We start from the raw sequence: 69,877 nt of genomic DNA, 5'->3' as shown, positions 1-69,877 counted from the left end.
GCATATTAAAAAAAATTCTTTTTACTTAAATTATAATTGTATTTTTTAAATAAAAGATACACATATGATGTTAATAGTAGGGGAATCTGAGTATATAGTATATGAGAACTCTGCAAAACCCTATAATTTTCTATTTAATTTTTAGATTTAAAACTAGTATGGTATTGTAATAATATGGGAAAAAAATCACTTGAGGGGTGAGAACTTGGGGAGGGGGGAGGGAAAATCTCAGACCTTATGAAATTGTACCATAAAATTCAAAAGTAAAGAAAAAATTAAAAATGGATTCTTAATGTAAAAAAATTTTTAAAATCTACTATGAAATTAAAAGCTAAAAATAAAATAAAATAAACACATCATCAGCCTACTGAGAGGAGAGGGCCTAATGGTGAACCTTGACCATCTGTATCATTTCCATAGAAACACTGACACTGTACTTCCTCTTGATGATCCTGCTTCTACTTCAACCTCAGCATTAATCTGCACATTACTCACTCCGTTGCTTCTCTGCCTTTTAGTGTTTGGAGATACTGCACTTGCCATAAGTTCTTCGAGATAATGGCTAAAGCTAACTCCTTTCACAATATTCACAGCTCCTTAAGGTAAGATACCATTTTCTGAGTTCCGAGGATGTGCTTTGTATGCAAGTCTCGCAATACTGAAACCGTATTTGTAAATGAAACATTAGTAGATTTGAATTTCATTATTTTCTCTACAATATCAACAATGGAAGGTTCTTGAATACACGTTTTGGCTTTTGCTGCCCCAGTGAGTGACTTTACAATGAAAGGCTCTCCTCCTTCCACACTGAGAAATAACTGGAAAGGTTATAAACATGCCTTTCCAATTAAAAATAATTTTAAAAAAATGAGAGGGGCTGGTGCAGTGACTCAATTGGCTAGTTTTCCACCTACAAGTGCCAGCATCCCATATGCATGCTGGTTCATGTCTTGGCTGCTCCACTTCCCATTCAACTCCCTGCTTATGACCTGAGAAAGCAGTGGAGGATGGTCCAAGGTCTTGGGACCCTGCACCCATGGAGCAAAAGCTCCTGGCTCCCTGCTTGGGATCAGCTCAGATCCAACTTTAGGACCATTTGGGGAGTAAAGCAGCAGATAGAAGATCTTTGTCTCTCCTCTCTGTAAAATCTGCCTTTACAATAAAAATAAATAAATTTCTTTTTTTAAATAAAGAATGAGAATAGCAGGGAGAGAATTTTAAAAATCTGAAAGATTTACTTAGATAAATTTAAAAACAGCAGATTCTTGAGAGGAAGAGTTCTTTTTTATCAGATTCAAAATATTGAATCTAGAAACAATGATAAAAGTTGTAATTCCTAAACAGATAACAACCATATCAGGGCTAGGTGTTTGACCTGGAAGTTAAGACAGCAGATGACATATGCCGGGAATTAAGTCCTGGCTCTTCTTTCAATTCCAGCTTCTGGCAAATGTGCAACCTCAGAGACACTGGTGATGTCTCCAGTACCTGGGATATGAGGCACACTTGAACTGCATTCCAGGCCCTTGGCTTCAGCCTAGCTTAGCACCCATGCCTTTTGTGGCATATTGGGAGAGAACCAGCAGGTGGAAAGGAGGTGTGTGTGTGTTGTATGTGCACACATACAATTGTTCATGGCAGTCAAAAATTGGAAAGGACCTCAGTGTTTATCAACAGATGAATGAATTAAACTATACTATATTTATACGGTAAAATAGCAGCCATACAAAGTGACAAAGTAGGACACTACTATGAGGAGCACTGTGAATGAAGGTCAATAACAAACAGCAAAAGGAACCAGGAACAAAGCACATTGATTCCATTCACACAAAGTTCTTATACTAGAAAAAACTAACCTTATATGAAAGAAGCTGGATAATTGTTTGCCTAGGAAGGGCGTGTTAGAACTTCGTGCGCTAAAGGAAATCCTTGAGTGGTATGACAGCTATCAGATATACACACTGTCAGAACTTACCGAGCCACACACTTAACGTGCTAATTTTCATTACATGTAAATTGTACTTTGGAACAGAAATGAGTTACTGCATAATGGAACAACATGAATATCCAAAGGAGTACATATTGTGTTATTCCACTTGTTTGAAGTCCTAGAAGAGGAAAAACCAGTTATGGTGGTGAAGAATCATGGTAGTTGTTGCCCCTGACATGGCTAATGGGGAGGGTGGTGGGGCAAGAGGAAAGAGAAGTTTGCAGGGTGATGACAATATCCTATATCTTCATCAGACTCACCAAACTTCATCAAATTATATGCTTAATATCTTTGCATTTTATTTATTTTTAAATATTTATTTTATTTTTATTCGAAAGGCAGAGTTATAGAGAAAAGGAAAGGCAGAGGGAGAAATCTCTCATGAGCTGGTTCTCTCCCCAAGTGGCTGCTACATGGACCAGTCTGAAGCCGGAAGCCTAGACCTTCTTCCTGGTCTGCAACATGGATTCAAGACCCAAACACTTGGACCATTTTGTGCTGCTTTCCCAGGCCATAAGCAGGGAGCTGGATTACAAGTGAGGCATCCATGACACAAGCCCATGCCCATTTGGGATGCCCTCTCCCCCTCCCTGCAGGTGGAGTCTTGGCCTACTATGCCAACTGTGCATTTTATTGTGTACAAATTTTTACATTTTATCTTCTAGTTTTTTTTTTTAAGATTTATCTTATTTTTATTACAAAGTCAGATATACTGAGAGGAGGAGAGATAGAGAGGAAGTGGAGCTGCCGGGATTAGAACCAGCAGCCATATGGGATCAAGGCGAGGACCTTAGTCACTAGGCCACGCTGCCGAGCCCTATCTTGTAGTTTTGTCAAGAAGGTAACAGACTATTGAGTTGGTTCAAAAGACATTTGAAAGAAGAACGTGAAACATTTAGCAGGAATAAAAGTGACCAAACTAAACCTTTGTACTCCACATGATACAGATGAATAGAGAAGGACCTTTTTCCTTACACAAGGAGCAGGACTGCTGTCAGCCTTCTCTGGATCCCCAATCCCTCTAACCATTTGCCAATGACTAATTGTCTAAAGACTCTGAGGCTTCAGAGTCTTGTGGGAATTAACAAGCTGCTTCTCTCCATGGCACTGGACTCCGGGGATCCTTTCCGGTATCACTTCACCATGACTCCTTGCTCCTTGCAGTGCCACCAGAAGAGAAGCCAGCTCACTGGACAGAGGGGTCAGAGGGAACAGAGGTTGCGGTGCATGTCTTCACACAGAAAAGCAGAGTAGTAGTGTCTTCTGCTTAACACACAGTGCTATGGACAGCCTACCTGCATTCAAGTCTTGGTTCTAGCTGGGTTACTATGAGAAAATTAGTAAATCTGTTTGTTGTCTAGTTTTTTTTTCATCTAAACATAAAGGTAGGATACACTTACAGTATCTAGAGCATACAAATGTGAGGTGCCTTAAAAAGGAGAGCTGTTGCTTTAGCATTCAACAGTCTTACCTGAACCCTAACCTCAAGTCCTTTCCAAGGAACTCTGCCCCTCCACACTTTGCTTTTAACTCTGATTGTGACAGATGAACAGAGGCTCCAATGAGTCCAGGAACTCCATGGGAAAGCTACAGCAGCAAGGCTGCTGGGAAATTCTGACCTACGTGCAGGTAAGAAAATTTTTCCCACCTTACAGCCCTCACCTTCCTCACGTCTTCAATAGGGAAGCCACCAAGAAGATCAGATTTGTTAAAAAAAGCTCAGAATCCAGGCCTTACCCTTTTTGGCTGTGTAGATTTGGGCAAGTTATTTAATAAGATCATTTGTTCTTTCACAAAGGCAGGATGATACTACCCACCTGGGAGAGGATTGTTGTGAGAACCAAGCAAAAGTGCATGTTTATCTGTGTCTGTTGTATAGGAAGCACGCAATGAGTGACACCCGTGAGGGTTATAATGTGCCTGATCTGATTGGTTCGGAAAACAGAATCAGGGTCTGATTCCGTGAACAATAGAATGAATGGGGTAGTAAATAAAGTAGGTGAAATAAGAATTACCAAGACTTTAAATCAGACCCTCTGACCCGGAATACAGGTATCCCAAGCAGTACCCTAACTTCTATACTAAACATTCACTCCAGCTTTTTTCAACCAAAAAAGTGTTACTAAAAATACTATTAATAATCGAAGCAATAGTAATTGTCTCTTCTGGAGCAAAGTAGATATGATCACAGTGCAGAAGTTGTAACTTCTGCTTAAATGTTTAACAAAACAATACCCTTCAGCTTTCAATGGTGATGTAACCCGATGAACCCATCACATGTTGAAGATAATTGTTACGTTGGAAATGTATTTAGCACATCTAACCAACAGACCATTACTAGTCTGCCTAAAGCATGCTCATCAAATACAATTTTATAATTACATGTTGGCTATCATATGCACACGCACAAACGGACATTTTGTAGACATTATGGAAGGCAAAGACATAAGACACAGTAACCAAAAACTGCCGGTCACACCATAGCCTGACATCTGTCCATGTTACTGTGGCTGATGGGGAGTGACAGCTCACTGCCACTGATGACGAGAGTATCATGCCACAGATCACTGTCCCAGCAAAGGGGTGAAAATTAAAGTGTATCTGCATATCACATTTATACCATAACAAAATCAAAAACGTAAGCTAAATTATAAGTCTGGGATCATTTATATTTTAAAAACCAAAGGCAAAAAAAAAAAATTTCCCATAGAATGAAAAAAACAGTGAATGAAAGGCAAGGATGAGAAGATACAATCAGGGGATGGCATGGTAGTGAGCAGTCTAGTCCCATGTGGGTGCAGGCTCAAGTTCCAGCTGCTCCACTTTCTGTCCAACTCCCTGTAATGGCCTGAGAAGGTGGCAGAGGATGGCCCAAGAACCTAGGTTGCTCCTTCCAGATGTCAGACCTGGCAGGAGATCCTGGCTCCCAGTATCAGACCACCCAGTTCTGGCCATTGCTGCCATTTGGGAAGTGAATGGGTGTATAGAAAATTTTCCCTGTCTCTCTTTTTCTCTTTAACTTTGACTTTCAAGTAAGATAAACTGGCATTGTCTGTATCAGCAATGTAAGGGCACACCTAAATAACAGACTGATGGAGTCATGACTCCTTATGAAGGAACATACTATTGCAGCAGTGTGGAGAGAATCAGTAAGGGGTGGTATTTTGGAAGGGGGAACACCCCAGTTTCTACGAAATTGTACCATAAAATTCAAAAATTCTGGGCCCGGCGGCATGGCCTAGCAGCTAAAGTCCTCGCCTTGAATGCCTCGGGATCCCATATGGGCGCCGGTTCTAATCCCGGCAGCTCCACTTCCCATCCAGCTCCCTGCTTGTGGCCTGGGAAAGCAGTCGAGGACAGCCCAATGCATTGGGACACTGCACCTGCGTGGGAGACCTGGTTCCCGGCATCAGATCGGTGCGCACCGGCCCGTTGCGGCTCACTTGGGGAGTGAATCATCGGACGGAAGATCTTCCTCTCTGTCTCTCCTCCTCTCTGTATATCTGACTTTGTAATAAAAATAAATCTTAAAAAAAAAAATTCAAAACTTCAAAATCAAAATTTACCAAAGAAAAACTAAATCTTAGAGAGAGAAACAGAAGTAGACTGGACAGAAATGAAAGACTTGAAATGTCACTTTTAAGTACACACACAAAAGACATGTGATGGGATGGTATTTTCTGCCAATTTGTAGCTTCTTGAGGTGCTTATCCATCACTGTGCTCAGTTCCTCATGCTAAACATCAAGTGGCCACTACATCCCACCCACTTCTAAGTTGGTATAGTCACATATTTTTGTTTTATTTCTCTTCAGTTCTTGGGGTCTTCTGGTAACGTCCAAGTATTCTCTAAAGAAATCACTCTCCACTGTGGCCTAGAAGTCTTGCTGGCACGGGCAGATCATGTTCTCCAGCATCTAGAAATAGGCTCCTTTGATCAGTACCATGGAACAGCTTGCTAAAGAGGGCAGTGTCAGGCACTAACGCAAAATGTAATGTTTTTATTTGTTTATTTGTTTTAGATGAATGGCAAATAAACAGAGATAGATGACAGAGATCTTCCATCTTTTGGTTCACTCAGCAAATGAATACAATAGCCAGGGTCCAACCAGAAGCTCAACTCAAGTCTCCTAAAGGCACAGCAGGGACCCAACTGTTTGGGTCATCACCTGCAACCTCCCAGGTTGCACATTAGCAAGAACCTAGAATTGGAAGCAGAAATAGGACTCAAACCTGAGCACCCCAATATGCAGGCATCCCAAGTGGCCTCCAAATGCTTAACTCACAACATGTGAATTCTGACTGGATCCTAAATGAAAAATAAGTGTTCCTTCAAAATGATGTTGTCAGCATAGTTAACAAAAGAAGCCCTTTACAGAAAAGTACTTTATCAATTTTAAGTTTCTTGATTTGATTCCTGTGTACTGCTTAACAATGTGTTGCTGCAACAAAACCGCCTGAAATATTAAGAGTAAAAAGACAATGTGCACAACCTACTCGCACATGACTCGGAGTAAATGTGATAACATGCAAATACACTGAGGGGAATTGATAATAAAATGCTAAATATTGGAAAGTCACGGTAAAAGGGTTTTTTAAAAAGATTTTATTTTATTTTTATTGCAAACTCAGACATACAGAGAGAAGGAGAGACAGAGAGGAAGATCTTCCATCCAATGAATCACTCCCCAAGTAACCGCAATCACCAGTGCTACATTGATCCAAAGCCAGGAGCCAGGAACTTCTTCCAGGCCTCCCACGTGTGTGCAGGGTCCCAAGGCTTTGGGCCATCTTTGACTGCTTTCCCAGGCCACAGGCAGAGAGCTGGATGGGAAGGGGAGCTGCCGGGATTAGAACTGGGGCCCATATGGGATCCCAGCATGTGCAAAGCAAGGACTGTATCAGCTAGGCCACAGCACCGGGCACCATGATAAAAGTTTTATAGGAGGTCTAAGAACAGATCTTGCAATTTTTTCTCTAAGTTCTCGCTTAATTGAAATTGAAAAGGTTTTCAACTGCATATAAAGAAAATTAAACTCATATTATACAAAGCCAAAATTCTATTTAAAATATCCCAGCTCTGTATGGTGAACTTTACCTACTAATTTTCATTTCTTCTGAGAAGGAATTAATGAAATCAGCCTATTGCAATTTTCCATTTCCCAGCCTCAATTCTTATGGAACTTTTGGCATAATAGAACCAAACTGATATTATGCTTTTTCTTATATTTCCACATCACACAGAAAGAAAAGTGAAAGTAGGGGCTTAATAATCTTCAGATAAAATATTTGCTTTTAATTTAACAACCATTACACCTTCATAAACGGCAATGATCATTTAACTGATCTTGCTGCAGACTGAGTAATTTCACATAAAGGAGAAATCTCAAAACTCGATACTTGTTTCTCTAGTTGAATTTCTGGCAAAATTGTAAAGTATGTAAAATGTACATTATACTGGCAATTTTATGCTTACACTAGAAAATAGGTGAATCCTACAGTAATGTAAAGGGTCAGGAAATTTACTCAATACATACTACTTTTTCAATTCCATCCACACATAAAGGGAAATCCAATAGCACAGTTTTCAGATAATCACAGGTGTTCAGTAAATGGTTGCTGAGTTAATTCATGCTAATTAACTAGTTAATAAATATCTTACATCTGCCAAATTTTCCATCAACCCGTAAAGCAGAGGTACCAGGTTGAGACCTCAATCACTGTCTGGCTTGCTCACACCCATGAAACATTGAACCAGGAAGAACTGGGAGAAGAAAAGTAGCTTCTGGATGATGAAGAGACTGAATGGGAACCTGAGTGATCAGAGTAAGAAGAAAAACATCCATATGGTATAATCTGACATATACCAAGGGTGTTAAAAAAAAAAAAAAACAGGAACCACACCATGGGCAACCAGAGCTCCCCAGCAGGCTTCATCCTTCTGGGCTTCTCTGAACACCCAGAACTGGAAAAGATCCTCTTCGTGGTTGTCTTGTTTTCCTACCTTCCAGCCCTGGTGGGCAACATGCTCATCATCCTGCTGTCTGTGCTGGACCCCAGGCTCAGCTCTCCCATGTACTTCTTCCTCTGTAACCTCGCCTTCCTGGACCTCTGCTTCACCACAAGCTGTGTCCCCCAGATGCTGCTCAACCTCTGGGGCCCAGACAAAACCATCAGCTTCCTGGGATGCTCGGTCCAGCTCTTCATCTTCATGTCCCTGGGGACTACTGAGTGCATCCTGCTGGCCGTGATGGCCTTTGACCGCTATGTGGCTGTCTGCCAGCCCCTCCACTATGCCACCATCATCCATCCTCGCCTGTGCTGGCAGCTGACCTCTGTGGCCTGGATCTTGGGACTAGTACAATCTATAGTCCAGACCCCACCTACCCTCCGCCTGCCCTTCTGCTCCCACCGGCAGATAGATAATTTTTTATGTGAAGTCCCTTCTCTAATTCGACTCTCCTGTGGAGATACCACCTACAATGAAATCCAGCTGTCTGTGTCAAGTGTCCTCATCGTGGTTGTCCCTCTGAGCCTCATCCTTGTCTCTTATGGTGCCATTGCCCGAGCAGTGCTGAGAATTAACTCTGCTGCAGCATGGAGAAAGGCACTCAGAACCTGCTCCTCCCATCTCCTGGTTGTCACTCTCTTCTATAGTACCGTCATTGCCGTCTATCTCCAGCCCAAAAACCCCTATGCCCAAGAGAGGGGTAAGTTCTTTGGCCTCTTCTACGCTGTGGGCACTCCTTCCCTCAACCCTCTCATATACACCTTGAGGAACAAGGAGGTAAAGAGTGCACTCAGGAGATTAGTAGGGAATGATGTGGAGCTCAGGGAAACCTGAGGAAGAGCTGCTTCATATCTGTTCTAAATTAGGTTTCTACATGAGCTTTGAAAACTTTGTGTTTCTCAGGCCACTACCTTCTCTGTACAAACCTGACCCACTGCATAGATTCACAATGTGACCATGGAGTGTCCAAGTGGAAGAGGGTGGGAAGTGGAGGTAGTTGTAGGCACATTATACCTTAAATTCAAATATTATGTCTGTCCATTCTTAATATTCTTCTCCATTCAGTTTTACTGTCTTGCACAAGAGGTGTGGATGGTGATGTGTTAAACCAGGATAGATCACAGAACTTACACGATATTTGCATGAGCCAGGGCTGGGAGGAAACCAGGCTGGGCCAGGCCACAGCACCCACTGGTACACAGATGAGCCAGAATAAATTATGAACCACAGGAGTTCAGGTAAGTGTGAGCAGTGGCACAGGTGTCTGGGTCCTCTAGCCATGTAGCTGTGGCTTGAAATACCTGAGCTGGCCCAGACTTCCTGCTGGGGATCCTAGGTCCCCATCCACTGCTGCAGGGAGAAGGTTCTGTGCTTATGGACTGCCCTAGTGGTTACCAATGCTGGGCTCCTCCTACTGATGGCCCAGGGGCAAGCTCTTGTGTATTGGGAGTATCAAATTACTTCCTAGAGATTCCCATGGATAAGGCCACAATATGTGTAGGTGAGGAATTAATCCTGAGGACACCCAGCAAGGGGGCCACTGTACTTGCAGGTAAGTGAGGGGACTGAGACCCAGTGGTTTGGAGGGGAAGAGAACTGAAGATATTTTTGGATCTGACTGATGCACCAGCCCACATGGAATCCTGGGTTGGGCTTGTTAGCATTGAATATGGCTGACCACCACATGCTATTGGTATTGGGAGAGGTTCTGATGCAGGAGCTTGGCAACTCCTCTGTTGGGACATAGTCCCTGCAGGTGAGTGCAAGAACCAAAAAAGGCAGCAGCCAAGACCAGGCCAGGTAACGGGACCCATCGGCTTACCTTTGGCTCAGGTATGGGGCAAGCCAGACTAGGCCAGTTCATATCACCCACTGGCAAATCCGAGAGCCAGAATAGTATGTGGGTCATGCCAGGTCAAGCCATAATACCACCCAGTTCACACTAGGGCTGGGACTGAGAGCTAACTGGGCTGACTAGGCTGTAGTTCCTATCAGCATGAGCTGGTACAGGGAGGGGGTGGGTCAAATTTGGCCAGGCTACAGTACTCACGGGCAAATGTGAGGTGTGATGATGGGTCATACCAGACTGGCTTGAAGTACGCAACCACCACATATAAGACCCAGGGAGAGTAGGAAAACCCAGTAGTGGGGGCTGCAGGGAGATCCCCTGATGGACCACTATTCCCACTGCTGAGATTGAGAGCTGGGATTGGGGGAAGACCAGGGCCAGGCAGGGATACAACCTGTTGGTCTGCATGTAAGTTGGATCAGGGACAAGCCAGGCTGGGTAGACTGAACATGCGCAAGCCAGATGGGGTGAGGGATGGTTGAACTTTGCCACAGCATCAGCTAGCAGATGCTGGCACAAGGGGAAAATTTGTTCAGCTAAGCTACAGTACCACCTGGAGACTGTAAGTGGAGAGTGGGGTCAGTACGGAAACAGTGGCCACCTCCCTCTTGGGTAACCACTCCCCACTAGTGACAATGAGAACCAGGACAGGCAAGTCTAGACAAGAGTAGTATCCACCAGACATGTGTGGGCTGGATAGTGAGTCTGGTTGGGTTGAACTAGGCTTCAATGCCCATTGACAGGTATGAGAACTGAATGGGATATGGGAGAGACAAGACAAGTCTGCTATACACACTGACAGGCATGGATACCAGTGCAGGAGGCAAGCCCAGTGAGGGTATTGCAGGTTGCTCCGACTAGGCTACAACCCCAATGGTTTACATGGGGGCTGAGTGTGTGGCGGGCTGGATCGGGCTGGGCTGCAACACCCATTAGTTTGCATAGAAGACAGGGCAGGAGACAACTGACCCAGCAATTGCAACTAATAGTGTGCAAGTAGGCCAATTTGGGCAACAGACTGTGCTGGACTCTGTATTGGCAAGCACACAGTAGAATTAGATCTGCGATCACCTCAGATGAAGTTTCTTTGGGAAGCTCCCCAACTCAATCACTAGACTCATAACCCCTACCATGGAGGAAATTGCAGATTCTATGGTCTGACTGTGGAATACATGTGTCAGAGCTGGGCCTCTTCAGTGGCTTAGGTGGAACAGTGAACAGCATATCCAGATGCACATGGAGGTTAAGGCAGTACATTGGAGCCTGCAGAGGACACATGGTACCGGAACAGAGGACAGAACAAATCAATCAACTACCCAAGCAAAGAGCTGGCAGTGAATACCTGGGCAATGAAGACTCTAAGGTGGACTGTGTCAACCAGTGGAGTCTGGAGAGATTTCATCGAGGTTAGAGTGGCAAGATCAGCAGCAATACATAACTGTTGCGCTATCAAGAACACTTGAGCAGAACCCACAGAGCATGCCCCACATCAGGGGCCCTGGGATGGTTGGGAGGCTGGTTATAACTTCTCCCCTCATCTCTCCCCTCCCCCTAGATAAAGGAAGTAAAAAAGAGAATGTCAAACCAATGGTCTCACCTACTTTCCTAAAGCCCTTGACCCTTTGCACCCTAGTCAAATATGTAAAGTATCACAAATAAAATTTATATTAAAAAAAAAAGGTATCAACAACACCAGGCTGGGATAGGCTTAAAGACCTGCTTGAGAAAGCTGAGATTCAGAGCAGGCCATGCCAGGCAGAGCTGTAGCACCTGCTGGCACTCACAAGCTCCAGGGCTGGCAGTGGCTTGGTAAGGGACCATTGGAACACTGCTGCTAGGCTATAGCACCCACTGGTTAGTGTGAAAGTCAGGGCTGAGGCCAAACTAGGTTAAACAAAGCAGCAGCACCGGCCAGCACGTGAAAGATCTAGAGCTGGGAGCAAGCCTGGTAGGGGAATTGCGGAACTGTCCTACTAAGCCACTTCTTCCACTGGTGAGCATGGGAGCTAGGACTGGGGTGGGTCTATCTGGGCAAAGCTGCAGCACCCATTGGCCAGCATGTAGGCTGAGTCTGGTTGTGGGCTAGCTGGGATAGGCCAAGCACCTGCTGGCAAGTGCCAGGTCTGAGTGGAAGTCACATAGGCTGGACTACAGTACTCCCTGGAAAATGCAAGATCTTGGCCTAGAAGCCAGCCTGGCAAGGGAACTGTGGGCATTCCCCTGCTAAGGTGCAGCTCCCACTGATGACTATGAGAGCCAAGGCTTGGACGGGGCCAGACTAAACAAGGTGGCAACACATGTTTGCATACATGTGAACTGGGTCTATGGGTAAGTCAAGCCAAACCAGGCTATAGCACCCATGGGTGTGCATGAGAACTGGATGGGATGTGCACCAGGCTAGGCTAGGCTGCAGCACATGCCAGCATGCACAAAAAACGGGGGCTGAGGGTGGTCACTGAGGGTTACCCCTACTGGATCACAGCACCCTTAATATGCATGGGGACCAGGCAGATGGTGGTCTGACTAGGCTGGAGTGCAGCACCCGCTGGTTTGCATGAAATATGGGGCTAGCTCTCTGTGGTTTCCTTTATGAGGGAAAACAGCTCCTCCTCTTTCATGAACTAATAGCAATCCAAAAGACTCATCTAAGTCACCCAGCCAAAGGACAATCACTTGAGGGGTTAGGTTTCAACATATGAACTGGGGGGGCATAAGCACTTAACACATCGCACACGTCTTCCTTTTCCACAAGGTCCCTTCGAATCACTTGCTCCTTCTGACATTGATCCATCTCTGCTTTCTTTTCTCCTTGAAACAACAAATGGGTAAAGGAACTAAAATTCAGCAGATTAATACTCACATACAAGTGTACACAATGGATTGTTAAACCCAAAATATAGACACTGATTTTCTTATTCCAGCAACCTTTCAAATGTATACAGCTGTTAGCAAACAACCCTTGGGATGGAAATAAAGGCAGAATATAAAAGAGAAACCTTTACTATTTGATTCCTGGTATTTCCTTCGTACCCAGCCAACAAAGGATAACATCCCACAACCTTTGGACTGTAATAAGATGTTCCAATGAGTACTTTGTTGCTAACACATAAACACAACATAAAGAACATGGAACTCCCTTTTCCTAGATAAGACTTTCTGTTCTTAAAGTAACCAGGTACCAGGGCAGGTAAGTACTAGCCAGATGGAAGTGAGTTTCTCTTCTTCTGCAATATTAATCTACCCCTCAATAGTAAACCCTAACATAGCAGTATGTCAAGAAGTATGAATTGTTCTTTCTGATGTAAAGATCTTCCATGATTTTTCTCTTAAGTCACTGCTAGAGGACATGCACCTGTTCATCATCTGACTCCATCAGCAACAAGGGAAATTCCTCATGGTGGGCTTCACCACATTAAAAGTGGTGTGGATGGTATTCACTTTGTCATCACTGTAACATTAAAGCCTTTTCCCAAGCTTTAGGATCTTGGAGTACAACAGAAAGACGTGATCCTGCATGGAAACTTGGGTCTTAGACCAAACATTCACCAAACCTTATTCCAGGTTGGCAGCAGAAGTCATTAACTCCCATTCCCCAAGGATCCACATCCAGCTAATGGTACACATGTGAGAATATTCATCAAGAACAAAAGTAAAAACATTTTCTTAGATGGAAGATCAAGAAATTTGATCACCAGCTGACTTACCTTTAAAAGAACACCAGGAACCAGTGTTGTGGTGTATCCGGTAGATACTCATCTGAAGTGCCAGCATCCCCTATGAGTACCAGTTTGAGTCCCAGCTGACCCACTTCTGATCCAGCTTCCTGCTAGTGCAGCTGGAGAAGCAGCAGAGCATGAATCAAGTTCTAGGCACCCTGCACCGATGTGGGAGACACAGAAGCAGCCCCTGGCTCCTGGCTTCAGCAGGCCTAACTCTTGTCATTACACCCATGTTGGGGGTGAACTAGTAGGTGGAAGACCTTAATGTTTAAAAAAAAAAAGGAAAACAAAAAGATTTTCTTCAGAGAGAAAAGACATGAAACCAGAGAAATTTAAAATATCTTGAAGGAAGAAAGAGCCACATAAGTGATGCCTATCTACATACGTAGAACAGTATATTACTCTTCTTTAGAGTTCTTTAAAATACGTCGCAATTTTGGAACCAAAGTGTGTAAGATTCATTGGGTGTACATAATAACATATATGAGTCTTGGTGGTCTCTCTTGTGGGGACCAGGATTCAAGTTGTGGCATCCGTGCCAAGAAGAACGTTGGCACACAGGGTGTGCAGAGGCAAGATGAACCAATGCAAACTTTACTGAATTTTTCTGAGCTTCTTATACCAATTTTTTGCAGGACAACCCGGTTGGTAAAAGTTACAACTTAACTGAACAATGGCATGCAAATGACTCCAACAATAGATCACAAGGGATTAGGGGCAACAATTACTAGACTCGGGGGAGGAGCCTGATGAGTAAACAGGAGTTACAGGAATCAATACCAGTAAATAAACAATTCTAACTAGAAAAGGAATCCAGCAGAACTTTGTTTGTATTCAGATACTTTTAGCCCACAATCACTGAAGGAAGAAGGAGGTCAGGAAGATGCCTCACACCTCTCCAGACATAGTAGTTGGCAAGGTTTATGCGCAGTCCCAGCAGGGAGTCTGCTCCTTGCAGCACTCTGCTGAGAACAGTTGAGATTCAGAGTTCTCAGGCATCATTATCTGGCCTTTGGGGAGTAAGATCTCCAAAATTAATAAATCTCCACATGTGACAACTACAAAAGAAAGACAAAAAATATTGACAAATAGATCTCTGAGAGTATGATGCTGAGGTTTCTGTTTTCTACATTGATAAGCTTTTAATTCTAAGTAGACAGCAAAGGCTTCCGTATTTATATGGCAATTCCAAAAGCATCCAAGATGACACAGCGGCATCAGCAATAATAGAAGAGTTAACACCGCTAAAAATGGCCCTGTTCATAAAAGAAAAATTAAGCCTGAAAAAAAAATCATTAGAATTAACATTTTATAGAACTCTGGAAATTAACCAAAGGCATGCTGCAATCTGAAGAATGTTCATTCAGAAATAATGACTGGGTCTCGCCAAGAACACTCAGTTCTGTGGCCTGCCTTGCCCCACCCAGTTTCCCCTTGCAACACTCCAGAGAAGCCTTTAAAACGAACAGCACATAAGCACAATGGGAACCAGCACAGAGGAAACAGCTAAAGGTGAAAGAAACTTCCAATCCCTCAACATCCTAGCTAACAGAAAATTGTCATTTTGCTTGTCTGTTGTTTTCCAGAACTTATAAAACTAAGAGCTTTACAGAGACAGACTAATCTTTTCCCAGGGGATAATAGTTAAAGAAATTTGGACCCGGTGGCGTGGCCTAGCGGCTAAAGTACTCCCCTTGAACGCCCTGGGATCCCATATGGGCGCCAGTTCTAATCCCAGCAGCTCCACTTCCCACCCAGCTCCCTGCTTGTGGCCTGGGAAAGCAGTCGAGGACCGCCTAAAGCCTTGGGACCCTGCACCTGTGTGTGAGACCCAAAAGAGGCTCTGGGCTCCTGGCTTCTGGTTTGGCCACTGCAGCCACTTGGGGAATAAATCAGTGGACAGAACATATTCCTCTCTGTCTCGCCTCCTCTCTGTATATCCGACTTTCCAATAAAAATAAAATCAACCTTAAATAAGAAAATGGGGGACCTGGATGCCCAGGAATCAGTCATTTAGACAGAAAATCAGCAAAGAAGCAACAGAGATAAATTTGAACCTAGATTAGTGGGAACCAGCACCTATCTACACAACTCTGCGTTCAACAGCCTCAGACACATTACATGAAACATTTTTCCAGATAAATCATATGATGGATAACAAAACAAGCCTCAATAATTTTAAAAGAATAAAAGTCATAGTAAATATTGTTTTAATAACACAGACTAGAACTAAAAATCAACAACAAAAAATATAGCAAACCACATAAATATACATGGAAATTTGGCAACTTACTCTCAGAAAAACAATAGATTAAAGAAGTCGAGAAGATAATTGGAAAATTTCTTGGAGCCAATTAAGAAGGAACTACAGGGCCCGGCGGCATGGCCTAGCGGCTTAAGTCCTTGCCTTGAACACGCCGGGATCCCATATGGGCACCGGTTCTAATCCCGGCAGCTCCACTTCCCATCCAGCTCCCTGCTTGTGGCCTGGGAAAGCAGTCGAGGACGGCCCAAAGCATTGGGACCCTGCACCCGCGTGGGAGACCCGGAAGAGGTTCCTGGTTCCTGGCATCAGATCGGCACAGCACCGGCCCGTTGCAGTAACTTGGGGAGTGAATCATTGGATGGAAGATCTTCCTCTCTGTCTCTCCTCCTCTCTGTATATCTGACTTTGTAATAAAAATAAAATCTTTAAAAAAATAAAAGAAGAAAAAAAAAGAACTACAACATACCAAAACCTATAGATATGGAAAAAATAGCACTAATGTACAACCAATGTACACACTAAAAGAAAAATCTGAACATACAACTTGTTGCTGCACTTCAAGGAAATAGAAAAAGAAGAATATATAAAATTGAAAATGAATAGGAAGAAATAAATAATAAAACTTAGAACCCAAAAATATAACATGGAGACTAAAATGGTGGCACAAAATTCCATGAAATGAAAACAGCATATTCTTTCAAGGTAAAACTGATAAGCCCTTAATTTGACTTACCGAATAAAAAGAGAGAGCAAATTCATTTACACAGAATAACAGACAAAAATGGAGACATCACCACAAGCACCACAAAATGTAAATGATCATTAGAGGATACTGTGTACAACTAAATGGTGATTCGTTCATTCATCCAGGAGATGTGGACACATTTTTGAACAAAGTACTCTACCACGACTGAATTACGAAGAATACCTAAATATACCTAATGAATATCAATCGAGTCGGTACATTTTTTTAAATCTCACAGCAAAGAAAATGCCTGGACAAGATGGTTTGTTCCTGAAGTCTACCAAATATTTAAGTAATTAATATCAACCATCCCAAATCATATAAAAGAGTAAATAATTTTTCCAGGTTAATTCTGTGATCAAAATACCTTGACACTAAATCAGACAAGGACAGAACAGAAAAATGAAGCTACAGGCAGAAACCCTTGATGAACGCTGATGCAACAATATTGAACAAAAAACCAGCAAATTGAATCCAATACCATATTATGAAGAGCATTTAAATGAGGAAGCAAGATACACAATACTGTTGAAAGGATGGTTCAACATATACAATTTAGGAATAAAAGGAACATATTCAATGTAATATAAAGCACTTAAAAATCAACATCTAGCATTATATTAAATGGAGAAAATAGCTTTCTCTGTTAAGATCAAGGACAGGACAAGATGTCTACTTCACCACTTTTACTCAACATTGTATGGAGGTCCTAGTCACAGCAATTAGACAAGAAAAAATAATAAAGGGCATCATTCTGGCCAGTGTTTGGGCACAATGGGTTCAGCAACAGCCTGTGATGCCGGCATCCCACTTGGGCACCAGTTCAAATTCCAGTTATGCCACTTCCAACCAAGCACCCTGATGATGTGCCTAAGAACGTGGAAGCTGGACCAAGTATCTGGGACCGTGCCTCCCATGAGGGAGACCTGGATGGTGTTCCACAATTCTGGCTTCATCCTGGACTCTGCAGTCATTTACTCAGAGAACCAGTAAATGGAAGCATGAGCACACTCTCTCCCTCCTTGCTTTTCAAATTAAAAATAAGTCTTTTAAATGTGTATATATATATATATATATATATATATATATATATATATATATATATAAACCTAACTTTAAAACACATTACAAAGCCTCAGTAAATAAAAGAGCAAAGTATTGGCATCAAACGCTATCTGTAGAACAATGGGACAGAGTACAGATCTTAGAAGTAAACCCATACATCTATAGCCAAAGGATCTTTGACAAAGGCAAAAAACATGCTTTGGAGAAAAGATAGTCATTTTAATAAGTAATGCTGGGAAAATTGGCTACATATAAGAAGATTGAAATTAGACCCCTGTCTCTACTCCTTTACAAAAATCAGCTTGAAATGGATTGAAGACCTAACTGTGAGATCTGAAATCCTGAGACTAGCAGAATACAAAGAGAGAACATTTCAGGATATTGGAATAGACAAAGATTTTAATGATCAATAAAAATTCAGAGGTGGGATGTCACCAAATAGTAGAGGTTTGTTTTTAAGATATACTTAAAGTATCTGAAAGAGATTTACAAAGCATGAAGAAAAGGCAGATTTCCCATCCTCTGATTCACTGCCCAAATGGCCATAACAGCCAGAGCTGAGCTAGTCCAAAGCCAAGAACCAGGAGATTCTTCCTGATCTCCTTCATGGGTGCAGGGACCCAAGGACCTGGACCAGCCTCTGCTGCTTTCCCAGGTGCATTAGCATGGAGCTGGATCAGAAGTGGAACAGCTAGACTCAAACTGGTTTCACCTATTATGCCACGGCACAAGCACCAAACTACGGAGCTTTTACACAGCAAAGAACACAACCAGGGCTCGGCAGCGTGGCCTAGTGGCTAAGGTCCTCGCCTTGATCCCATATGGCCGCTGGTTCTAATCCCGGCAGCTCCACTTCCTCTCTGTCTCTCCTCCTCTCAGTATATCTGACTTTGTAATGAAAATAAAATAAATCTTTAAAAAAAAAAAAAGAACACAACCAACAGAGCAGAGAAACAACCTATAGAATGAGAGAAAACAATGCAGACTATACAGCTGACAAGGGGGGAGGGGCTAGTTTCCAGAATATATGTTATTCAAAGAACTTAACAACAAAAATACAGTCCCTTTAAAGATGGACAATACACCTAAATAGACATTTCTCAAAGGAACATCTACAAATATGCAATAGTTACATTTGAAAAATGCTCAACATCACTAAGCATCATACAAATGCCAATCAAACCCACCAAGGCTATTATCAAAAAGACAAAAGATAACAAGCCCTGGCAAGACTGTGGAGGCAAGAAGCCCTTGCACACTGCTGGTGAGAATGTAAATCAGCAGAGCCATTGTGGAAAAGAGTACAGAAGTTCCTCCGCAAACTGGAAATAGAAGTACCCCATGACCCAGCATGCCCACTTCTGGGCACGTAGCCCAGGGAAATGCAATCTGTCTATTGAAGACACATCTGCATCCACGCTTACTGCAGCATCATACACAATAAACAGGAAATAAAGACAACATTAGTGTCCACCCACTGATGAATGCATAAATAAAATGTCACTCTTAAATACAATGGAATATTACTTAGCCGTAACAATGATGAAATCTTGTCATTTTCAACATTGCAAATGGAACTGAGGGTCATTATGTTAAGTGAAGCAAGCCAAGCTCAAAAAAGAAAACTATCACATGATCTCACTCTTATGTAGTGACAAAAGTATATATATATTATATATATTATATATATATATATGATCTCATAGAAGTTAAAAATTGCATCATGGTTATGACAGTGAGGAAAGGAAAGTAAGGAAAGAAATTTGAGAAAGGTTGATTGACATGTGGTAGGGAATAGCTAGATAGGAGTTAGAAATTCCAGAGTTCTATTGCACAGTGCAAACTACTGATAATATTAATGAATAATACACTTCTCTATTAAAAAAGACTGGGAGGTATGATTTGGGGGTGTTTCCACTTTAGAAAAAAATGTTGAAAGCTTGAGCACATAAACATATTGCCTCTGACTGAATATTATACAAAGTATACATGTAATAATATATCACACAGTGCCCCATAAATATGTGCAATGCATATAGCTGCCAAACCTTTAAAATAAAAATCTAAAAATATAAACAAAGATAAAATTATAATAATACAAAACTTTATATGTACTGAGATGGAATTGTCTCTTTTTTTAAGATTTATTCATTTTTTTAATTGCAAAGTCAGATTTCCACAGAGAAGGAGAGACAAGAGAAAAATTTTCCATCTGCTGGTTCACTCCCCAAGTGGCCACAATGGCCAGAGCTGAACCGAACCAAAGCTAAGAGACAGGAGCTTCTGCCAGGCCTCCCACATGGGTGCAGGGTCCCAAATTTGGGGCCATCCTCCACTGCTTTACCAGGCCTCAATCAGGCAGCTGGATGGGAAGTGGAGCAGTTAGGACAAGAACCAGCGTCCATATGGTATCGCAGTGCACGCAAAGTGAGTACTTCAGCTTTCCCAAACAAGGAACTAGAATGAAAGTGGAGCAGCTGGACACAAACCGACACCCTTATGGGATCTTGGCACATGCAAGGTTCGGAGTGAGCGCTAGGCCCATGGAATTATTTCTGAACAAATGAGCAGAATGATGTACTATGTTAACCTTTAAAAAATTGTTTTAAAATGTTGCAAAGTTAGAATTATTTATATTTGTGTGGGTGTGCCAGCTAGCAATATGGTAGCTCCAAATTCAACTTCAATCGTTTCTCCTTATGGATAGACAGTATTTCCTTAGTGAGCTGTCCTTTGCAGTGAGTAGGACATTAGCTTTCTCAGCTAGGAGCTCTGGGGGAGAACTGAAAGACAGAGGGGCATCTCTTGCTGGGCCCATTGTCAGCTTTGGGAATATGGAGAGAATAAACCAGCAATGTTCTACCCCAGCCACTGTCCCAAACATGAAGTCACTCACTGATCTCAAAAATCCCACCCCAAGCTGCTGATCACTTTGACACAGCTCTCCCAATGTGCACATCCTGCACTTGGGGTGGCCCATGCATGCTAAAATAGCCTGACACCCTCTAGACTCTTGCAGCCTGAAAATTTTTCTCCTACGACTCTCCCATTCAACAACAGTTAGAGTCCTCCCACTATGGTAACACCAACTCCATCTTCACACTCATGCATCCTCTCAACAGCTGCAGCCTGAGCCCCAAATGGCTGCTTCCTGCATGCCGTGTGACTGGCCCAGCTCTGAAGGAGGCGTGTCAACGAACTTCTCTGACACCCAGAAGGTGGCAACCACCCCTTCTCTGGTGAAGTCTGAATCCCAGACTTGAGCATGAGGCCCCACTTCAACCTTTCTGCGCATTGTCCTTCAGCAAGAGTACCCTATGGTCATCTTTATATCAGTTGCTCTTTTATCATAACCAATCAAAGATTTAGACTAAGCGTCACGTGTTTCAATTACTGTACAATTTCTGTCTTCTGATTGCACCTGCCCTAGTATAATACACGTGAAACAGTGCTAAATATGCACATCTGTTAAATTTAGGAAGCCAAAAGTGGTTGCTTGAAGACAGATATGGAATAGTGGATTATATGTGTGTTGTCATGTTGTGTGCATTTAAAAATACAGTGAAGTAGCCTAGCAACTAAATCCATGCCCTGCGTGCGCTGGGATCCCATATGGGATCTGGTTCTTATCCCGGCAGATGCTTCCCATCCAGCTCCCTGTTTGTGGCCTGGGAAAGCAGTCAAGGACAGCCCAAAATCTTGGGTCCCTACATCGAATTTGGAAACCCAGAAGAGACTCTGGGCTTCTGAATACTGGCTTCAGATAGACACAGTTCCGGCCATTGCAGTCACTTGTGCAGTGAATCAGTGGACAGAACATCTTCCTCTCTGTATATCTGATTTTCCAATAAAAATAAAACAAATCTTTTCTTTTTGATTTATTTAAAAGGCAGAACAAGAAAGAGAGATCTTCTGTTTGCAGCATCACTTTTCAAGATGGCCATAATAACCAAGCCCGGTTCAGGCCAAAACATGGAGACCAGAAATCCGGCTGTCACATAGGCAACAGGGAATCAGGCAGTTGGGCTTTTGTTTTGTTTTGTCTTGTTTTGTTTGCAGTTTCCCAGGTATATTAGCAGGCTGCTGGGTCATAAGTAGAGCATCCAGGATCCAACACAGAATCACAGTTAGCATTGCAAACAACTGCTTAGGCTACTTTGCCACAACACAAGCTCCCTGTCATTTCTGCTTTCTTTCTTTTTTTTTTTTTTTTTGTAATGTTTACATAGTTGATTATGGTAGGAAAGGTCGAGGATTAGGGGAAAGTGAGCGAGATCATTATTGCAAATTTTCTTTTTCTTCTTCCTGTATCTGGGTGAAAGGGACAGGGAAGGCAAAAAGCCACACCCAGCCTCCCAACTGCCTCAGTACCTCGGGACATGGAATGGCCACCAATGTCAATCCAGGGTCCCAGATGTGCAGCATGCACCAAGGGTTGCCCTCATATGGTTTTGATAGTTCTGAAATGCTGTTGATCTCACCAATTCAGGCATGAGGAAATCCTTCAGCAGTCCATTTGCTGACACAGTGTACCCGAGTATCCATTCGCCCAGATAGCTGTTGTCAACACTTATTGCAGCTGAGCACACTTTAACTATTTAAATACAGTGTATGTGCGTGTGAGACAGAGAACTGTAAGCTGCCACAGGCTCCGAACAAGTTTAGTCCCCATCAAGAGTCAGATCAACTGCTCATCAGTTTGCAGGCAAAATGATCCTAATAAAATGGTAACTAGAATGAAAATTAAGCTACATTAATCATACATACTTTGTACCTTCTCTATTCCCAGAGCTGCCTCATCCTTGAATATTTTACTTCACAGAACTGTCAGAGATTGCTAATATAACTCTGAATAAAATATGGAACAAAATGAACTTTTAGAAAGCTAAATATGGAAGAAAGTCTTATTGAAATGATATATAATTCACAAATCATCATTAAACTTAGTACTTCAGTCTACAGCCATTTGTTAAAAGCACCCAAGTATACTCAAAGCATGCCGTGCAATTATGGGCTACAGAATAATGTAATAGCCAAAGGAATGCAATATTGTGACATCACCAAAAGCATGTATTTTGTCTCTACCCATAATTCCTGGTACAACTATTTAAACTCTCAAACTTTTCTAAGAAATACAAGTTCTGAGAGAAGTTTTTGATCTGACATTTGAACCACCTGGAGAGTGCATCATCTGGGAGTGGGAATGGCCCAGTAGAGAAATAGTGAGCACCACCCTCTTGGTTTACCACTCCCCCTGGAGAGCACAAAAACCAGGGCAGGGCGGGGTGACTAGACAGAAAGTCACCCAACAGCATGTGTGTGGGATGGTTAGTGAAGCTGGTTAGGTTGAACTAAGCTTCAATGCCCATTGACATGTATGAGAACTGAATGGGGTGTGGGACAGACTGGACCAGTCTGCTGTACAAACAAGCACGGGAACCAGGGCAGAGGTAGAACTGGTGGGGATTATTGTGGGTCACTCCGACTAGGCTGCAGCTCCCATTGGTTTATGTGAGGGCTGAGTGTGAAGTGGGCAGAATCAGGAAGGACTGTAACACCCATTGGTTCCAGTGGAAGACTAGGTTGGAAACAGAACCGACCCAGCAATTGCTACCACCAGCTGATAGTGGCGATGAACTGTACCAGACCCTGTATTTGCCAAGTACATACAAGAATCAGATCTGGGATCACCTCAGACAAAGTTTCTTTGGGGATCTCCCCAATCAAACTGCCAGACTCAGAAGCCTAACCATGAAGAGAAGTGCAGGTTCAATGGTTGGCCATGGAGTGCAAGTGCCAGAACTGAGCCTCCTAAGAGGCTCAGATGGAGCAGTGGAGAGCATAACCAGGTGCACATGGAGGATATCGCAGTCCATCGGAACCTGCAGAGGATACCTGGCATCACAACAGAGGACAGAACAAATCAATCAAACACCCCAGCCATATGTTGGCAATGAACAACGGGGGAAATGGGGACTGTAAGATGGACTATGTGTATCAGTGGATTCTTCAGCGACCTCATTGTGCTTGGAATGGCAAGACTGGCAACAATCCATAACTGTTGAATTATCAAAACCACTTGAGCAGACCATCAGAGCATGACCCACATCAGGGACCTGGGATGGGTGGGAGACTGGGTGGGGCTTCTCCCTTTACCTACCCATTTACCCCAGATAAGGATAAAAAGTGTGGAAATAATAGTCTTACCCACTTTCTTGTAGTCCTTAAACCTTTGTGCCCTAATTAACTATGTAAATATTGTCAAATATAAAGAAAAAATGGGAAAAAATGGTCACACTTCTTATTCTCCTAGATCCATCCACACATATCTATTCCCAAGGTTCCACTGCCCCTGATCCTCCAGATCTTCTCCTTCCAGAACCTTCACCAACCTGCCAAGCTGATTGCCACTGCCCTAGGATTCATGTACCTTCTACCCCCAGGCCACTTTTCTTTCCGAACACATTGACCAGGAGCATCACCCAGAGTTCTACCCACTGAGACATATCTATTGTATTTCACAGCTACCTGTAAACGCAACTGCAATGCAGTAATAAAATTCAACTTCAGTTCATATCAATAGATTGTGCTGATCCATTCATTCAGCAACCAAAATCAGTCCCACTTTTCTCCATCAGCTTATCACAATTTTCACCTCACTCCAAGGTGAAGACAACTACAAGCTTTTTGACAAACCTCCCATCAGAAGGGGTGTTTACTTTCCCCTCCCCATTGAATCTACGGTGGGCCATTACTGTTTGAAACCAAACATTGTGGCAGAAGTGACACCATGAAACCTCTGAATCTAATCTGCACTGACAGGCTGTTACATCTCCATCTTTTGGAATCCTGAGTCACCATATGAAAGGTTTGACAGTTATGCCTAGAAAACCATGGTGAAAGTCTCTGCGATACCACAAAAGTGTCCAATGAGCTCAAACCACAGGAACAGCCCAAGGGGACAGGCATGCCTGAGACTTTGGAACAGTGTGTTTGGCAGATCAGTTCTGTCTAGTAATCCAGCTAATGCAAAAAGCAACATAGAAATCAAACAGCCAAGCTCTTCCAGACTTCTTGGACCTCAACATTGTGATATATAATCAAGTGGCTTTAGGTTTAAGTAAAAAAGTCCTAGAAGTTTGTTTTTAATGCACTGATAAAGTACTGTAGCACTCTCATAAGCCAATCTTGAGAGTGAAGAGAGAAATATGACATCTCATACCTCTCAGAAGGAATGACATCAGGATCCAGGCCATCTACCTCTGTACCTTCCATTCTGCCTATGTTGCATCAGCGTATGCTTCTCCTAAGTAGCAAGTGACAATGCTTTAACTCCCTGACATTATTGTTCAATCTGATGGAACCCAGTTCATGATGGACAGTCTTAGCTACAGTCATTTAATGTTCCTTATTCACGAGCACTGTCTCTAGCACAGCCTAATCACAGGCCAAGAACTGTTACCTCACAGCGTATTTTTTCCTACAACAAATAGTGTAAATTTAACCAAGAACCCTAAGAATGCACATTGATTCTCCTTCAAAAGCTTTGCAAAAATGTGTTAACACTGATATCTCCAGCACCCTAGTGTGCTGGGACAGATGACCAAAGAGCCATGCTGTTAACATAATGACCACGAGGGCCTGGCGGCGTGGCCTAGCAGATAAAGTCCTCGCCTTGAACATGTTGGGATCCCATATGGGCGCCGGTTTTAATCCCAGCAGCTCCACTTCCCGTCCAGCTCCCTGCTTGTGGCCTGGGAAAGCAATCGAGGACGGCCCAAAGCTTTGGGACCCTGCACCCATGTGGGAACCCTAGATGAAGTTCCTGCCTCCTGGCTTCGGATTGGCACAGCACCAGCCATTGCGGTCACTTGGGGAGTGAATCATCAGACGGAAGATCTCCCTTTCTGTCTCTCCTCCTCTCTATATATCTGACTTTCCAATAAAAATAAATAAATCTTTAAAATACATATAATGGGGCCCGGCGGCGTGGCCTAGCGGCTCAAGTCCTCGCCTTGAAAGCCCCGGGATCCCATATGGGCGCCGGTTCTAATCCCGGCAGCTCCACTTCCCATCCAGCTCCCTGCTTGTGGCCTGGGAAAGCAGTTGAGGACGGCCCAATGCATTGGGACCCTGCACCCGTGTGGGAGACCTGGAAGAGGTTCCAGGTTCCCGGCTTCGGATTGGCGCACATCGGCCCCTTTGCGGCTCACTTGGGGAGTGAATCATCGGACGGAAGATCTTCCTCTCTGTCTCTCCTCTGTATATATCTGGCTGTAATAAAATGAATAAATCTTTAAAAAAATAAAATAAAATAAAATACATATAATGACCAGAACAGTTGCAGATCCCTTTTCTGGTCCAGACTCCAGGAAGTCCCAGTAAACGATTTTGTGCAGGATTTCCATGGGTCTAGATTCAGAACTTCCACCTGGTCTTCCCTACAACTATACCTCTTACTCCAGAAAAAAAACAAAACTGGATTCTAGCAATTCTCAGGTGTTCACATACACATTCCAGTTTTATACTCAGAGGCTGCAGGAATCATGACCTCTCTTCGTCCATGAACCTCATATGTACAATGGCAAACATGCCATTTATTCACAGACCCCAGGGTTTCCCACTCTAATGCAACAGAGGCACAAAATTGATCCAGGCTATATAAGGATCAAACTATTGTCCTAAGTATTCTCCAAAACCCTAGAGTTTAAAGATTCTCTGTTACTACAGTGTGATCCATCTCAGAGACTGAATTAAATGAAGGAGGAAACTGAGAACTTTGAGAAGTGGGGTCCTGGGTCAAGTGTTGTGGAACAGCAGCTTAAGCCATTGCTTACCACACACATATCTCATAGGGAAGTGCATAGTTTGAGGCTGCGTCCACTTCCCATGCAGCTTCCCAAGAGTACACACCTCAGAAGACAGCAGGTGATGGTTCAAGTGATTCAGGCCATGAAAGCTATATGGGAAGAACTCCATCCGGGAGAGCCAGATGGAGTTCCAGCTTCTGTGGGCATTGGGGGTGGGGTGGGAGATGCAGAAAGAGTTGAAGCAGTAGATGAAAGGTCTATCTATCTATCTATCTACCTCTTTATCTATCTATCTATCCCATGTGCCCATCCTCTCTCCTTCAAAGACACAAAGTGAATGTTGGAACCCCTGCAGTCACTGATGGGAAGAGGAGAGACATTGTCCTTTCTCTTCCCAGCTGACAGAGCAGTCAATGACCTTTGTACCCACCACAGTGATGACTATTGCTGGTGTGTTTCCTCTAGCTATTCCCCTGACCCTTACCATAGTTGGCAGCTAATTAATTATCTGTGGGCTGTGGATCCCTAGAGTCTTAACAGAATTAATGAGCTCTTTCTCTCAATGGGACGCCAAGTCCTGGAACCCTTCCCTCCACCATCGTTCCAGGTCAACTTTGAAACCCTCTGGAGCCGCTATACAGAAGCAAACATCCTCCCGGAAAAGGGCAGAAGGTTAGTGACAAAGGCTTCCCCAGCAAAAGGTATCTGTGACTGCTGTTGGCCTCATTTTCCCTGCAGACGTGGAGGGCACAGGCACCTTGCCACATTATTTCAGTTTTCACTGATTCATTTCTTCATAGTAAAAGAAATATAATATGGCGTGGAGTAGTGAGGGACAATCAGAACTGTGCTGGTAAAGGCACAGTAAGTTCTACCAGGAAAGGCAGATCATCAGTTGATAATATTTGCTGTACCTATTCCTGCCATGTCTGATTCAAGCTACTGATGAGTTAATAATCCTCATAAACTTTTCAGAAGGTAATAATCATGCATGCATGTGTTTATAACTGGATGGTAAGCATTAGCAGTCACTATCAAACTGGGAAATCAAACTGCCCACTCAAGACTGCCCAGTCCTCTTTGTCGATGTTTTTTTCTTGCCCAAGTAGAAACTATGCACGAATTAAGAGTTTGTCTTAAGGGAAAGCCAGCATCAGCAAAGATTTTCTGTGACTACTGGTGAGTAGAACACTTGACTTTCTATGAGATATCAATTTCCAATTAATTATTGAAGACTCACAAGTCCTCAATGTTAGAGCAGCTTCAGAGTTAAACAGAGTCCATAGTCCTGGTACTTAATGGCTAGATGATCCCAGACAAGTTTACTCATGTTCTCTGAGATTCTTCATTCTCTGGTAAAATCTGGAGCTCTTCCTTACAGGGTTGCTGTGAGGACCAGATGCACAGGGACTCATTGAGCACCCTGCTTGCCACACAGCAAACTCTCAGCAAATGGTAGCTACTGCCACCAATCGCAGGCAGAGATCACTGGACCATCATAAACCTCTTCCCATCTCCTAGAACAATGCTGATACCTTCGGGATCACAGAATGAAAAGATGCATAGACCAGAGAGGGAATATATCAGAAAGAAGGGGACTAGGAGAAAACGTTAAGCAAAGAGTGAGAGATTTGTGATCAAAAGAGGGAAAGAGGGCAGAATCACAAAGGAAGATATACCCGAAAGAGATTCAGAAATAAGAGACAGGGAGTGAAATGCCAGGAGAACTGAAATAAACATGCAGAATGACAACTGATAGACTAAGAGGAAACAGCTTGTTATCCTTTGTTAAGGTTGCATACAAAATCATTTCAACAAGAAAACAAAGGAGGAGATGATGACTAATGGGCATGGGGTTTCTTTTTGGGTTATGACATGTTCTTCAACTAGCTGGCTTCTTGCATCACTTGTGAATAGATCTGGCATATAAAATGATGGCTTGATGGTATATAATTTATCTCAAAAATAGAACAAAGGCGTAATTAATTAAAATTGAGAATGGAGGTTATGCCTTGGGGTTGAAAATTAAGACTTATTTTGGATGTAGAATGGGATATACAGGATGTAGGATGGGATATACAGGGGTTTCTAAGATGCTTGAAACTTTTGTTCAGTTCCTTCACTAGCTTTAGAGAATACTGAGATTGACCTCATTATTCTTTAAACTAGACATTTCAATGTGCAGCAGTAGTTTTTAGATTAAAGAAAAAGTCTACAAGGCAAGAAAGATAAGAACAACAAGAGGGAAGAAAAGAAGACAAACGTAGAAAGATTGGCAGAAAGGAGGGACATGGTGGAACGTAAACACAGATGGGGAACCTGTGGTAGGAAGATGTCCAGCTCCCCTGGCACTTCCCAGGAGCCCCACACCTGCCCCACCCACACCTCTCTCTAAGGTCTTTGAAGATAACAGAACCACGAGATCCTATCTCTCAGCTGCCAGAGTGGTTGCAGCCTCTCACTGCCATTGCTGAGCTGAACTTTTGAGTTTCAGTGCCCTAACACTTCTCTTGCAGAAAATAAAAAAGGAAGAAAAAGCCAGTGACTTCCTCTGGCCAGCTTTTTCTAATGCATCCAACCAAATGGCATCTTTACCTTACAGGTCTTCCCTCTCACTGGCCCAGCCCACTGGGGTTGCTGGTCTTTAGCATGTGGCAATTTGGGGCAATGTTCTCTTGAACTCCCAGTGATTTCAACATCCATAGGACAATCTTGCCACCTACCTTGAAGGTGTTTACATCAGGGACAAAGTATGTGGACTAGTTGCCGCAAGCAGTCTATTGGCAGTTGCTAAAGAAGAGAGGTAAGAATGAAAAAACTGATGTCTCCATGAGTAAGGAGGTCTCCTGAAGCAAAACAAAATCTCTTCCAAAGATAAAACATGTCACCTCAAACTCTCACTCAAAATGAATGAAAGGTAAGGAGTTCAACAGACTTCATCCAGCTCAGAGAGGAACAGCCAAACCCACAATGTGTGATCAGAAAACCCATCCAACATATGTCACTTTGCAGGCTCCTCCAACAAATCAGAGCTGGCCTAGCAGTCAAGGCGGTGACGTGCAGTCATTTCTGCTGAATGAATAAGTGCACATGTTCCATCCATCTCTTTCGCCCTACACCAGGGAATCAGGCACCCTGTGAGGTGTCATCTGTTGTCCAGCACATCTGGCTTTCCTCCTTCTGACCACATGTTTGACCAGGAGACTAGAAAAAGAGGAGGAGCTGCTGGATGCTGTTGTGCCTGGGAACCAGTACTGGCATGAGCAGAGGCAGAAGAGAAATGTCCACCTGAAACAACCCCCAGAAAACCCAACAGAGGCTTTGCAGCTTGTTGGATCACACTGGTTTGACAGCCTCATCCCTCCTGCCTCTTCATAGGAGTCACACCATGAGCAACCAGAGCTCCCCAGCAGGCTTCATCCTTCTGGGCTTCTCTGAACACCCAGAACTGGAAAAGATCCTCTTCGTGGTTGTCTTGCTTTCCTACCTTCCAGCCCTGGTGGGCAACATGCTCATCATCCTGCTGTCTGTGCTGGACCCCAGGCTCAGCTCTCCCATGTACTTCTTCCTCTGTAACCTCGCCTTCCTGGACCTCTGCTTCACCACAAGCTGTGTCCCCCAGATGCTGCTCAACCTCTGGGGCCCAGACAAAACCATCAGCTTCCTGGGATGCTCGGTCCAGCTCTTTGTCTTCCTGACCCTGGGGACTACCGAGTGCATCCTGCTGGCCGTGATGGCCTTTGACCGCTATGTGGCTGTCTGCCAGCCCCTCCACTATGCCACCATCATCCATCCTCGCCTGTGCTGGCAGCTGGCCTCCGTGGCCTGGGTCACTGGACTGCTGGAGTCATTGGTTCAAACCCCACCTACCCTCCGCCTGCCCTTCTGCCCCCACCGGCAGGTGGATGACTTTGTGTGTGAGGTCCCAGCTCTAATTCGACTCTCCTGTGGGGACACCACTTACAATGAGATCCAGATGGCAGTGGCCAGTGTCCTCATCTTGGTTGTGCCTCTCAGCCTCATTCTTGTCTCTTATGGTGCCATTGCCCGAGCAGTGCTGAGAATTAGCTCTGCAAAGGGGCAGAGGAAAGCTTTGGGAACCTGTTCCTCCCATCTCCTGGTTGTCACTCTCTTTTACAGCTCTGTCATTGCTGTCTACCTCCAGCCCAAAAACCCCTACGCCCGGGACAGGGGCAAGTTCTTTGGTCTCTTCTACTCCGTGGGCACTCCTTCCCTCAACCCCCTCATATATACCCTGAGGAACAAGGAGGTGAAGAATGCACTCAGGAGGCTGCTTGGGAAAAATGCGGAGCTCTGGGAAAGCTGAGAGAGCGTGGCTTGGTGTGCATTCAGACCGGGAGGAGACTCTACATGCTTTCATCTTCTCATCTGTGAGCTTGAGTTCTACATCCCCAGCTCTGGTCCTCCTGGTACATCTGCAGCAGTCCTCATCTCCCCTCATAATGTTCCCTGATTTTACCCTTCCAACCTCTAACTCCCTATCTCAAGTCACAAGGTCACTGATGCTTCACCTCCAGTTCTAATTATTAACACGTCCTCTTTGCTCTCGTGTTTCCCTTCCCCCTCACTTTGATACCTGGTTTGTATTTTCTGTTTTATCTCTCAAATATCAACAAGAGAGAAGCCGAGTTTCATAAACTCATCAGTAATGATGTGTTAGAACTAAACTCCAGGGGGCCAGTGCAATAGGTTAACCCTTCACCTTCAAGTGTCAGGATCCCATACAAGCATCAGTTTGAATCCCGGCTACTCCACTTTCCATCCAGCTCCCTGTTTCTGGTCTGGAAAACAGCAGAGAATGCCCAAAAGCTTGGGGCCCAGAAACTTCTGGCTCTTCACTTCAGATTAGCTCAGCTGCAGTCATTACAGCCACTTTGGGAGTGAACCAGCAGATGGAAGATTTTTATCTCTGTCTTTCCCTCTCTGGAAATTTTCCTTCCAAGAAAAATAAATAAATCTTAAGAAAAAACCCACTCAAATCCAGTGTATTACTTCCTGTCAGGCAGTGCTCAAATAAATACATGCTCCTCCTTTCACGCCATAAGCAAGCATTCCAATACTGCTTGTGAAGGCAGAATAAATCCTTAGGGATTTTTTTTAAGCCAGAACATTTCAATCCTTCACTCCTTATTTCTTCTGTTAGAATGCCCACAAACAAACAACAGCTCAGAAAGGGAAATGTCTCAACCATTCAAGGCCCAAGATTTCAATTCTATGACTATTTCAATAATGTAACATTTACTTCAAAGTTATCATAAATGCTGTATTTATTCGTTGTCCAATCTGTATATATAGGTGTCATATACAAGACAATATGACATAATGGGTTAATTTTGGGGCTTTCAGGATAATTTTGATGATGTGTCTTTGATGCCATCTATTGGCCATATGTGGTATCATTCGTGCACTCTACTCCATCCTCAACCCTGCAACACACTCCTCCAGGGTCATCAGTACAGACCCTATTCTTCTCAGATAATTGTCATTACCATCATTATTGCTGCACACTAATTATTATTCTAGATGCCATTTAGAGTAACTTACTTACAAGGCTCATTTAATCTTTACAATAACACTAGAATACAGATAATAGTATTCATCTATTATTATCCTTTTTCAGAGGCAGAAGCCAAGATGTCATTAGCAGCTTGCAAATGTCCAGGCCAGGATTTGAGTCCCTGCCTTTTAATACAAACAGTGCTTCTCCAGCCCAAAGGAGACGCACCGACTTAAGAAATCTCTCCTATCTAGGCATACATCAGACCTGGTCCCCCAACAGCCCTGAAGTAGGAATCTTTCAAATCCTTCAAAACATCCATGGGAGCAAGCAGCTCCTTGGAAGGAGCCTTGATACCATTTATGGAGTGTATTCCAGGTTTCATTTCTCCCCCTCCCCCCACCCGCCCTGACACTAGATTGAGGAGCCCAGAAACTCAGAAAATTGACACTCAGTTCTATAAATGGATAAGCTGATTAATTAGCAAGTCAATCTTACTCTCCAAAGAACATGTAAATGGTTCTGGGGTCCCCAGCCCACAAAAGCAGTCTCCAAGCTTTTCCATAGCATATTGTCTTTGGGAACATGCTGATAAAACAAGAAAAAGGAAAAATTCTAGGATTCTTTCTATTCCCTACGTCAAATGACTTTGGTTTTTGACACCCACCCTGGCACCAGCCCACAATAGCAGCTTTATTGTGTCTTAATCCTAATCTTCATCCTGGTGACCCATGTGTTAATCTTGCTGCTTCTTCAGTCTCACTGATTTAATGCAAAGCCCCCACTCTCAGCCTACAAGCAAGGCTAACCTTAACTCTCCTTGTCAAATCATTGCTCTAATATTTTTCTCTCATTGAGACCTAAAAACCTGTAATTCCTTCATTTTTTCACCACCCTGCCCCCAAGCCTGGAAGCCCTACTATGTGTATGTACAACCAAACCATTTACAGACAGTAGGAGGGAAACAACAGAGAATTAGATGAAGCAATTTATAAGACTGTTAAAGCCCATCTGTTGAACAAATTATTTCGCCTAGGTCTTAAGACTCACATCTCTTATCCCAAAGTCCTTCAATCTTTGATCTCCATGCACTTATCTACTGGACACTCAAGGAGAAAATCCAACATGAGGTCACACAGTCACAGCCGTATTTCCAGCACACGAAAGAGGTGCATTCCTGATCTGGGGACAAATCAAATCAGGGACCAAAGAAACACAAAACAAGAGGAAAGCTCATGAGCGCTCAGGGAGGGGATGAAAATGCTTCCTAGAGCTTCGGATCATAGCCCAGGAAACAGTCAAATATTTACTGATTTATTGCTGGTTGAGGCTAAAGGCAGGAATAATCACAGACTAAGATGGGGAGGTGTGGGGAGCAGCCAAACCATGAAGAAGGAAGGTACAGTTTGAGAATCATACAGAAGCTACTGAACTGTACACAAGGATGTTCCAGTCTTACCCATCCACCTGATAAAACACTAGAGTTCAAGCCTACACCCAAACCCCGTTCAAGAGCCTCGGATTTAGTTACTCATTCCAGCGTGCGTGTCAGCTCCCGGTTGAAGGGCTCTCTGAGTCACAAATGGATCCTAAACCAACAGCCCAGAAGTCAGCCCTTGGGGTCCACGGACTTCTTTAGCAGACATGATGTTGAGCTCATTGCCGCTGAGAACCACTAATCCAGGAAGGTTGTCAAACAGGGCAATTTCTGTTTTATAAAGAATATATTCAGGGGATGATATGATAAAAGCAGCAGAGGATGGCCCAAGGGCTTGGGACCTTGCACTTGTGTGGAAGACCCAAAAGAAGCTCCTGGCTCCTGCCCTCGGATTGGCTCAGCTCCGGCTACTGTGGTCATTTGGGGGAGCGAACCAGTGGATGGAAGCTCTGTCTCTCCTCCTTTTTAATAAAAATAAATCTTTTTTAAAAATATATTTGTAAAGCTAGAACTTAACCATGGACAGTACCCGTTGAAATCTACAGAACAAATCCCACCAACCAAGCTTTGCTTACCATCAGGCTGCCTCCCCTCCAGCCACCTATCAGGACACAGTGCCTTTGCTTTGCCCAGCCCGCAAGGGTGAAGAATCCCAACAATACCCATGCCTTTGGATTCCTCATCATGAGCTCCTCCCTGTATGCAAGCATGAAACAAAGTTACTAAACTTCTGTTTTTTTCCCTTGTCAATCTGTCTCAGCAGCCTAACTCGTACCGCGTCTTTTAAAAATTTATTTATTTTATTATTTTTACTGGAAAGACAGACCTACAGAGAAGGAAAGACAGAAAAGAAAAATCTTTCAACTGTTGGTTCACACCCCCAAGTGTCCACAACAGCCAGAGTCGAATCAATCAGAAGTCAGGAGGCAGGAGTCCCTCTGGGGCCTCCCACATGGGTGTAGGGTCGGGTCCCATGGCTTTGGGCCCTGCTCCACTGCTTTCCCAGGCTACAAGCCAGAAACAATGGGAAGTAGAATGCCTATATGGGATCCCAGCACTTGAAGTGGGAGGATGAGCCAAGTAGGCAATGCACTGGGCCCCACAGGGCCTCTTCTGTGGGAGCTGAGACAGGTAGAAGAAAAACATTCTCCCCCCACTGCACCTCTCTGCACATACCTGCAGGGCACCTGGGCCTGCCACATGCCTGGTACTTCCCATCTGTCCTGACTTCCCAGCTCTGTTAACCGACAGGGCCCTGTGGTGTCAACCCATATGCCCTTGACCCCAACCCAGCATGGCTGCCCCGGTGCTAGGGCTCACCTTCCTTGCTCTGGGATCTGCATACATAGAATTCACACTGAGTGCTAAGTGTTTTGACTGTCACCCCTGTTCAAGGTCACTTGGCATGAAGTCCAGCTGTGATAACTCACAGGTGAATGACTGACAATGAGCAAAAGCTCGGCATAGAGCAACAGTGGTAAGGACACCACTGCTAACGTCTCCATCCCCAATCAGAGCGCCTGGTTGGGGTCCTCACTCTTGCCTACCATCATGCTTCCTGCTAGTGCACACCCTGTGAGGCCACAGGTGACAGCTCAAGCACCTGGGTCCCTGCTACCCACGTGGGAGATCTGCAGCTTTTCCAGGTATTTGGGGAGTGGATCATTGGATAGAATATCTCTCTGTCCCTGCCCATCTCTGTTGCTCCATGTTCCAAATATATAAATAAAACTTTTCAAAAAGAATTGCAAAAGCCTGAATAAATGAAATGTTGCCTGTCCGAGAGGACCTAAAACCATCAAAGCCTATGGGAGAAGTCACAGCTTAAAGTGACAGTGTGAGACATCCATAGTCACACCCCCGGGCTCCAGGCCCAGTGACCATGAGATACCCAAAGTCCCATGCTTGTCCACCTACTTTTGGACTATTTTCTTGTCTTAAGATAGATAGCCACGTGGCTCTCTGGCCTGCCCAAGTGCCTGGAAGAGTAACTCTGACAGATTAAAAATAACAAAATGTACACAGATGCAAAGTACTCACAAAATTCTCTATTTGTAAGCAACAGGTCCTCAAGCAGGGAAGCAGAGGCCAAAGTAGGGGAAACCAGGGTGTGCCAAGGGCTGGCAGGCAGTCTACAATCCAGGGTGCTTCCACGTCAGAAAGAGATATGACAGCTGAGGGTGAGCTCCTGCTCGGAGACGGGACTGGGAGCGCAAGGCCTGCCTGGAGGTGTGGGGCAGCAGTTCTCCCCAGCACTGCTGTGGCGTGGCCTCATCGCTTGGCGAGACATCCGCCTCCAGAGCCTTGGTAGCTCCGCTGACCCTACCATTTGGCTTGGTTCCTGCACTCCTGCTAGCAAAGAGTGTCTGGTTCACCTTGGCCCCAGCAGAACTTGTGAGCCTTGATTTCTAGTTTACATCCCACCTACGTGCGACGCAAGTTGCAGCTAGTAATTTACATCTCTCAGATTCTGCCCAAGGCTGATCTCTAGCTCTTGCTGCTGTTCCTGAAGCCAACTGCTCATTTTCCACACAGCAGGCTCATCAACTGCCTAGGCGTCTGCCTCTTCCTTTGACAGTATTCTCCTGTGAGAAGGGAAACCCAAATCAATTCCAACTGGCCCGAGGTAGATAATCACAGGGGAATGTTTTCCAAGTACTACCCTGAAATTTAACCTACCCATGCTCTCCCATAAGTTCAGAAACTGTTTCTTTAAAAAAACAGATTTATTTTTATTTATTTGAAAGGTAGATTCACAGAGAAATGGAAAGAAGTCTTCTATCCACTGATTTACTCACCAAACGGCTGCAACAGCTGGAGCTGGGGTGGTCTGAAACCAGGAGCCAAGAGCTTCTTTCCAGGTCTCCCACGTGGGTGCAGGGTTCCAAGCCTTAGCGCCACACTTTACTGTTTTCCCAAGCCACAAGCAAGCAGCTTATGGATCTGAAGTAGAACAGCTTGAACCTGAACTGGCACCCATATGGAACGTTGGCACCACAGGCTTAGGCTTAAACTGGAAGACCACGGCACTAATCCTACGTACTGGTTCTTGAACAGGACAATAAGAGGATTCATCTAACTCTTATAGCTGTTTTACAAAAAAAAATAATAAAAGAAGAATCACTTTAGAGGATAAAACCATGGCGTAGTAGACTAAGCCTTATCCTGTACCACCAGCATCCCATATAGACACCAATTCAAATCATAGCTGTTCCACTTTCAATACAGCTCTCTAGCAACAGGCTCATAAACCAGGAGATGGCCCAAGTGCTTGGATCCCCTACCCATGTTGGGGACCCAGAAGCTCCTGGCTTCCAGCTCTGAACCTGCCCACCTCTGGTCACTGCAGCCATTTGGGAAGTGAACCAGCAGATGGCATTTCTCTCTTTCTCTCCTTCTCTTTCTGTAACTCCGCCTTTAAAAAAAAAAACTTTAAAAAAGACACCAACCACATTTTATAGTAGCATTTTTTAAAAATCACTTAAAAAGCAATGTCAATATAGAAAAGCTGAGGCTTCAAAAAAGCGCATCACAGGTGTGGTGCAATGGCCTCATGGCTGAAGTCCTCATCTTGCATTAGCCAGGATCCCATATGGGTGCTGGTTCCTGTTCCAGCTGCTCCACTTCCTATCCAGTTCCCCTGCTGTGGCCTGAGAAAGCAGTGGAGGATGTCCCAAGGCCTTGGGACCCTGCACCTGCATGGGAGACCCAGAGGAAGTTCCTGGCCCTGACTTTGGATCAGCTTACTTCCAGCCGATCTTCCAGCTAGAGAGTGAGCCAGTGTACAGAACAGCTTTTTCTCTTTATCTCCTTCTCTTTATGTATCTGCCTTCCCAACAAAAATAAACATTTTTTAAAAGGAGGATGCAATTAATTATGCATCCCAAACAAATTCTTGGCTATTCAAACTTTTTGTTTTGATAGCAAGTCTTTCTAAGGATTCTTCAGAATTCCTTGGGACCTTCTCTCATCATCAGCTTCTTGGTGTTCTTGCTCCTTGGAAGGGAATCCTTAAGTCTGTTCAGCCATATGGTCAAGAACCTAACACAGCTACGCCTTGACTTGAAGTAGGATCACATCCTCTCATATTAAACGTAACACTGCTACCCACCAAACACCCTGGTTTAGCAACACAGGGCAGCATTGTGCTTCCCCCTGTGATCCTGAAGCGGACTGGGAGCTGTGGTGACTACAACCCATCATCACAAGAACATTGCCAGCCCGGGGAAAGACGAAAATCCATTCAGAGTTTCTACTAAATGTGCACAGCTTTCACATCATCATAAAGTTGAAAAATCCTAACTTTAATCATCCTAAGCCAAGGACCATTCTGGACACACCCACCACACTCAGGGAATTCAATCAACAGGAATGACTGAGCATATACCATGGGACAGGCATAGACCCCCGCACCTTAATGCAGAATTCATCCAGGCTTTGCATCTGTCTGACGGAGGAATGCATGGTTGGTGTCATCTGCCATCACAGATAAGCCGGTCTGAAGGAACTTGTTTTGCACTCGGTAGGTTCTGACTCCCTGGCAGTCTGATTCCAGAGCCCTTTTAAACTCATGTTACCACCCACTAAACTCAGCCTTACTCATGTCCTGCCTCACCCTGTAATGCTCAATGAATCAACAAAACACCTCTTCCCACACCTCTGTTTTAACACCCTTTCATTCATTTTGACCCCTCTCAGCCTTTTTCCTTGGGCTGAAGCCCACTCTTGTTCACAGTAATGAGGGTGAGGTCTTGAGTCACACTGTTCACTGGTTTATTGAGACTTGGGGAAATCATTCCCCAAGAGACACCACAGTGCGAAAGGGACGCCATCTTTCGCCCCCTTGGTCCATCTGTCTATCCCAACAGAGATACCTTCCTTTGGTTAGGATTTCCACCAAGTATCCACTGGAAGCAGCTTCTCAAACCTGTCCTCTCCCCACATCTTTTCCCTTAATTCTCCCCCAAAAGCACAAAGCAAAAGGGAGTAACCTTGGGAGAGGGTGACTGTGAGTGTAGACTGAGGTGGTCTACAAGCACAAAGGGAAGGGGGAAGAGTGAGCAGAAACAGGCTCTGTGCAGAGGAGAGGGTGTGGACAGCCCTGCCGCACAGGAAGTGGGGAAAGTGCATAACAATGTGCAGGGTGGCTGTGTATCGCTTTGCTAGAATAATGACCTTAAGGGGCAAAGGGAGAGGGGTACACAATGTACATCGAGGGCACACAGGAAAATTACATGGATAAACATAAATGCATGCAGGTAGGGAAGACAAGACTGACTCAGCATTCCAGACAATAGCACACGCCTACCCAAACATATGCAAGGGCACACACATGACCACCAGACAAGCACACGCAGCTATGAGTGCAAGGTATGCAAGCAATCATCCGTGACCACAGCATTAAGGAAAGAACAGGACAGGGAGGACACATGTATGCTGGAAAGCATGAGCACGTAACACAGCATAGGATCATGTGAGCCCTGGCTAGAAGAATGAGTCCCTAAGAAAAGGACAATTCAAGGAAGAGTAAAAGGGAGTATGTGAAAGGGTAATAGGATAGAAAGACAACAGTGGAGAGGGGGAGAGGCCCCAGTTGGGCTGGAAAGGGCACTTGTGGGGAGACCCCTGTTGGTAGGAGCAGAGCATAAAGACAGAGGAGGCTGCAAAGGTTGCCTGGTAACCAGACGGAGGCCAGAAGTAGGAGAAGAGAAGCAGGTTGTGGAGGCTGCTGAGGAGTAGTGAATGAGGAGCGTCAAGCAAGGTACAAACCAAATGAAGTAGTGACATAGAATGATATAAATGAACAAGAGGAAAAAAGTCTGTTGCCCAGAATATTCGAGACCGAAATAACCCCAGGACTCACAGAGGGAAGTATATTTACAAGAGATGGGAATGGATAGCATGTTGTCCCCATCTGGGGATAGGGATTCCCCTGCTGCCTCCCCAGACCCCCACCCACTTCCCACACCCTTCCCCTTCCCCTCCCCCTGCTGGCTGGTCCTTCCTGATACCCCTCACTTGTAAAGCAAATGGACTCGACTCCCATCACAGCTAAGCCGGTCAGGGGGCTCAGGGGGGCCCCTGGGAAGGCCCCCAGATGGGTCTGGAGGCGTTGGGGGGTGACGCCGAGAGCGGAGCTGTTGCCGAGACTGGAGTTGATGGCGTAGTTCAGAGACTCGCTCCTCTTTCTGGAGGAAGAAAAAAAAATCAGAAGCATTGGAGGAGAGGTCATGAGGGGTGGGGAAGAGAGAAAGGAACGGCACAGAATCATGGGTGGGGTCCAGGGTTACAGAAGAAAGTAAAATGAGGAATCAAAAAAAAAAAAAACAAACAAACAAGGAACGTCAAAAAAGACAAGGGGCACATGGAAGATTTTGACCTTTTTTGATCAAAGAAATAAAAGTTTTAAACAAAAGAATAAAGTGGAGGAGGGGAGAAAAATCAGTGCACAAATCTTCCAGTAAATTCCAGATTGATGGTAACGTGGCTGGAATATGTCCCTCTTTGACACTGATGGGCTCCCCACTACAGCCTGGAACACAATGGACAAATTCTGACATCCAGATTCTGAGTGTCAGCTGCTGGGGTGCACAGCTTTCATCCCTTAATTGCCTCAAGGGGGCGCTGTCATCAGTGCAGTCCCACATCAGAACCCCCTCCACCTGATGGGGCCAACACTAGATTTTCTCTGACAAAAACGTGCTCAACCCTTTTCCCTTCCCCATCCAGTCCCACTCACTCCTTTTTGGGTTTTCTCCTGAGACCCTGTCCCAAGGCTGGGATGTGGTCTGGGTGACTGGAGCTGTGCTTCACAAAGTGACATTATTAGGAGGTGCTGTGGAACCTTCAAGAGATCACTGGGGTGCTGCCTTAGGTGTTGCGCTGAGTGACAGAAAGCTGATGGATACACCCTCTCTCCGTAACTCACAAGCTCCAGAACCTGAACCTCTCAGAGCCCACACCTGCCATCACTCCACACACCTCAGCAATGATCTTCTCCAGTTCACGGTTCTCCTTCTCCAACAGCCGTGACTTCTCCTCCTCATTGTTGTTGGTGGATGACCCTGTCTTCATGGTGTCCTGTGCCTCAGACTGCCACTCCCCTCGGGTGATCAACCTGCGCATCTGGAGGCAAGTGTTTGGGCATAGGCTGGTCAATCAGGGATGGTCAGTGGTCAGCTGATATGGGGTTGGAGTCGGAAGGAATGAAAATAAGAGAGACAGACTGGGCCCAAGACAGCTAGAGGAGCAGAAGCAGGAGGCAGGGAAGGGCAGGGGAACAGAATCCCAGGAAGAAGAAACAGAAGGAACACGGGACTAGAGAAGGTGGGAGAAGTCAGGACCTCACCTTGGGCACAAAGAGCACGACCAGAGTAATATAGGAGGAAAAAACTATGGCGAGAGAGGCGAAGGCAAAGGCCGCATCCTGCTGGCTGGACAGGATCATGGTGACAGGAGCAGTGATGAGGCACAGGACCTAGGGCACACAGCACACACGGGGAGTCTCAGAGCTGCAGGCTCCTTCCCCCGGAGACTGCCAATGAGAACAGGTTCTTGATGAAATTTCTAACAGCTGATCATAACACCAGATGGAGATAAACTGCCCCCAAACAAGTTCCCAGTGCTAAGTCCAGCCCTCCTTCAAAGCAGGCACATCCTCATGGTCTTTTAAAAGTCAGTACCTGGGCAACCCAGGCAGGAAATCTCCATTGAGAGTCTGGCCTGATAACCACAGACCAGCAACCTAACATCTCTGTATTTCTTTCCTCACCTATGAGGTAAGAACACATAGACTTTATCGGGCAGTTCCAAAAGTTACAACACAGTGTATAAAATAGTGTGCTTTATTAAAAAGAAACTGCTTTACAAATCTGAAGCACTGACAAGCTCTTTTAGACTTGCAAGCAACGCTGGCACCTAGGGCTTCCTAGTTGTTGTAGTCAGCCCACAAAGTCAATGGCAGATGTCTGGGGAGCTCACCGCAACATTGTAGATGGCCATGCCCACAGCCCGGTGGTCGTTGATCTTCTCAGTGGACACACTCTTGGTCTCATAAGCAAGAAAGATTCCCAGAAGCAGCAGCAGTCCCTTGTAACCATAGAAAATGCCTAAAACAGCAGGAAAATGTCACCTAAGCAACAAGGGCCTTCATGCTCCCCACTCAACCCTTATCTTGTGTCTTTGTTCCTCTCCTACTGCCGCTATTTCTTACAATGCCACAGTGGAAAGAATGCCCCTTCTCCAATTCATCCCTGCTGACCTGGGACACTCTCCATGTGAACCCTAACCCTCAATTTGCTTATATCCCACAGCTTTCTACTGCGATTAGGAGCCATGTTCCACCCAGGAAGATCATGATCTTCTGCAGGATCCAGGAACGGGTCAGACACAATGTCTCACTTGTTCTCCTCCAGCTATAAAGGTGGCTTCCCAAACTGAAGGTAATTTGTCACGTATGCGCATCAATCAGAGCAACATAAGTGAAGCCTGCACCCATGACCTCACAGTCTGCCTGCCTCTGGAGAGCTGGCCCGACACACAGAGGGTCATCCTTGCTGATCCCTCTGCTGAACACAAGTCCACTCTCCTCTCTACTTTGGACCCTGAGCTCCTCAAAAAGTAAGTCCAGCAGTCCCGACCCTCAGAAAAGATGACTACAATTACAAAAAGGGGAATGTTCAACTGGGTTGACAGGTTCTCGGCTTCTCTCCTACTGACCCTTGCCCTCCAAACCCACAGTCCCCAACAGCTCTGCCCTCACTGCACCGCCCCTCCTTTTCCCACAGCCACACACCAAGCCACGTGTTCATCTTCTTGGAGCTGCAGTGCTCCAGCTGGGGCAGAATAGAGACATCGATGTCTTCCTTCGGTTCTTCTTTGGCAAAAGTCTAAGGGAGAAATGGGGTCACAGGAAAGACATTGCTGCCCACCCTTACCTTCTCCAACTCTGCTCCATTCCTTGCTCCCAACCCTGCAGCAGCTTTCCCAGGAGACCCTGAGTAGCAAAGCCAATCTCCTCTCTAGGCCTATGAAGTGTCTTTCACACTTCACAAGAGCTTGTTCCCACTTTTCAAGTGTCTGGAAACCCTACATATCCCATCCAGACCACCAGCACTTCCTTCTTGCAAAGAGATCCAGAGGCCTCTGAGGGGTCCTTCTCGATGGAAGAGCTGCTGAAGATGCAGCAGGAAGCACTGGCTCGTCAGGTAGCTTTATTCCTCAAGCCACACACAACCTCCAGAGCCCTGACAGCCTGGGAACCCTGCTCAGCCTCCAGCAGCATACCTCAATGGTCCGGTGCAAAGGGTCCACAATCTGCCAGATGGCGAGAGTAAGGACATCCAAGCCCACCAGCAGGCCCACCGTGGCATACAACTTCCAGGGTTCCAGGGTCTAAGTAAACACATGCAGCACAGGCACCTCAGGGGGACAGTCCTGAAAGCCCCTAGGGGCGGAGGCATTGGGAAGCAGCTTACCTTCCTCCACTCCTTCTTTTCTTCCTTTTTTGTGAAGACTGTATGTACCCACCAGATCTTGGTGAACATGGAGCCATAGCCCAGACTAAAGCCCAGACCGAGGAGCCAGAGGCGGGCCTATAAAAAGGACAGAGGACACAGGCAGAACAGGGGTGGGTAGAGAGTGGGACTGTGGTTGGGAGGGGAAGGGCAGTGGGAGCGGGCGTGGGCAGGCAGCAGATGACAAAGCAGGCAGGATGCAGCCAGATGGGGATGTGTACAAGAGGGGAAGGACGGGGGATGGTCCTCCTTCAACAGTTCCTCCCATCCATCTCCTACTTTGCCATCAAGTGCAAACACTGCTGACCACTCCTCAGTGCCTACAGATTATAACCTGAACACCCCTAGACAGAATCCAAGACCCCACCTACCTGTCCTGGTTCACCTCCCAGCACATTATCTACCTTGTACTTCAGCCATACTGACTTATTCATTTTCCTTTGATCTACTCTCATGTCTTTGCTCATCACATAATGTTCCCTTTGCTCCCGAGTAGCCTTCCTCTATTTCCTCCAGTGGGCAAAAACTCTGCACATCCTTTGATGTGCAAATATCACCTCCACTGTGAGGCTGTGAGGTCAACCCAATCCTGGACTATAAGTTGCTTTTCCTTCACTGTTCCCACACACCACCTCTACTTCTACCACTGTGCTGCTGCTAGGACAGGAAACCCCTTGTGGACTGCATGTGTATGTGTGCTCAAGTGCTGTTTGCACAAATGCATGATCAGGACAGGAATGGGGCCAGAACAAACAGACAGTGAAGACAGGCAGAATCAGGGGAGAAGGTAGGTGTTCCCTTCTAGCAAAACAGAAGCACTCACACAGCACTGCTGAGGCCAGCCTGTCCCCAAAGCCACTGAGCCATCCGTGCACCAATGAATCCCTGGAACCTCTTCCCTGTGTGACAGTGGTCCCTTCCCCCAAGCCTCTCTGTCTGTTTAGATCTTTCCTTTCATTCTTCCAAACCCCAACTGAGGTTCAAACAGGAAGTTCATGGTCATAGTCCTCGGCTCCCACACCACAGACAATCCACCTTTGTTCAAGGGCTCTTTGTGTAGACCCCTTTTCTTCATCTTTAGCACTCTCTCTGCTTCTCTGCAAGGCATGCCATGGCAACCTTGGAACTGACAATGAAGTACAGAATACAAGAGACCCAGAAAGCAGGCACAGAGCCAGAGATCAGAGGAGTGACACTACGCGGAATGAACATGGATGGACGAGAGCTGGAGAAAGGAAAGGCAAGGAACCCAAGTCCCAGAAGGTGCCCCTGAGAGACATGGGAGGATCCCAACTACCTCACCTGACAGACGAAAGGGAACTGGCTTCTCCCGATATGGTAACCATCCAGCCCAAGTGGGAAGACAGCAGCTAACGCTAGCGAGCAGCCCACAGCAGTCAGATTGTTCAGGTTAGGCTGAGAATTCTGGATATAACTAGGCAGAGGCGGAGAAGGTGGGAGAGGGAGAGAGAACAGAATTACCCTGTCTTCTGTAGACAGGCTCAGCTCTCCAAATACCATGCAATGGCATGACCCCAGCTCCAAGGTCTGGGGATTAAAGGAAGACAGAAAATAGTGCTTGGGGTTGGAGTTGGAGCTGCACAGGGCTCTGCCAAGCCGGGTCCCTACCAGAACGCACCTGATTCATGTATAGCCCAAGACCATGTCATATGACCCCCAAAGGTTGTTTTTTCAAGTCAGCTGCTTTGGAAAAGGGGAGGTCCTGTCTGGATCCCCACTTTCTTTCTCAGTAAATCACAGTGACAACCTGTGCACCACAGCCTTGGGAATTGTACACATTTCATTCCTGCCCCTCGACCCTCTAAGGTGCATGATCATCATCTTGCAGGGGATAGTGGCAGAAGAGAAACTTACCGGACATGGGAATTGTAGATGTTAAAGGAGAGACAGACAACAGCTAGGACAATGCCCAGGCTGGAGAGAACCGAGACGGAGATAAAGAGTTTCTGTGACAGGAAACGGAATGTCTTGATGACCATGGTCTGGTCCGCTGGGGGGGACCCTCCTGCATGGCACAGGGAGAGGATGGGAGGGGAAAGAGAAAGGAAGGAAGACAAAGGAACGCAGATGGGATAGGAGCAGGGGCAGAGGACAAGGTTGCCGACAGACACACAGTCTGGCTGAGGACACGAGGCCTGGCTGCACTCAGCAGGACAGGCAGAATAGTCCTCAGCTGCGGCTGCCAGGACCCACCAGAAACGAGATGAGAAAATGGAGTGAAATGCTGAGCTCCAGCGCCTCTACACAGCTATAGAGTTCTGGTTTCTAACAGTTCTTTCCATTCTTCCTGTCTTTCTTGCAGCAAAGGAAAATGAGAGGGGGAAAAATGGACAGAGCTGAGGCCTCTCATAACCCAAATTAAAAGCTGCAAAAGACAATTATAGGATCCTAAAGCAAAAGGGGCCTTTCAAAGCAATTAGTGTGGCCTCCTAACCCTGGGCAAAGAAACAAAAAAATCAGAGACTTTAACCCTGGCAGGGTGACATTTCCAAAGTTGCTTTCCAGTTATTATTAAAGGGAAGCTCAAATTTGCCACACTGCACCCAAAAAAAAGAGAAAAAAAACAATAATAACAACAAAACTAATTGCAATTTGTCTGGGTTTTTTTAAAAAAAAAAGGGGGGGCAGGGATAATGTAGGCCACACAACATTTATAGCAGTACAGAACGCTGTCCTAAATTTGAATTATTAAAAAAAAAAAACTGCAAAGCTCCAGCAGTGCTGGAAAGAGCTAGATTTCAGTGGGGCAGGGCAGATGGAGCCATCTCCGCCAGCTACGCCTCCCCCACACCAACCTGCAGGTGCTGAGCCTTTCTGCCGCAATTGGTCCCGCCTTTTACCCAGCTCCAGCATCTTTCCCATTTCCGCTCTACTAGTCCACCCAGAACGCAAAGGATAATTGCTTACTTTCTCTAAAAAACACACTTTGGTAGACCATAATGTGAGGGTTTCTGCCCTGACAGTTTAAGCCACTGCCTTCCTGACAGAGAGGCAGCTCAAGGCTTGAAGCAGCTGGTTCAGGTTCATCAAGGCAGCAGGACATCTGGGAAACTCAAAAGCAGTTTCTATTTCCCGCACCCTGCCTGCCCTCTGCCTCTAATCCTCAGTTACCCCAGCAATCTACCATTAAAAATAGCACAGTCCACCCTCTATTCTGTCTTCAAGTACACCAGTCTCCCCTTACCCACGTCTTGGAGGTTGTGTTTGCTGTCTCTTGATGCCTGCTCCTGGCCTCTCTCCCAGCTACATTTCAAATTCACTATCCTCAACCCCCAACCCTCATTCAAACAAAAGGCCCTTTCCTGGATCGTCCAGAGGGTTGACGGAACATATAAACAGGATGAGCTTACCAATCCACTTATCCGTCTTGGACCAGGAAAGATCATCCTTGGTGCTGTCATAGTAGCCAATCTTCTTATAGCTGCCACCTGGCAGGTGACAATAGAAACAGTGACCGGAGCAGGTGAAGGGTCCCTCGTAGAACTTTCAACTTCCCACTTGCTTAACACTGCTTTCCACCATTGTACCTGATATTATCTTCAACTGAGTCTAAAAGGTGCTTGTAAGGACCTAGGGGTTGCTTGAATTAGCAACCTGATTTAAAAGTAATATAAGGTGGTTCCCAAGGCAACGCAAATAAGTGAAAACATCTCATATGTTTCAAGCTCTTCCAAGGGAAGGCTCCACAGTATGTCTGCCACCCCTTTCACTGCCTCACACCTCTCCAGAAAGATGCTTCTCACTTTAATACTGGCTTCTAAAGCTTTCAACATATTTCTGCTTATTCTCTCTTGATGGGCAGACTTGCAGAATCTATCTTCCCAGTAGCTTTCATTTTAATTTTAGAAATGTTTCTTCCGTTGGCTTGGGTTCTAATTCCTTCTATGAGACATTTCTGTCTCTAAAAGAACTACTGACTGAAATCTAGGCACTCCTACAGTTTTTGTTGTAGAACTGTCCTGGTTAACAAAGCTCTCATTTTAAAGGCCAAGTCATATCCTTTTACCATGGCTGAAGTCAATAGAGAATATGGGAGTGGGGACAAGGTAGAGCAAAAACCATAAACTTTCAACAGAAGGCTAAGAAACGGTTCTCTTGACCAGACCTTGTAAAGCTGAGTGGGAGGTGCAGTAAACACATTAACTCAGAAGTTTCGCAGGACCAGCATTTGTGGCCATTAGGAAGCGAACTGGTGGATGGGAGCTCTTTCTTTCTGTGTCTTTCTACCTATCATATAAATAATTCTTTAAATCAAGTTCGGCAGGGACCAGCATGATGGCTCAATGGCAAAATTCCCACCTTGCAAGCACCAGGATCCCATATAGACACCAGTTCAAGTCCCAGCAGCTCCACTTCCCATCCAGCTCCCTGCTTGTGGCCTGGAAAAGCAGTGGAGAATGGCCCAGTGCCTTGGGACCCTGCACCCATGTGGGAGACCCAGAAGAAGCTCCTGTCTGCTGGCTTTGGATCGGCTCAGCTCTGGCCACTGCAGCCACTTGGGAAGTGAACCAACGGACAGAAGATCTTTCTCTTTCTCCTCTTTGTAAAGCTGATCTGCCTTCCCAATAAAAATAATAACTGAGACTTTAAAAAAAGTTCTACAAATACATAAATGCGATGAATTATCAGGAAATACAATCTAGAAAAGGAAAACAATAGAAATCTTAAGAATGACAGTTTACAAATCAGGGAAATTCAACAAATTCCCTTTAAAAAAATTAAAAAAACTAACTCGGGCCCAGCACAGTGGCCTACCAGCTAAAGCCCTCACCTTGAACATGCCCAGGATCCCATATGGGCGCCGGTTCTAATTCCGCCAGCTCTACTTCCCATCAAGCTCCTTGCTTGTGGCCTGGGAAAGCAGTCGAGGACAGTTCAAAGCATTGGGACCCTGCACCCGCATAGGAGGTTCCTGGCTCCTGGCCTTTGGATCGACACAGCACCGGCCATTGCGGTCACTTGGGGAGTGAATCATCAGATGGAAGATCTTTCTCTCTGTCTCTCCTCCTCTCTGTATATCTGACTTTGCAATCAAAATGAATCAATAAATCTTAAAAAAAAAAAAAACTAACAGATATGGGATCACCACAGACGAAGTTTCTTTGGGGATCCCTCCAACTGAACTGCTGACCTCAGAACCCCAACCATGAAGAGAACTGTAGGTTCCATGGTCTGACCATGGAGTGCGTGTGTCATGGAGCAATGGACAGCACATCCAGGTGCACATGGAGAACATGGCAGTCCATCGGAACTTGCAGAAGACACCTGGTACCACAACAGAAGACAGATGACAGAACAAATCGATCATCTATCCGTCATGTGTTGGCAGTGGAAATCTGGACAAATGGAGACCCTAAGGTGGACTATGTCAGCCAGTGGATTCTGGAGACATTTCATGGTCCTTGGAGTGGTGAGAATGGCAGCAATCCATAACTATTGAACTATCAAAACCACTTCAGTAGGACCCTTGGAGCATGCCCCCCATCGGTGACTCTGGAATGGGTGGGAAGCTGGGTGGGGCTTCTCCATTTATCTCCCTCCTTACTCCAGATACAGAAAAAAAAAGTGGAAACAATGGTCGCACCCATTTTCCTGTAGGCCTTGACCCTTTGTGCCCTAATCAATTATGTAAGGATTATCAAAATTTAAAAAAAAAATGTTTATTGAAAAAATAAATATATTAAAAAAAAAACTAACAGCTTTTGGGTCAGCATTGTGGCATAGCCACTTACACTGCTGCTTGCAACTCTGGCATGCTACGTCAAAGTGCCAGTTTTGTGCCTGGGAAGGCAATGGATGATGGCTGAAGTGCTAGGACCCTGCAACCCAGCAGGGAAACCCAGATGAAGTTCCTGCTTTCTGGGTTCACCCTGGCCTATGCCTGGCTGTTGCAGACATCTGGAGAGTTGACCAATGAATGGAAGATCTATCTTACTTGCTCACTTGATCTCTGTCTCTAATCTCTTGTCTCTTTTTCTATCTCCCTCTAATATCCTTCCTTTTAAACAAATATTTAAAAAAAAAAAAAAAAAAAGTAGCAGGTTTCAGGCCTGGAGCTGTAGTCTAGTGACTAAAAAGTCTTTGCCTTGCATGTGCCAAGATTCCATATGGGCACCAGTTCATGTCCCGGCCGTTTTACTTCCCTCTAGCTCCCTGTTTATGGCCTAGAAAAGCACTGGAGGATGGCCAAAGCCTTGGGACGCTGCGTCTGTGTGGGAAACCCAGAAAAAACTCCTGGTTCCTGGCTTCGGATTGGCTCAGCTCCGGCCATTGCAGCCACTTGTCTCCTTCTCTCTGTAAATCTGACTTTCCAATTAAAATAAATAACTAAATCTTTATGTTTCCTAGAGTGACCTTTCCTTACATCTTAAGTATGTACTGACAGATCGTTAATTCCTCAGCCAAGTCATCAAAAGAAAATCTCCAGCACCAAAATGGAAGCCACTGGGAAGAGCTGCTTTTCAGATGACAACCACTGCACTCACAGATACCCACCTGTCCCTAAGTTAACTTATCATTATTATTATTTCAGAGCTTCACAAGCACAATAGGAAAAAGAGCAGGAGGTAGGAGGGGCCTGACAATCTCGTACTGTCTCAGGTATTCTCCCAGGCCCACCTCGATGGTCACCCACCTGGTCACACTCCTGGCCCTGCACTCACCCTGTAGCTGCTCGATGAGTGTCCATGCCATTCGAGAACCACTGGCATCAAACACCACATGGCCCTGAGAAACAGAAACATGTGGAGCAAGGCAAAGGGAATAAAAGCAGAGCAAAAACGGAACATCAGGGACTCTTTGAATCCTTCTGTTTTTGATGTAATTGAGCTTCTGAATGAATACTATTTATGGCATCTACCTGCATATAGGACATACCCCAGATGCCCATACCCTAGATTTTAGAAACATTATTCTTTTGAGAGCAGCTTTACCCATAAGACTTGAATGGAAAAATCCCCAGACAGAGCACCAGGAAGCTTGCCTTCTTGGCTGTGTGGCCTGAGCAAGTCACCAAACTCCCCCAAACACTCATTTTCTTACTTTAAAAGGAAGGAGGAGATGTTCTTTCAGATTATTTTCTCTTTTAAATCCTATAATTCTCATCTGATTTATAAATGCTTGAATTGATTTGAAAAGAAACAAAGAGAGACATTAAAAGAAGAATATATGACTTTCTTTTCCTTATATTCCTTTGTGGGTTTTTCTGGTCTGGGGCTCCATACAGCCCTAGTCTGAGGCTGACTCTGGCAGAGAAGTTACTGGGAAGATAAAGTAGACAAATTTCTAGGAAGAGGAACTTGAGAAGGGGTCCCTTGCTTGCAGAAGGTTGAATGAGTGTGAAGAAGCTGGCATAACTCACAGAGACACCCTCGAAGGAGGAGGAGTTCATTGCCCGATAGATTTGATCAGTAATGGTCTGGTTGTTGTAGTTGAAGTCCTCCAAGCGCACACCTGAACGGCCACCCCCTCCAGATGTCTTGTTCAGGGCCAGGGCCAAGGCCCAGATGGCATCGTAGGCCAGAGGTGCCTCCTGGAAGCCTCCAGTCTCCTCAGGGTGTCTTTTGAGTCGTTTGGTTAGTTTCTCTACAAATTCCTGGGATGTCTGGAAAGGGAAGAACATGAGAAATGGATCAGCATGTGTGCATGTTGTGGGGGCTTGGCGTGGGGGAGGCACCAATTCTGACTCAAGCACTTTGACTTCAATGGAAGGGTTTATGTTCATATTGTCAGATTAATTATATTGCATATTCAACCCCTGCAATCATGCCCTTGTGTCTCTTAGATGGAAAGCTACCAGACTAGAAGAGGACTTTGCTGGGTTCAAACGTCTTAGCATGCGTAGACACTAGCTCAGAACTACAGAAAATCTGAAACATCCTAGATAGTGGCTGACATTGTGGTGCAGTAGATTAAATCACTGTGTGCAACACTGGTTTCACATATTAGAGCATTGGCTCTAGTCCCATCTGATCTAGCTCTAACACATGGAGGAAGGCAAAGGGGATAAAAGCAGAAAAAAGGGAACATCTAGCTCCCCACCAACACACCTAGAAAAGCAGCAGAAAATGGCCCAAACAATCCTGTGCCACCCTCATAGGATTCCAGAATGGAGTTCTTGGCTCTTGGCTTTGGAGAGTGAATCAGTAGATGGAAATTCTCTTTCCCTCTGTCTCTTTTCCTCTGTCTCACTCTTCCTATCCCTCCTTATAAATAAACATTTTTTTTAAGACTAGGGAAAATGGAAACACTGTGAATAACGAACGGTGACAGACAGTGGAGACAGGGCACAGAGAGATGGAGACACTCCAACAAAGAGCTGACATGCTGATGCTCCCTCATCTTTCAGACTTTCTCAGCAGAGTTGGCCCAGGATCGGACAACTCCTCCAGTTCCAAAAATGCTAGAGAAGTAACACCATAGCCTTTCTCACTCTGCTTGTAAGCCAGCAAGATTTCTCTTCAGCATACCAACTTCTTGCCATCCTTGTGCTTTTCAATACACTTCCTCTGAAAGGGTTTTCAGAAGACTGGGACGACAAAAATACCCTTCACACGTTCAAGTCCATATTCACTCTTACCCAAGCCTCTCCCAACACTTAATCTTCTTTTGCCAAAAAAGCAAAAAACTAGTTTATTTAACTCTTGATGAGTTGGATCAGCAGATCTGACTCTGTGTACCTGACAATAAGCTTCTCTGGCTAAATGATCATCAAGTAAATTGCTTAACCTCTTGAAACTGTCTTCCATATAATAGGGGGGGACTCCATCTTCCCTTCCCTAGCTCCCTTAAATCACACAAGGAAAAGACTCAGCAACTACTTAGGAGAAAACCACAGGTAACACATGGATGAACCATACAAATCATCTTTTGAATTTGAAATGCATTAGCACATACACTGTAATGAAGGAATAAATAAAATTTTAAAAGTTGCTCCTCACGCCCTGCCATTGTATTCTACTCAACTTTCTAGAAAAAGATGGGAGAAGGATATACAAAACCCATGCAACCAGCACGTTTAGACACACAGGCCTGGGTCCCCTACGCTTGAGGATAGGGCCAAGCTCTACTCCTCTCTTAATCATTAGCTCTTAGCACTGAGCCCAGCCATTAATGAAAAAACAACAAATATTCATGCATTAGAGAAGCCAGAATATCATACCATATCATACTATAATGGCAGACATGTGTCATTAAACCTTAGTCCAAACCCACCAGTCATACAATGCCAAAAGCAAAGGCTTACGTAACGGATGGACTTTGGGTGGGTAATGATGATGCATCAATGTCAGCTCATGAATTATAATAACTGTACCACTCAGAAGGGAAATGTTGATAGTAGGTACAGTTATGTATGTATGGAGTTACAAAAGAACTATCTTCTTTTCAGTTTTGCTGTGAACCAAAAATTTTCCTAAAACATTTAATTAAAAAAAAAAAAAGGGTTCAGGGATCAACATTGTGGCACAGTAGGTTAAGCCACACTGCCTGCAATGCCAGCATTCCATATGAGTACTCATTCCAGTCCTGGCTACGGCACTTCCAATATAGCTCCGAGTTAATGTACCTGGGAAAGCAGTGGAAGGTGGCCCGAGTGCTTGAGCCTCAGCCATCCATGGAGGAAACCTGCATAGAGTTCCACTTTCAGCCATTTGGGTAGTGAACCAGAAAATGAAAGACCTCTCTTCCTCTTCCTCTTTCAAATAAATAAACCTTAAAAATGCTAGATACTAATTATGCTGCATTATTACTTTGTGAGTTTTTCTGCCTCTTCATTTCATCTTCCTTACTTTTACTCAGATTTAGAATTCCAGACCAGTATCTCAAGTCCTGTATTCGATTGACTCTGAAGCATTTACAACCATTAAGATCAATCTTCACAAATTTAAAATATCCAAGACTAAACTGCACTTTTCCTTATTCCCTACCAATTTCCAGTACCTGCGACTGAAACGTGGAAATCACATCAGACTCTGAAATCACTAGTCCCGTTAATTCTTTTGTTGAAATGTTTCATTAATACCTTCCTACCTACACAGACTGATGGGTAGGAGGATGACAACAGCAACAACTAACATGTACAATTTCCTTACTGAGTGCCAGGTATTTCTCTAAGACACATTTATGAATTTATTTCATTTTTTAAGATTTATTTATTTTACTTGAAAATCAGAATTACAGAGAGAGGGAGAGATAGAGAAAGAGATCTTCTCTGGTTCACTGCCCAAATAGACACCACCACCGAACTGGGCTGGTCTGAAGCCAGTAGCCAAGAGTTTCTTCCTGGTCAGATGGGTGCAGGGACCCAAGGATTGGGCTTTACAGGACATTAGCAAAGCGCTGGATCAGAAGTAGAACAGCCAGGACCAGAACCAGAGCCCATAAGGGATGCTGACGCCGCAGGCAGGATTAGCCTGTTATTCCACCTCACTGGCCCCTATTTAATTCTTATGTCTAACCCCCATTTTAAAGATAAAGACATTAAAACACAGAAAAGTGATAGAACTTGCTCTGATTTATACCATTAGTAACTGGCAGAGCTGGCACTTAAAATCAGGCAATGTGGCACCAAAGCCCTCACTCTTAGCAAGGATTGCACACTGCCTCTGTGCACTGGACCGCCTCTCAACAGCAGGGACACGGAAACTTCCCGAGTACTGTAATCCTCCAGCTTCCAGGCCTAGCCAATCTCCAGTTAAAGTCAACTGTACCAGAAAACCACCCAGATGGGAAGGGATTAGTCCTCTCAGCATGTCATCACTCTACTCAGATCCTCAAACTCCCTGCATACTCCAGGTCATTCCCAGCTACTGGGGGCACCAATACTCTTCCCATGACTAAAGACAAGAAAAAATAGGCTGTCTCCCTAGAGTCAACAAATATATGATTATACATGTTCAAAAAGTATTTACAGTATGTAAGGAAAAATGAAAAACAAAGGAAACAAGAAAAAATGAAAAGCAAAAATTTCATAATTTTTGCCTATTTAGAAACTACTAAATCAACCTAGTACAAGCTGATGATCCTATTAGTTTAACAACCCTCTCTAGCTATCTCTAGGTAGCCTACAGGATACTTGACAATATTCTAGAATGTGTGCCTTGAGTTAATTCCTTAGTTTGTTTTGCATCCAGGTCTAAAGGGCTCTCTATTTCAATCAGGATAGCCAAAATCATATTTCCAAGTATATCACCTCCCATTTTCCTCTCTAGCCCATAGTGAAATATCTCTCAAAACCATTCCAGTTTATTCTCCATTTCCACATATGGCCCCTTAAGATTCTCCACACCACTGCTGCTCAGTCTCAGCACTACTCACACTTGGGGAGGACAGCTCTTTCTAAGGATTGGTTTGTGCACTGTAGGATATTCAGAAACTTTCTTGTCCTCTTCGCAATATGTATCAGGAGCAGCAATCCCTCCCCGAAACAACTACCCATGGAAGTGACACCAAAGCCAGCTACAGACATTGTAGCCTCCAACTGAAAACCACTGACAGGCCCAGCACGGTAGTCTCATGGCTAAAGTCCTCGCCTTGCATGCGCCAGGATCCCATATGGTCACCAGTTCTAATCCTAGCAGCCCCATTTCCCATTCAGCTCCCTGCTTGTGGCCTGGGAAAGCATCAAGGACAGTCCAAAACCTTGGGACCCTACACCCATGTGGGAGACACAGAAGAAGCTCCTGGCTCCTGGCTTTGGATCTAGCCATTGCAGCCACTTGGGAAGCTACCTTTCTGTCTCTCCTCCTCTCTGTATATCTGACTTTCTAATTAAAACAAACAGGCCAGGCAGCGGCGTGGCCTAGCAGCTAAAGTCCTTGCCTTGAATGCCCCGGGATCCCATATGGGCGCTGGTTCTAAACCCAACAGCTCTACTTCCCATCCAGCTTCCTGCTTGTGGCATGGGAAAGCAGTTGAGGACGGCCCAAAGCTTTGGGACCCTGCACCCAAAGCATGGGAGACCTGGAAGAGGTTCCTGGTTCCCAGCTTTGGATCGGCGCAGCACTGGTCTTTGCAGCTCACTTGGGGAGTGAATCATCGGACAGAAGATCTTCTTCTCTGTCTCTCCTCCTCTCTGTACATCTGACTTTCCAATAAAAATAAATAAATCTTCAAAAAACAAACAAACAAACAAACAGAAAAACTTAAAAAGAAAAGAAAACCACTATCCTGGAGCTGGGTCATGGTACATCAGGTTACGCTAACGTTTGCCACATCGGCATCCCATATCGTTCAAGTCCAAGCTATTCCCCTTCCAATTCAGCTCCCTGCTAATGTATCTGGAAAGGCAGTGGACTCTGGTGGAGTTCCAGGTTCCTGGCATTGGCCTGGACCAGCCTGGACCATAACATCAATTTAGGCAGTAAACCAAGAGACAAAAAGTATCTCATTTCTTTCTCTCTCTTTCTGTCCCTGACCCTCTCTTTGTTTTTCTTGTCTCTTTCCATGTCCCTGCCCACTGAATTCATTTGTACATCTTAAAATTAAAAAAAAAAAAAGGAAAGGAAAGGCAGCAAGGCAAACACTGCCTTAATGATTCTCAAAGCAAGATCCTAGGAATAGTAGCATCATTATTCAGAAGAACTCTCTAAAAATGTAGTTCTCAGGCCCTACCCTTAATCTACTGAATTGGAATTTCCATGGAAAGAACTCTATAATCTCTGTACTAACAAATTTTCCAGATGGCTCTAATGGAAGCTAAAGTTTGAGAACCACTGATCTAAACTTTAAGGCCATCCCTTCCTTACAGAGTGATAGCAACTCTGCTGCTTTTCCAGGTCTCCATGATATTGGACCTCTTGCTCCTGATCCTCTTCTTGTAGTTCTGTTTGATTCATCGCTAATCTCTTCCCCAGTTGAGTTGTTAAGACTGCTTTTTACTGGAAAATCTTGACTTCTTCACTTGGCAATTTAGGCTGGTATTACTACCAAGTCCTATGGCCTAAAAGGTAAGAATCATCTTTCTCTATAATCCAAGAGCCAGAAAGAGATCCTCCAAACCTAAATAACCCTGTATGTCCCTGTCTCTCAAACCCTGCTTTCTGCCTAGCTCTATAGCCCCTGGCTATGAGACAGAAGCCATGATAGACACGTCCTGGAATCAGAGCATTAATAATGCTTCCTGGCTTTGGTAACCAACTCTACTGCATCCCCAGGTTCTTGAGGATAAGTTACTCCTCAAGCACTCTACATAAAGAAGCCTTGTAGAATTGTTCCCCGGTAATTTTCAACGTAAGCTGCTTTAAACACGATTCCATTTAGAATGTCTAAGGAAATTGGCAAGCACTTGACACGGTGGTTAAAACGCTGCTTGGGGTGTCCAGTCCACGTCCTGGCTCTGTTTCCAATTCCAGAGTCTTGCTACTGCGCATCCCTGTGGGCAGTAGATAATGGTACAAGTGCTTGAGTCTCTGCTGCTCACCTGGGAGACCTTGATTCAGTTGTGGGGCCTTGGCTTTGCCCAGATACTATAGGCATTCCCCAAACAAACCAGCAGGTGAAAGGTTCTTTCTCTCTCTCTCTCTCTCTCTCTCTCTCTCTCTCTCTCTCTCTCTGTGTGTGTGTGTGTGTCTGTGTGTTTTCTCACTTTCGTTTCTATCTCTTTCCAGCACCACTTTTCCAATAAAATACAAATGACTGCATAAAATTTTCTTAAAACGGGGCAGTCAGCGTAGCACAGAGCCTTAAGCTGGGCTTGAGACACCAACATTTCACATAGGAGATGCTGTTTAAGTCCTGGTTACTCTACTCCTGCTCCAGCTCCATAATAACAACTGGGAGGTAACGGGGACAGCCCAAGTACTTGGGGTCCTGCCTCTCCTAAGGCAGAACTGGAAGGAGTTCCTGCTCCTTGGCTTCGGCCAGGCCCATTCCCAGCTGTTGTGGTCATCAGGGAGTAAAGCAGAGAATAGAAGATCTCTGGTTCTCAGTCACTTTGCTTCTCAAATAAGCAAATACATCTTTAAGAGAAAATAAAAAAGAATGTCTAAGAACACTGTGATCAGAAGCCACATAACTAACCATCATAATCCACTGTCAGAATCAACCCCTAGGGCCTGGAACAGTGCCTTAGTAGCCAAATTCTACTCTTGCATACACCAGGATCCCATACGGATGCTGGTTCATGTTCTAGCTGCTCCACTTCCCATTGAGCTCCCTGCTTGTGGCCTGGGAAAGCAGTCGAGGACAGCACAAAGTCTTAGGACCCTGCACCTGAAGAAGCTCCTGGATCCTAGTTTTGGATCAGCTCAGCTCTGGCAATTGCAGCGACTTGGGGAGTAAACCAGCTGACGGAAGATCTTTCTATCGGTGTCTCCTTCTCTCTGTAAGTCTGCCTTTCCAATAAAAGTAAATAAATCTTAAAAAAAAAAAAAAAAAGAACCACCCCCAGGCCTTATTTCTCTCTCACTCAGAAATTGCCATTGGATAAGCAAAATCAGCAAATCGAAACACTAGTGTTTCAGTTAAGCTTTCTGACTTTTCCCTGGAAACCAATGGGGCAGAACATCTCAAAACTAGATTTCAGTTTGATTCAATTCTAGCTAGACCACTCAGGAGCTGCATGATCTGGGACAAGTCACTAAGCTTTTCTGAGTGCCCATTTCCTGATCTATGCAATGTAAACAACAAATACAGTACTCAGTACTGCTGTTAGGATCACTGAAATTGGCTGTCTAAGCTCCTGGCTTATCACATAAAGATTATCTTTACAAGAAGCTTTTTTAAAGTAAATTATTTGGGGGCTTTGCTACCATTGACTCACCCCTAGAATACTCCCCAGAGCAGGTGTTCACAGGCCTTGGGGCTACACCTGGTAAGATAAGCAGTGGCATAGGTCACCCAAGAGTCCCTACTCAGGGATGCAGGGCTGAACAAGAAAGGTGCCTTTCCTGACAGGAGCCCCCATCCCCACCCACCCTCACGCATGTCCTGCAGCTGCATGGTTGCTGCCCCAGCCCTTCTAGATCAGGGAATGCATTCTCTAGCTCCAAGTATGTCTCTCGCCAGCTAAATGAGGCTAAATGATCTCAAAAGTCCCTTTCATAACTAAAACTCTAAAAAAAGAATCATCGAAAACATCATCAGGATCCAAGCTTACTGCGTATCAATCCTGAGTGAATACATTAAGCAACTGCAGCACGAACGTAAGTCACCAAAAAAAACCAAAATGTGTTTCTGCCCAGGAACAGCATGCCTGCAAAGGTGTGCTTGCATGTACCAGTGTCTATAGTGTCATTAACGCCTCTCCCGCATCTGACTTCTCACCAACCGTTCCTGTTTCCATGGTAACAGCCCTTCCAATTGTCAGGGGCCTACTGAACACACACAGAGAAACACTCTAGTCTTTCTCCTCCTCTCTCTCTCCTCTCTCCTACCCAAGGAAGCCACAGCAGAAACAAAATCCACAGGAAATACAATGCAAACAGGTTCAGGGTGGGCACAGGCCTCTTTCCCTCCCGGACCTCCAAACTGCATTCCCTCCGTGAGGCAGGTTCCTTCAGTTCCCTCTCCTCTCTCAAGTGCCAATCTCTAAGTCCTCGCGGTGAACTCACCATGTTGGAAATGCTGCGGGTGTTGGCAGGGTTCAGCATGACAATCTCAGTGGTGATGTGGCCCTCCACGGCCTCGGTCATCTCGTCCACTGTGCAATTAATGGACGGGTCATAGATCTTGAACCAGTTGTCAGCATACCACCCAATGAGGAACCAGACATACTTCTTCCCAAACAGACGCTCCTTGTATACCTGAAGAGTATACAAGCAGAGGAGGGGGCAATGTGGTTTGGTTTGGTTTGGTTCAGTTTGGTTTGGTTTTTCACTCTTATCTCAAATGACACTAGTCAGCTTTTTTGGGAAACAGATAAATCTGTAAGTCTTAGGAGTAACAGGAAAGACACAAGTCCTTCTACTTCGTTCTTTCCCAGCCTCTCTGCTCTTCAGTTAGTTTCTTGTAGCCAGCCAAGGAAGATGGGATTTGTGGGCTCCACAAGAAATAATAAAAGAGAGGAAAAGGAGATCTGGAGAAAGTTCTGTGTGTGTGTGTGTGTGTGTGTGTGTGTAGAGATGAAACTCAGAGCCAAAAGACATTCATCATCACTTCAGATTGTTTGTTAGCGACTTGAGCAGACCTGCAGCGAGGAGATCCTCAGAAGAAAAATCAAAGCAGAAAGCCCACCCAGACACCCTCCCTCTTCAGCTTCCATCTCCACCTCACAAAAAACTTTCCGGGCTTCTGTCTCGTAGAAGAGTCCCACGATGATTCTGGCATCCTGGCGCTGCAGAAAAGAGAGAGAGAGCTCCTGAGGGACTCCAGGGAACGCCGCAGGGACTAAGCCAGGCGCTTACACAGCTCTGATTCCCATCCCAAAGTGCTTAGTGCAGAGTAACGCTCAATGGTGGGGGATAAACATCAACCAGAAGACAGCGCTCGCCTTCCCCAGGGAGATGCCACTGCTTCCCAGCCGCGCAATCTGCCCCAGCCCATGCTCCCCAACCAGCTGGCAGTCCCTTGCCCGGCCCTTTTCAAAGCTGAGCCCACCACTCTGACAATCCCACCTTGAGGTTTTTGACAGGCACAGCGGGATCTGAGAAGAAGCTCTGGCGGAAAGTAATCTCAATTCCGGCCTCCTTCACTCGCTCCTCCAGGTCGTCCAGAGTCTTGGGTGGGAAGGAGAAGCCGTAGGAAAAACATGGGATGCACTTCAGGGTCCCAACCAGAGATGTTCACTAGAGACTGCACGCTCGGGACAAAGGCCCAGTCTTCTACCCTCAGAGTGAGGACGTGAGGACAGTGGAAAAAAGCAGCCAGTCTTAGGTCTGGCTTCCAGGTTAAAAGGTGTGTCATAAGCCCTGCCTGAGCGTCTATACCTAGGCAAACCACCCCAGTCACCCCACTCCTACCATGAGCCCATCTCCTATACTGACAGGCAAACACCAAGCAACCAGGAAAAGACAAGGCAGGGTCTGGTTATACACAGGGATAATGTCAACCCCGAGAGGCAGTGGGCAGCCGGACAAGAGAATGAGAGAATAGGCCTGAATCACTGTGAAAAGCAGGGAGAGGATGCTCAAAGGCCACTGAACCTAAGAGTAGGTCAAATAAAAAGGAGGGAGTGGGCCACCTGCATCAGCTGTATGAGTAGAGCTGTGGTCTCCCTCGCCACCTCCACATCCCCCTTTCCTCCTTCAAGCTCTCCTTTGTCTGCTGGCTTCTCTCATTGTCAACTGCCAGATTCATCCTTTTGCAGCCTGCCTCTTTTCTCTCTCTCATCTTCTCATGTATCTTCTTCTGTTCACTCCCTTTGTCTCACTTCTTCAGACAAAAAAAGCCCAGGCTTTTTCCCCAATAATGAATCCTGGGCCATGTCTCTCTCCAGAGGGGTTTCAGCAGGTGGCCCCCACTGCCCTCCTCACCGAGGTGAAGACCTCTGTGGTCTGCTGGATGGTGGCAATCTTCTTCCAGCCCCACTTCTCAAAGAGCTTCACCCGGGTAGGGTTGTGGAGCGTGGCTGATGGATGTGTCCGGAAGAACGTGGGGAAACGCTGCCGGTTGGACAGGGCTGGCGAGCTGGAGCCGTAGGAGAGCTGAGAGAAGCAGGGAGGGTACAACGGGCACGCTTGCCTCCACCCCACTGAGAGTACTTCAACCCTCTTCCTGCCCCCTGGGCTTCTCTCCCCAACCTAAGCTCCAACTATCCCCTCAGAAAAACGACTGTCAAGGCCCACAGGGCCCCTCATGCATGATGAAGAGTGAGCTGTTGTTGCTAGGAGGCCCGCCGGCTCAGGTCGCCCAAGGACTCGATTCTTGGCAGTGAGTCCTCCACGGCCCTCTTCAATACAGACCTGAACTCCCCTGCTCCCTTCATTCAGCCCACACAGGGAGGAACACCTCCACCCCCACTGAGCCAGCCGGCCCTGCTTACCACAATCAGGTTCCACATCCGGGCGGCCTCGGCCACAAGCGTGGAGACAGAGCTACAGCCGGGCATGAGGATGATCTTGATGGGGTCATTATAGAGCAGCTCGTACAGGTACTTGGTGGCTTGGCCTGGGTCACACTGAATGCGAAGGGAGGGGAGGAGAGGGCAGGCTCTTCCGGGGCCTGTTCCCTTTTCACAACTCCCACCCTGCCATCTTTCTCTAGCTACTACTGTCATCTTCCCCCTCCTGCCATCTCTTCCTGTCGTGTTGCTGTTTCTCTTCTTTCACTAAAATCTCCCTTCTCTGTCTTCCATCTGGCCTTATCTGTATCCTCTTGAGCCCAGCCCCTCCCATCTGTGCCAGTGCATTTCTGGCCTTCCCTCCCTGCAGCTCATCCTCCCTCATCCCCACACGCGTTTCCCCTCTGTCACCCTTGCCCTCTGAGCTGCAGTCAGTTGAAGCGAATAAAGAATTTGCAGGAAGGAGAAACACTCCCCAAGCCCACCAGAAGGCTTCCTCAAAGCCCTCCCTTCACTGCAAACTGCTGCTTCCCACCTTCCAAGGTTTCCCCACACCCCCCCCCCATCTCTTTTCAGGGCCACTGATAAGTAAACAAGGGAGAACAGGAACTAGACCAGCAGGGGTCCTGCGCAGGAGCCCATCCCCTCCTGCTGGGCTCTGACATTTGATGGGTCTTTTAGAAAGGGGGGGAAAAAAAAAGACTTTCAGGATGAACCTGGGCAACCAGCTAGGATGAGGAGAACAAACGGGATGCCCAAGAAACCACAGGGGCCCAGGGGTTCCTGAAAAAGAGGCTAAGAGCTGGGGGAAAGTAAACAACCCAGCTGTGCTGAAAGGAAAGCTGGGAGAATGGGAGTTGAGAGAAGAGTCAGCCTTGGGTCCACCCCGGCCGTTTCCCTCCTGCAGGGCTGTGACATTTCCGAAGCTGCTGGAGCCCCCAAAGGAAGCAGAGAAGAAATGGCAGCTGGTGGGGTGCCAGGGCAGAGGGGACAGAGGCAGGAGGCTGGAGGGGACTGGTGAGGAGCTCACCAGCAGAAGAAAATAAAGAAGGCTCCCTAGAGCCTGTTCACTTCCTGCTGAGCCTGACATTTGGGACACCGTGGGACGCTGGAGAAGGGGAGCCAGGGAAAGCTGGCAGAACCGGAAGAACCAATTCTCACCCACCCCTCTGTACTGCCTACCTCCCCCTCACCCCTGCCAGGGCACTGCTCAGACACGGTGCTGTGAAGGTTCTCTCTTCCTAACCCCCATGTGGGAGACCCCCCCTCTTCCCCCCGTACACCTCTGCCATTCTCAAGGCCCACCTTCCTGCATTCACCCCAGGGCCTCTTACTCCAGATCCAGTCTTCAACCTTTCCCAAGGCCCCAGAGGAGTGTCCTTCTACTTCTCAAGTAAAGCTTACTGGGAACACAAGAACATGCACAACGCAACACATCCACAAACCAGGGCCCTGGGTGCTGCCCCACTCCTGTCTCCTTACCTCTCCACCTTCTCTTACAAGTCTTCTCTCCCTGCCAAGCCCTGCAGGTTCCCCATCCTCCCTCCCCAACAAACTGCTCTGCCATCCTCCTCTAACAAAGATCTGGATATGCAGGCAAGAAAGAGACACATGCCAGTCCCTCCTATGCCCTTGCTGCCTCTGCTACCTCCTCCTCTGGCTGCATTCTCCTAGGCCCCCCATTTGCTCCCCATCACCTCCAGGGAATCACCTGTCATCAGGCATCATGAGTTTCGGCTCACAGATATTCCTACAATTCGCCATCTCTCCCACCTTCCCATGCCCCACAGCCAACTATCTCTCTTGCACTCCCAAGCTTGGTCCCTCCAACAGACCAGGTCCTCGGTGTGTTCCCTCCTCTCCTACCCTAATCCCCAGTTCTCTCCCTGCTCCCTGCTGCTTTCCTTAGGCATCCTCGGATTGCCTCCCCCAAGGAAGGATTTGTGTCCCTAACACTGATACTAAGTCATCCCTGTCCAAGGAGCACAAATCTGTATTCTAATGAACTCCTCTAAGGATTCTAGGTACACTCAAGTTTGAGAAGCTCACAGAGGGATTGCAAGTTCTCTCCCCAGGCTCCCTGGAGCAGCCATGTGCTTGCTTCTCCCCAGGCACCTTACCTTCAGCTCCACTCTGCCTCTCCTCACTCATATACTCCTTCTCAGGTGCAAACTGGTACTTAACAGAAGGACTAAGTCCTATGCCCAGATGTGAGGTCACCAAATCCTCACCTCTGTACTTCACTGCCCCTCTAAATCTCTGGGACAACACGTCCACAAAGACAAATGGGGGAGAGGGGGTTCCAGATCTGTTTCCATCCCCATCACATCCTTCCCCACGTCTTCAATCATACTAAAAGGGAAGGGGAAGGGAAAGGAAGGAGCAAAAACCACCCCCCTTCGATCCCTGGGCCTCTCAGCCTCCCTAACCCTGCACCCACATCCTAAAGGCAGCACTGTGTAAGGGAAGTTAAAGTCGAAGGCTGAGTTCCACAGGACCAAGCCCAGATCCCACAGGATGCCCAGGACCTTACTGTCCTCCTCCCCCTCTTCACTCCTTTCCGCTTGTCTTCACACACCCTGACTCCTCTCCCACCCCCGTGCTATTGTGGGGGGCTCTTCTGCAAACCCCCCTAATCCAATTCACTCCCCAGGGGCTCTGACCCCTTACACACACACACACACACACACACACACCATCAGTTCACACAGCCCTGGAATCCTCAACAACCCAGTGATGGAGAGGAGTCAGCTGTGTGTTGTCACAAATAAACTAGAACTCTGAAGTCCCTCCACCTCTTCCTCATTCTGGCCCCATTCCTTCCAGCCCCAACCCACGCCCAGTATTTAACTTGTTACCATGGTGAAAGTAAACCCCTGATCCCCAGCTCCCCAGCTCCCCACCTCTGACATTGCTTCCGCCCACCCAACCCTTCCAGGCTGAGTTTCAGACCCCCAGAGAACCAAGATCAGCTCGTACCCTAAAGCCATCAACCACGTCCCCCAGCGCCAGCACCCCCACGGTGAGAGAGGGGACGCAGCCAGGCGGGAGGCTCCGCCTAGGCCGAGCGCTCACCCATCCCAAACCCCTAGACCCTCATCTTGAACCTGCAAGCCCCCTCAACGCTCCGCTCCTCTGGCTCCCGCAGCCCAAGCCAAGCTCGCAGGGGAGGGGTTTGCTTCGCAGTCCCAGGTGCACCAGGACAGAGGCGCGCTCCGCTGTCCCCCGACCTTCACCCGCTCCCCAGCCCCACGACCCAGGCCCACCCACCCATCCCCGTGTCCCGGGCTACCTTGCTGTCGTGGTGGATGAGCTTGAGCTCATAGTCCGGCAGGATGTCTCTGCGGCTATTCACGTCCTCCAACGCCATCTCCACCGCAGGCTGGCAGGCCTGGCCCCCAGGCCAGCCCCCGCTCATGGGGAACAGCGCCCCGATGTACACTGCGCGCCGTTCTGAGGAGGGGTGCGAGGGGACCCGCGGGTGAGGCCGCGGGAGATGGGGCGAGTGGGAGGCCCACACCGGAGCCACCCCCGCCGCCATCACCACCAGAAGAGGCAGTGGCCACCCCAGCCGCCGAGAAGGGTCCCCGGGACCCATGGCGAGGAGGGGGCGGGGGTGGCAGCCGGGGCGCGGCGGGCGGCGCTCAGGGGGGACACTTTTTCTGAGGAGGGCAGCGGAGGGGGTGTCGGGGAGGCGCCTCCATCGCGGGTTTGGTGCGGAAGACGGGGCTGGGGCCCCCGGGGAAGCAGGCAAGGTTGGTTTCCTCCAGCCCCCGCGGCTCTCGCTCCCGCCACCGCGGACTCTCCTCGCGGACTGACTGACCGACAGAGGGGAGGAGGAGGAAGAGGAGGAAGGCGGGGCGGGTAGGGGAGGGGGCCCTGACGTCACGGGCGGCGCGCGGCCGCGGGGGTCGGGCCGGCCGGGAAGAGGGTGCAGGGGGCGGGGGAGGGAAAGGGCGCAGCCGGGTGGGCCAGAGCGCCGCGCCCCGGAGCCGGAGAGGGGTCCCTCCGAGGAGCAGGGGCGCGCCAGAAGGGGAAAGGAAAGGGGACGGGGAACGAGGGCTGAGGTGGGCAGGGGAGAGGGGGCGTTGTGAGGGAACTGGGAGAAGGGGAAAGAGAGGGGAACGGCCGAGCAGAAAGAGTTGGGAGAGAAAGGGGCGCGTGGATGAAGCGGCGGGCGACGGGGCTGCAGGAAGGGAATGGGGGGCTGGGGCGCCAGAAGACTGCGCTGGAAGATGCAACTGAGCTCGGGGAGAGGGGACGGGGTCTGAGGCAGCAAGGCGAAGGGCGAGCGCTGAGGTGGGTGGGACGGGGCCGTCTCAGGAGGGAGGCAGGCCAAGGCCGGGCCAGGGGTCCTGAGAGGGTCCGAGGAGCCCGGGGCGCAGGGCCCGGGGGTCCCCAGCACGCGGCCGCCCCCTGCCGGGGCTCTGCGGCGCGGCTGCGAGGGGCGGCGCCGCGGGAAGTGCAGCCAAGCAGGGAGCTGGGAGGGAGCGCGGCCCCGCGGAGAACCGGGACCGGAGGCAGGAAACAGGTAGGGGGTGACCGCACACGGGGCTGGAGGGAGGGAGGGATGGAGAACGACCCCCCACCCCGGTAACCTAGGGGCCGAATCCCTGGGAGTGCAGGTGAGAAGTGAAGGGTCAGGGCGTTGCAGTGCACGCGCCGAGGGTTCGTGATCTCACCTGAGTGTGGCGTTCGGTTCACTGGCAGCAGGAGAGACGGGGATCAGAGAAGAGTTACCACGGACGCCCAGCTTCCCTGGCCTGATCCCCTGCCCCCTCCCACACCTGTCCGTGCCGAAGTCGGGGAGGGCAGAAGCCTGCGATTTAGAGGGAGGGAGGGTGCATGGGGATAAGAGCCAGGTGGGGCAAGGGGGAAGGGGGGCCGAAACGTGCTGTGCTCCTTTTATTTTTCCATTTGAGACAGGAATGCCAACAGTTAAGGCAGGGGCAGATCCTGGTTTTGTGGGAGCCTGAATATTCTAAGATTTGAGGGTTGCTCTTTAAGAAAAAAAAATCACAATTGGCTTCGCCTAATCGTTTTTTTAAAATGTTATTTTTTTCTATTTTGACAAACAGCAATGACCATGTGAAAATATTCTTAGGACCTTCCTTGGTTCTGAAGGCACAGGGAGAGGGTCCTAAGGAAAGGGGTCCTGAAGCTTCAGTCTAATGTGCTTTGCAATAAATCCACCCATGGGTGGGACTCCTGGCTTTCAGAATGGACTGGTATTCTAGAAGCAGAATAACTGAGTTACACCAGGAAAGGCAGATCCATGATCTTAAAAGAATCTACAAGGGTGGAAGATGCAGGAGGCACAGGAACAGGATGCCTGCATGCCAGCAAAGCTAGATAAGTGAGATGTGTTCAGAACTAGATGGCAAAAAAAAAAAAAAAAAAGTGGCAGACCAGCACCTATTCCCTTGGGGAGCGATGGAGGTTTACTGGGGGCACAAAAAAGGTAAGTCCTCTTCCCACCCCACCCCCATCCTTAGTGTTCTGGTCATTGTGCCCCCATTGCGAAGTCATTTTACCCTGTACATTTCCACTCCCAGATCTCCCTTTATCCATTTGTCTAAATGCAATGTATAATTTATTTCTGAATTTTTACAATTATTCAATGATGTCATGAAGGTGAGGGGTCAGTTCTAGAAGAAGGTAACAGAAATCTCTAGGTTTATCAAAAGAGAATGAATCTGGAGATGACAGGGGCTTTTAAAAAGCCTTAGGAAGGGGAGGAAGGGATAAGATTCATGAAGAAAAAGGAAATGTAAAGGCCCAAGAACCAGGAGCAGGCAGAAGAGAGAGAAAGGAAGGAAAACCCAGGTGGGTAAAAAGGGAACCCCTGGGTTTTCACCTGGAGCTCTCCAAGGTCCTCCCCCACATTTTTATGCACCCCCCTCCTCTCCCACCAGCCATCCCACCCCACTCCCTTCCTCGCACAAATATCCTTATGAGCTGCATGGGGGCAGCTGTTCCCCTCACCCTGGCAGTGGGGCTTGGGGGTGCTCCACTGGCCCTGACTACAGATGCTCCGGGAGCTGCCCACCAGATGGAAGTCGGGGTCACAGCGGAAATCCACCCGGGCTCCATCCAGAGCTGGGAGGTCCCCACCCGTCAGGAAAACCTTCCCATTTTCGAGGCTCAAGTAAGACTTGGAGCAGATTCGGACTGTGGAGAAGAAATAGGAAAATAAGGAGAAAGGCAAGTTGGAAAAGGCTCCTTTACCAGACACTGGGGGCTCAGGTTTGAATTTGGGTGCATAGCTCCCTACTCTACAGAAATGAGGTACAGAACATGTTCAGGCCTCTACCTTGAACCCCTCCTTCCCCTAAACCTGCTATAGGCACACAGTCCCAACACAGGAAAAGCAAGCACTTCCTTCCTGGAACCCAAGATGGAGCTATAAGCCCATAAAATGGGACCTCTTCCACCTCAGCCACTGGGGGCGGTTCTCTGGCTTTGAAATGTGTAGAGGTTCGTAACTTTGGAGGCACAACCCAATCTGCTTTTCTTATTATGATTAGCTTATGTTACTATTGAACTTGCTTTTGTTTCCTGGGTGTACAGTCATGGAGTTGGAAGCAGAGGGATCCAGCAACATGATGAAGTCATTTCATAATTCTTAGGCAAAACCTGCTACTCATGATCCTTCGAAAGAGTAACTCACAGGATGAACAGTGAACCTGATTGTATCCCCAGCATCCTCCTGAGGGAGGGGGAAATGAAATGTGCTAGCCTCTCTACCTCCACAGCACGCAGGAGTAGTTGCCATTATTCAGCCTATTTGTGAATGGGGTGATCTTGGGTATGAAGTGCGGACTTGCCAACTGGCAGTGCTGAGTTTGGGGCAGGAGGAGGGGCACGGGGGCTTCCCGAGGCTACTCACCACAGCGGCTGGGTGTGTCCATGTCTGTCCAGGAGCCGTTGGCCAGGCACTTGCGCACCTTGGGCCCCACCACCTCACGCTCCCCCCGGCACACATATTCAATCTCATAGTCCACGGGTAGGAAGTTGATAGCCTTCACCTGGTCCCGAGTCAGGCCCCGGTACCTGATGCCCCCTTCCCAGGGCGGGTGTATGATCTGGCAACCTGGGGTTGAGTCGGGGAGGCACAAAGAGAGGAATGGTGGGAAAGAGAAAGGCGGCTGGGTGGCTGAGGGTAGGGCGTGGTCAAGGGGTGATAGGCCCGGGCTGGAAGGCAGGGTCCCCAGGAGTGGGTAGCAAGGGGCGTGCTGGTTGGGGATAATGAAGTAATTTAGAGGCAGTGAAGGGTATGGCAGGTGGGTGGAGCTTAGCCGAAGAAAAGGAAAAGCTGAAGGATCCTTAAGTTAATAGGGGGACCCTGTAGGACTATCTTAGCAACAAAGTGAGGACTCAGCCTTAAAGAATTGGGGTAGGAATGTGGAGCCAGGAGAAGGCGGTGGGGTGACGAGCACAGCGAGGGTCCCAGGCAGGTGGAGCCGTGCAGTGATGTGGACAGAGACCGGATGCTGGAGAGTGCTGTGGGGTGACCGCAGGGAGGTCGGGAGGGTATGGCGGGCTCGGGCGGCAGCGGATGCTGGACAGGGCTGCTGTGGAGGGCTGAGAGGACAGTGACGAGTGCGGTGCGGGGGGGAGCCGGAATGGGATGGAGGAGGGCCCGAGGTAGGCGAAGAAGAGGGCACCTTCGGAGGTGGCGTTGGGGGTCTGCGCCCCGCCCGCGCCCGGGGGGCGGAGGAAGAGAGGCGCCAGCAGCAGTAGCAGCAACAGCAGCATCTGAGTGAGAGGCGGCCGTGAGGACCGCACCGAGCTCCGCCCGGACCCAGGAGCGGCCTGGCCTCCCCTACCGCACCCCACCCCACCCCACCCCACCTCCGCTCCGGTGGCCTCGCGGGGCTCCGACCCCGCTCCGCCCTGGGACCGGGAACGCGCCCCGCGGAGGAGGCGGGGGCGGAGCCCCGCGTGGGGTGGGGGGAGAGGAGGAGAGAACGCCTGTCCCCACCCTCCTCCTGCCTCCCTCGGCCCCCCACCCTCCCGGGACTCCACCTCTCACCACCTCCTCTCCCCGGCCCCCGCGGCTTGCCCGAGCCCGGCTTACCCACGCTGCCGGCTGCCGGCATCAGCCGCCTCATCGCTCCCCAAACGCATCCCCGGCGTTCCTCCTTTCCCCCGGCCTCCCGGCTCCCCGGCCCGGCCCTGCGCCCGCCGGCGCGCCCTACCCCCGCGCGCCCCTCTCCGAGCCCTGCTTCGCTGGGCCCTGGCTCTTACCTCGGCGCGCCGGCCCGGCTCCCCGGCTCTCCCCCGGCCTCAAGGCCCCAGGCCCGGCCGCTCCTCCCCACCCTCCCCTCCTCTCTCCTCCACCTTCTCCTTCCTCCCGGCCCTCCTCCCCTGGAATCCGGGCTCCTGCCCGGCCAGGGTCTCTCCCCTCCTCTCCGGCTTCCCCCAAACCCCACCCCCGTCTCTCCTTCCCCGGGCGGCGGCGGCGGCCGCGGGAACGGGGAGCCGGGAGGGAAGGAGGCGGCGCCGGGGACCGGGGAAAGCTCCCGGGCGGAGGGAAGAAGGAGGGTGCAGGGGAAGACAGGGCGGGGGGAAGAGAGGGGAGACCGGGGAGAGGGCGCCTCCCACAACCCGAGCCCCGGGAGCCGCCCCGGATCCCGGCCCCGCCCTGGACCGCCCACAGTGCGCGGGGCGGGCGGCGGAGAGGCGCACCGGGCCGAGAGGCTGGAGAGCCAGCCCCAGTGCACACGTACGTCCCGGCGGGGGCCGGGCACCTGCGAGGGGCCCCAAGCCAAAGGCGGAGAGGAGCTGGCGCTGAGCCCGAGAGGCTGGGATGGAGGTGGAGAAAGACGGTTGCACATAAAGGAGGGAGCACTGGAGCTGGGAGAGAATGGAGGCAGATCGCGAGGCCAGCAGGAGAGAAAGGAGACGCCAGGATCAGAAGGGGAGGGGGGACTGGAATGGGAGTGGGGGTGGTGCACCTGAGCCATTCAAGAGCGAGAGGTTGGGGGCTGG

General features: G+C 47.1%; 3 protein-coding genes across 7 annotated transcripts; 2 read left to right on the top strand and 1 right to left on the bottom strand.

Annotated features, from left to right (window-relative positions):
* The first annotated feature begins 7,894 nt into the window (after positions 1–7,894).
* On the top strand, positions 7,895–8,833 carry LOC101518743 (olfactory receptor 2H1-like). The gene has a single exon (XM_012930704.2). It carries the CDS (start codon positions 7,895–7,897, stop codon positions 8,831–8,833), a length of 939 nt encoding a protein of 312 aa, XP_012786158.2.
* Positions 8,834–28,297: 19,464 nt separating this feature from the next.
* Positions 28,298–30,787, top strand: LOC101527102 (olfactory receptor 2H2). Of its 2 annotated transcripts, XM_058666780.1 has the most exons (2): positions 28,298–28,308; positions 29,847–30,787. In XM_058666780.1, the coding sequence occupies exons 1-2, from the start codon at positions 28,298–28,300 to the stop codon at positions 30,778–30,780; spliced, it is 945 nt and encodes a 314-aa protein (XP_058522763.1). In that variant the 3' UTR covers positions 30,781–30,787. The 2 variants fall into 2 exon arrangements, with proteins under 2 accessions (XP_058522763.1, XP_004598431.2); XM_004598374.2 differs by lacking the exon at positions 28,298–28,308 and having other exon boundaries at positions 29,842–30,787.
* Positions 30,788–38,153: 7,366 nt separating this feature from the next.
* On the bottom strand, positions 38,154–69,459 carry GABBR1 (gamma-aminobutyric acid type B receptor subunit 1). Of its 4 annotated transcripts, none has more exons than XM_004598373.3 (23): positions 69,134–69,459; positions 68,551–68,641; positions 67,773–67,976; positions 66,869–67,054; positions 65,566–65,586; positions 64,176–64,336; positions 60,866–61,000; positions 60,357–60,527; positions 59,499–59,600; positions 59,153–59,218; positions 58,497–58,688; positions 50,306–50,548; positions 49,608–49,671; positions 46,296–46,373; positions 44,800–44,950; positions 44,227–44,359; positions 42,886–43,002; positions 42,695–42,802; positions 42,204–42,297; positions 41,390–41,517; positions 40,758–40,886; positions 40,391–40,534; positions 38,154–39,597 (listed from the first exon to the last, which is right to left on the bottom strand). In XM_004598373.3, the coding sequence occupies exons 2-23, from the start codon at positions 68,639–68,641 to the stop codon at positions 39,424–39,426; spliced, it is 2,892 nt and encodes a 963-aa protein (XP_004598430.1). In that variant the 5' UTR covers positions 69,134–69,459; the 3' UTR covers positions 38,154–39,423. The 4 variants fall into 4 exon arrangements, with proteins under 4 accessions (XP_004598430.1, XP_058522651.1, XP_058522656.1 ...); XM_058666668.1 differs by lacking the exon at positions 69,134–69,459 and adding an exon at positions 68,964–69,115; XM_058666673.1 differs by lacking the exon at positions 42,886–43,002 and having other exon boundaries at positions 69,134–69,452.
* Between the last annotated feature and the right edge of the window lie 418 nt (positions 69,460–69,877).

Source organism: Ochotona princeps, chromosome 1, assembly GCF_030435755.1.
Source record: "Ochotona princeps isolate mOchPri1 chromosome 1, mOchPri1.hap1, whole genome shotgun sequence".
NCBI classification, from domain to species: Eukaryota; Metazoa; Chordata; class Mammalia; order Lagomorpha; family Ochotonidae; genus Ochotona; species Ochotona princeps.
The sequence above is the reverse complement of the archived record's forward strand: the minus strand, read 5'-3'. Positions and strand labels throughout refer to the sequence as shown.

Bases quoted from the DNA above. Each gene is read 5' to 3' on its own strand.
- LOC101518743 (XM_012930704.2), top strand. From the start codon at position 7,895: ATGGGCAACCAGAGCTCCCCAGCAGGCTTCATCCTTCTGGGCTTCTCT.
- GABBR1 (XM_004598373.3), bottom strand. From the start codon at position 68,641: ATGCTGCTGTTGCTGCTACTGCTGCTGGCGCCTCTCTTCCTCCGCCCC. The intron at 64,337-65,565 runs GTGAGATCACGA...ACCCCTCCTCAG, and splicing joins GAACCGAACGCCACACTCAG to AACGGCGCGCAGTGTACATC. The intron at 50,549-58,496 runs GTGAGTTCACCG...TTCCCTTTCCAG, and splicing joins CCCGCAGCATTTCCAACATG to ACATCCCAGGAATTTGTAGA.